Source organism: Halichoeres trimaculatus, unplaced genomic scaffold (assembly GCF_033239565.1).
Source record: "Halichoeres trimaculatus isolate MK-OKI-2021-1 unplaced genomic scaffold, fHalTri1.1 fHalTri1_scaffold_13, whole genome shotgun sequence".
In the NCBI taxonomy this organism is placed as follows: domain Eukaryota; kingdom Metazoa; phylum Chordata; class Actinopteri; order Labriformes; family Labridae; genus Halichoeres; species Halichoeres trimaculatus.
In genome coordinates this window covers 29528955-29586130 of record NW_027437191.1, presented here as the reverse complement: position 1 = coordinate 29586130, position 57176 = coordinate 29528955, and the positions used below count along the sequence as shown (strand labels likewise).

General features: G+C 40.0%; 2 protein-coding genes across 3 annotated transcripts; one reads left to right on the top strand and one right to left on the bottom strand.

The window, feature by feature from the left end:
• Positions 1-834: 834 nt before the first annotated feature.
• slc30a2 (solute carrier family 30 member 2) lies at positions 835-22890 on the bottom strand. The gene is made up of 8 exons (XM_074685464.1): positions 22775-22890; positions 12723-12934; positions 9131-9277; positions 6841-6994; positions 6348-6567; positions 3853-3958; positions 1731-1865; positions 835-980 (listed from the first exon to the last, which is right to left on the bottom strand). Exons 1-8 carry the CDS (start codon positions 22855-22857, stop codon positions 835-837), a joined length of 1203 nt encoding a protein of 400 aa, XP_074541565.1. The 5' UTR covers positions 22858-22890.
• Positions 22891-24945: 2055 nt separating this feature from the next.
• LOC141802381 (uridine-cytidine kinase-like 1) lies at positions 24946-56220 on the top strand. 2 transcript variants are annotated; one of them, XM_074685933.1, is made up of 15 exons: positions 24946-25068; positions 27952-28160; positions 34043-34149; positions 36226-36396; positions 38898-38969; positions 44376-44565; positions 44694-44755; positions 49982-50001; positions 52611-52709; positions 52834-52927; positions 53086-53148; positions 53456-53578; positions 53729-53836; positions 54999-55155; positions 55779-56220. In XM_074685933.1, exons 1-15 carry the CDS (start codon positions 24980-24982, stop codon positions 55853-55855), a joined length of 1641 nt encoding a protein of 546 aa, XP_074542034.1. In that variant the 5' UTR covers positions 24946-24979; the 3' UTR covers positions 55856-56220. The 2 variants fall into 2 exon arrangements, with proteins under 2 accessions (XP_074542034.1, XP_074542035.1); XM_074685934.1 differs by lacking the exon at positions 49982-50001 and adding an exon at positions 48230-48246.
• The last annotated feature ends 956 nt before the right edge of the window (positions 56221-57176 follow it).

The following is a 57176-nucleotide window of genomic DNA, read 5'->3' as shown; positions in this document are numbered from 1 at the left end:
CAAATGTGTCATTCTTTTTGGAAATCATGGACATCATGAACATTTTCCAACATTTTACGTAGACGTCCAACTTATGGAATTAGGGTTGTATTTTAGGCCCTTGATGCTTATCGTCAAAAATTTGCAACATACCATGTCAGGTCTTGATGCAGCTGAAATGACCTTTTTTGTCTTATTATTGATTCATATTCTACACAAACCAAAGATCATATCAGATCCACTATGTCATAATATGTTGGTCAGGGGATAAACTTCTCATGTCTATAGAAGTAATATAACTTAGTAATAACTATTGTGTGTAATATACTCAAATTTACAATCTCCACTTAATTTAACATCTATAAGAATGCAAAAACACATAAAAACAATCTATTTGTATAATTGTTAATTAATTCAGGCAGTAAGGGGTTAAGACACCACTTTGGCTTTGGGAAAATCCAAAAGTCATTTTTTACTATTTATAAACCCAACATCTGAGTGAATCATCCCAACACTTTTCTATGCATGTCTATGCTTTCACATAATAAGCTGGGGTAGTTTTTGGTAGAAACTTCATACACCTCAAGTATTCGAGCACCAACGCTCTTTATAGAGGATTCACAGTGTTGGACTTGCTCCACGTCAGCACAGAGCTCCTTTCAGGACTCCACCACCAACACATGGACCAATCAGCTGTGTCAATGTATGAGCTAATGACAAACTGAAATCTCCTACCAAAACTCCTCCAGCAGGAAGCTGCTTTGTGAGTACAGCTCACCCACACAGAATGAAAATGTGCCTGAGTCCTGTTCCAAGTCCTGTGGGGTCCAGTACAGCGGGGCTCCGGGCTCAGTATCATTCACAGGGGTCCTGGCAGTGGGAGCAGTGGCTCATGTCTTCAGAGTAAAGCTCCACCTGGATGGTGATGCTGTAGAAGCCGAACTTTGTGTTGAGCAGATCAGTGGCCTCCTGCAGCACGGACTGAGCGTCAGCTCCCTCCTCTGAGGAGACGACAGAAAACAATGAAGTGAGTACATCCAACTACATGTCGTGTTTCTGTCATTAAATCACTTCTTCTCCGTGTTTTTACTTTTCAAATCACGATTTTGATTCTACTGTCTCTTAAGCCCTGTTTCCACCAAGCGGTTCGGTTCCCCTCATCTCAGCACGGTACACATTTTATGGCTTTTCCACTGTCTAATCCTGGGACAGGTCCCCAAATATCTGAGACAAGCTGTCCCACTTTTTTGGACCTTTCCGTAGGGGTGCCAGACTAAACCAATGCAGTTCCCGGAAGGTGGAGCTATAACACTGTAGTCCGTTGATTGGTCGAAAGAATCGTCACTTACCGTCCAACAGCAGCGGTATTTCTCCTGGTGACACACAGACTTCTCTGAAACAAAGCTTGGTTGCACTTTGTATCAAAGAGCTACATACTAATCACAAAGAAGATGAATTACTGGATGTCTTCCAGTTTTTCTTCTTTGTTGGATTCATTAGCAGGGTACACTGTGTTGCACTGCTATGGCGTCGCACTATTATGTTACTGATGCAGCTATCAGCATCCAGCTTACACGCCGCCTACCACAAGGGGGCCCTGTTGGCTGTGGAAACACAAATAGGATCAGGCTTAACTAAGCCAACCTGTACCAAAAACCGTATTGATCTAAACTGGACTGCTTGGTGGAAACAGGGCATTAGTTTCTTAGTCCCCTAAGTTAACGTAGGTCAAGAGTGAGTTTTTGCTTTACCTATGGCCAGGTGAACAGAGACCAGGGCCTGACCCAGAGTCAGAGCCCAGAGGTGCAGACAGTGCATCGACTTCACGGCCTTCACCGACAGCAGCACCTCCTTCACAGAGTTAAACTCTATTCCCTTAGGAGCTCCTGAAAAACAGCAGATTATCACATAAATACCTTAAAACATGCTGTCACCCTATTAAAACAATGGCCTTAGTCATTTTTTTAGGAAAATTAGTTTTTGGCTTAAATCTCTTGATGATGCTGACCATCTCTGGTAAAATCGGATAAAGTTTTAGATAAAAGGATCATGCTCTTTATGCCCTATAGAAGTGGTTTTCAAAGTGGGGGCCAAAGTCCCTGGGAGGCTGCCAGGGGGGCCTCAGAAAATTGAAGGAAAGGGAAAAATAGGATCTAATTATTATTATTTTATTTCATTTTTTTGTCTTAATATACCCAGAACTTATAACATGTAAATTGCCGTAATCATCATATTCTCAAGTTTCCAACATGACAATGTCATGACCCATGTCATAACCTGGCGGTTTGCGCATGTTAATAAGCGATTCAAAAAACTAAACTGAACTTTGAGGCTCTTCCCTGTCAAACTACTGACTACATGTAAAAGAGGAGTATCCCACCTTGGCTGACAGAGCCCTGAAATGCTTTCTCCCTTTTGCAACAACCTACTTTTGTGAGTCTGGCTTTTGTTTGTTTGTTAAAAAAATTCCTGCTTTAAAGAAATGTAAAAAAAATTTCAAAAGTGAATAAAATGTTTTTTTTAATACATATTTTAACACACTGTCTATTGGTTTCCAGTGGGGGTCCCATGCTTGAAGCAGATGCTGTTTGGGGGGCCTTGGTATAGTAAGGTTTGAGAACCCCTGCCCTATAGGGCAATAGCCTTTGTCAAAAGAGTGACTTAGACCACTTTACTTCTAGCCTCAGTCAAAATTTTGGATTATTTGGGATAAAATGTGTGATGGTGGCTGCTTCAAGAAGAAACCGAAACTTCAGTAAACATGATTTTTGAATCAGTTTCAACTGGTAAGTGATTAGGTTCACTGTCATAAAGGCTTGGGTATGATGTTGTGTTGTAATTCTGTCTAAATTCCATAAGTTAATGTTTAATACAAATTTAGCTACTTCTAGCTAGCTACCTATTCCTGGCTAGCCCGCTTATTTCTGTAACCAAACGTTAATGAGCACAAGGCAATAACACCCCTAAAAGGTTTAAAATTAAAGAAGTGTTTCTGATTTTGGTTGGAGATGTATAAGTACGCCTTCTCAGCGTATGATTGACCTGACATTTGTTCAGTTTAGGTTGGAGTTGTTTACGTTTTGAGTTTGCTTTATGGAATTAAAGGACAGTTAATGGTCAGGTTTCAAAAATTTGTCAAAACTGGATGTTGGAAATGGGTTAAGTTTGATTAAAAACTCTGCAAAGAAGACCTGGAGAAGTGAGGAAAGGGACTGCCTCCTTAACTCAGGGTAATTTCAGTTTTGAGTTAGTGCTATTGAATGAAAGGGTAGTTTAAGCCAGGTTGAAAATTGGCCTAAATCACCTTATTTCCCCCAGTATGATTTTAAATAACTCTTCTCAAGTTTCAGTTGAATAATTTACACACACATGTAGTGTGCATAAATGGTCCCATCACTCACATTCCCCCCTCAGGATGTGACCATCTGCCCCTCTCATCTGATCCACTTTGGGTTTCAAAGCTTAAAACAGCAAAACTGAGATTTCACCATCTCAGTGTCACCCTAACAGACTGGATCCTGGTGCCAGTCTCATCTCGACATGAAGAGGAGTGTGTATTTAACACGACAGCCTCCATTTACAGACGTCTACAGAATATTAAGAGAGCTAAAGCTTGACTGCCTTCATTACATTAAGAAGATGCTTTGGATCTGCTCCAGAGATCATGTCAGCCCTGAGTGACACGTGATGTCGCTGATGTTGTCAGATCAGGAGAAAACTTGTTAGTGTGATCAGTGCTGGCTGCAGACGAGGAAAACAACTCTGTGTGTTTGTCATACATAGAGCTACTGACGTTAAATTACAAAGACAACACTTTCAAATATCCAAAGAAAACCAGTTCACCACTCGCCTTGTTGATCTCAGGCTTCATACCTTCTAAGAGTATCCTAAAGACGTCTCTGAGGATGGTGACGGTGGTGCAGAGGACGAAGACGGAGAACAGAAATGTACAGATGGGATCTGCGACTTTATATTCAGGCTGAAAGAGAAAAAAAGGTTCAACCTTGAAAAATTGAGCACAGGAGCATCAGATGGTATAAAACTCTAAGGGTGAAAACAAAGGAAACATCTTGGGAAACATTCAGGAAACTTGCTTTTCTTACATAAGTCACATCAAATTTGATTTGTTGGTGTCAGGATTTTCAGATTGGAAAGATTCCCAGATCCCCTTTTCACTGAAATTTGAAAGTCCAAAGTTTTAAAGACTATTCAGCAAAATTGCTGAAGTACCTGCAGCAGAAACTCCAAGAAATATCAGTTTTATCACAGCTTTACAACTTGGTTGTGCTTGATACTTGATCCTGATTGGTCAAAACCCTAAAACACCAGTAACCAGTCACCAACAGCAAAAACTGAAGACACCTATTTGATATCAGATCAACCCACAGGAGGATTTCTGTCTCATTTCACCCAGAGCAGAGACAGACTGCTTAAACTGATGTCTTCAAACTGGGTTGAAATCTTACTTGGGGATGGAAAGTCTTGTACCCAAAACCTGAGAGAACTGGTGGAGAATCTTCTCTAATCACATGTCTTTCAACTTAGTGGTTAAACTTTAATCTGCCGGCATTAAAGGACTCATACAAAAATCTTTACATTTAGAGACAAAAGTCCCACATCTACTACCCAAAACACCACAACACAAATGGTTGACTGCCACTGAGAGGGCAAAGGGCCAATCATGGTGGTAAGTAGCCAATCACGTTTCATTGGTGGCCATCCCCCGGGCCTGCCCAAGCAATTTAAGCTCTGTCTGTTATGGTGGCTGGTAGGGATGTCAGCTGATTTGCAAAAGCAACAGCCACAACACAAATGCAAAAGCTACAACATGAATGCAAAAGCTACAACACGAATGCAAAAGCTACAACACAAATGCAAAAGCTACAACACCAATGCAAAAGCCACAATGCAAATGCAACGGCTACAATACAAAAGCAAAAGCCACAATGTGAAAGCAAAAGCCGCAACCCCTTGCAAAAGCCAAGACAGGACTGCAAAAGCCACAACACAAATGCAACAGCTACAATACCAAAGCTAAGCCACAACACCAAAGCAAAACCGCATGAGAATAAAAAAGCCACAACACAAATATAACAGTTACAACACAAATGCAAAAGCTACAACAAATATGCAAAAACCACAACAGGAATGTAAAAGCTACAACACCAATGCAAAGCTACAACACTATTGCAAAAGCTTTAACAGGAATGAAACAGCTACAATATGAAAGCATAAGTCACAACAGGAATGCAAACACCACAATGCAAATGCAAAATCCACAATTCGAAAAGCAAAAGCCACAACATGAATGCAACAGCTGCTACAAGAATGCAAAATCTACAACAGGAATGTAAAAGCTACAACACTATTGCAAAAGCTTTCACAGGAATGAAACAGCTACAACACGAAAGCACGAGTCACAACACAAATGCGAAAAGCTGCAACACAAATGCAAAAGCTACAACACCAATGCAAATGCAACAACACAAATGCAAAAGCCACAACACCAATGCAAATGCAACAACACAGATGCAAAAGCTTTAACAGGAATGAAACAGCTACAATATGAAAGCATAAGTCACAACAGGAATGCAAACACCACAATGCAAATGCAAAATCCACAATTCGAAAGCAAAAGCCACAACATGAATGCAAAAGCCTTAATGCAATTGAACAGCTAAAACATAAATGCAAAAGCTACAATGGGAATGCAAAGGCCACAACACAACAGAAATACAGCCAGAATGGAAGTTAAGAGGACAGTTATCCTAACTGACACAGAAGAGTTGTGAACGTAAGAGAACAAAAGTTTTCCTTTTTACCTTTAGCTATGACAAATATAGCTCTAATGCTAAGGTTATTGCTTCGTGAAGCTTAATAAAAGATGAAGTGTTTTTTTTTCTTTCAGTAAATAAATATCATTTCTATGAATGATATTACAAGGTGAGACCCCATGAAGCTATATTTATTGTAATGAAGATAAAAAGATTTTCTCTTTCTGTGTCTGTTGGGATAACTAACTTTTAACTTCCGTTTTGGTTGTACTTTACATTGTGTTGTGGCTTTTGCAAATCATCTGACACCTACTGGCTACCATAGTCTGTTGACAGTGTGGCAAAACATTAGATATTAAGTCTCTGGCTTGTCATGGAGGTGTTCCCTACTTGAAAATTTCAGGGGAAATATTTTTTTGTTATGATGGTTTAGTAGATGATACAGATATTTTTTTTTAATGTTCAAACTACAGATTTAAGTCTCAAAACATGACAATAAGGTCATTGTTTCTTGACATTTCTATTCAAAGAGTTTTTTGTTCTCTCGACTAGAGTTCATGTCTCACCCTAACATGAATGTGATCTATATCTGACCCGAAAGTAGATGACAGTAGCCGCCACCATGACGCCAACGCTCTGCAGCAGATCTCCAACCACGTGGATGAAGGCGGCACGGACACTTGTGTTACCATGGCCACCGAGGAGCGCGTGGGAGTGGCCATGAGAGACAGGACTGCGGCCATCCTCGTCGATCTGATGGTAGCCGCTGCCGTGGGCGTGGAAGGTGGTGGAGTGATGGAGGATGTACGCCATGCTGCAGAAAAAGAGAGGTGAAGAAGTCAGATTACATTCAGGTTAAATGTTCAGAGTTTATCCTTTTCATGACTCGGAGTGTTTAATTAATGTAAGGGTTAAACAGGCTGTGACGGTCACTCTGGAGCTGTTCACTGAGACCATAAAACAAAGAGAGCGCCACAGAAAATCACTCTTCTCGCCCTGTCAAGCCTCAAACGTCATTAGTTACCTTTATCACGCTGACATGCTGTAATGTACCACATTAACAGCCATTACGCCGAGCAGCACTCACATTATATTGACGATGACGGCGCACCCGGAGGTGACTAACATTACATGACCATCAATCTCATAGTCGTTGCGTACGATCCTCTCGATGGCTAAATAGACCAGGGCGCCCGTCACAATCCAGATGGAGATGACTGAGATGAACGCCCCGAGGATCTCTGAGGAGACAGAGAGGAGTCATAATTACTTTTTGCGTAGTTAGACAATTCATCATCCTCAAACAGCAGCCGTCTATGTGGGGATCACAGCAGGACGTGGAGTGAAGGAACAGAGCACATCGCTCACAGGCACAACTTCAGCCCTGAACTGAGGACACAGGGTACAACACAAGAGCCCATTCAGCATCACTGAGTGGTAGTTAGAAGCAGTTAAGGTAAAAGACTCTTGTTGCTTGACGTTTTTATGGAAGAGCAGCAAGTGCTCCTTGAAACACAGCAGCAGAGTCGGGGTTTCATTACAACACTGGAACATGCTTTCATAGGATGCGCAGCAGAGTGAAGGATGTGAAAAATTGGCCAAATCTTCTCTTCTCATTCTGCTGTTGATGCTTCTGGAAATAAGTCAATGACAGAATAAGCAGTTTGGCAGATTGTGTTCTGCCTGCTTTTGCTCTCCATACCAGAGATGAGAATTTACAGTAATTCTTGTAGTGGAATACTCTAAGGCCCAGTTTCCACCAAGCTGTCCGGTTTGGATCAGTATGGCTTGGTACAGGTTGGTTAAGTTAAGCCTGATCCTGTTTGCGTTTCTACAGCCAACCGTGCCCCCTCGTGGTAGGCACGGTGCCAATAACCGACAGGGTGACGCCATAGCAGCGTAACACAATGCACCCTGCTAATAAATCCAACGAAGAAGAAAAACGCAACACAGTAAACAAAGAGCAACTATGGGAGACGTCCAGTAATCCGTCTTCTTTGGGATGTCCATGTGGCTTTGTCACAAAGCACAAAACACATACATAATACAACCACTGTTGCATGGTGAGAGACTATTCTTCTGACCAATCATCAGTCTGCAGTGTTGTAGCTCCACCTTCCGGGATCGGATCATTTTAGTCTGGCAGCCCTACTGAATGGTCCTAAAAAGTGGTATGGCTTGTCTCAGTTATTTGGGGATCTGTCCCTGGATTGGTCAGTGAAAATGCAGTAAAATGCATGCTTTGCTAAGACAAACCAAACTAAACCGCTTGGTTGAAACGGGGCTTAAATATCATATATAAATATATAATGGACAAATACTCAAGTACTCACGGATTATTTTCTTCCACTTCCTCACAGTCATGAACACAGCATTACAAGGTTATATATTTAGAAATAAATTTGTTCAATTGAAAAACTTTGAGATTTTGTTATTTAAAAAATTTATGTTTATTACCACATAAACACACAAAAGTACCAAAAATTGGTACTGTTGAGTTCCAATACCGATAGCCAGGTACTGGGCATCAGCGCTGTATCATTTCAAAAGTTAAAGGTATCCATTCCCAGGTGTAGCAGACAGTTCTGCATTTGTTGTGCTTTTGCTTCCATTGTAATAACAGGTTCCTAGTGAGTTGTTGTAGCTGCCACAAAGCAGCTGTTTTTGCTGAAATCTGGCTCGGTGTGCTGTAGCCCTGGCATAAGTCATAGGTTTGTATCCCGTTGATTATTTTCTGACCTGGTACATTCAGTTAGGCCAGAGCAAAAAGCTGGGTCACACATGCCTTATGTCGCCAAAAGCAACGGTTGCACAGGTGTGTGAGGAAAAAAAATATTACTCAAATAATAGGGTCAACGGTGAGTATTCGAGTACTCGTTCCCATCCCTAATTCCAAACCAACCAAACGCCAAAGCTTTACATAAATCAGCAATGCTCGTGCTCCTACCTTGGTAGACTTGACTTTTGTTTTAATTCAACATGAGACAAAACTGTGAGATGATTCAAATTCACTGGTTCAGACTTGAGTAGGTTGCAGATTCTCCTCACATCAGAGCTGTTCCTTTAATTTCAGACCAGTTTTTCACCTGCCAACACACCCCACCACCCTAAGGGAGTAAAACTGACATCTGCAGCATTGTGGAGTTTGTGGAGCAGACATGCTGACTGCACGTTAAGCAAAAGAAAGTAAAAGCTTGCTTTTTTAAGATTGCCACCATCTGCTTTGAAAGAAAAATCACACTTTAAGAACTTGTTGCCTGGAGGTGGCACAGATTAGACTCCAACACTAGGAAGTCCCTCCAAACACTCATTCATCCTCTCATCCTCTCTCCTCACTCCATCCTTCCACTCTGAAGTATCTGCTTCCTCGTCCTGACCTGATCTGTGCCAGCCAAAGTTCATGGTTTTGGTGGGCGGTCTGGAGGAGATCCACAGCGAGAACAGGCTCACCATCATGCTGCCAAAATCTGTCAGGAGGTGAGCCGCATCGGTCATGATGGCCAGACTGTGGGCCAGGTAGCCTCCTGCAGAAAAAAAACAAGAATTACCCAACTGTTGGTTAGAATATAACTGCTCCGTTTTTCAGTTTGGGGTAGTTTTATGTTGATTAAACCTGCATCATGTGGACGTGCTTTTATAAAACTGTCTGAAAAGTTGCTGACAAAAGAGTGTGCCTACTACCGTGAACAGCTTCCGAGCAATAACCCCCTTTAATTCCACTTTTTGTAACCATTTAAAGGTTTATAAAACGTGTAATTTAATGACTCACACACCATGATCTGTATTAAATATTAGATCCTCTTTTTTCAGCGCAATGCCCCGGGTAAAAAGAGGTGTAATATTCTTTAATATCATCATAAACATCTAGGCAACCGGCCAATGAATGCAAGCCACCGTTTTATAGTCGGAGTAATAAAAAGTTTTCAGCTGTGTTCTTTGTTTCAGAGGGAAATATGATGTTAGTAAAGATTTCAACGATGCAGATTTCAATAAAACAAGGGTTTTCTTTGCTCATGTGCGTAGATGTGAACCATGATAGCAGCGTCACGGCATAAGATAACCTATAAATTAGCCCAAATCAACTTCTATGCCTGTCAGGGTATTTTATATCAACTAGCTTGCCTTGATATCTTAAAAACTATTAATTTAAAGTGCTGAACTGCTAAAGCAATAAACAGGAAGTAGCCAAAGCTCAGACTCTGATTAATCAAAACACCACAACAATTATAGTTCATTTTCAGATTAGTATCTTTCTCCATTGCCTGTTGACACTGTGGCGAAAACCTTAGCGTCCATGTTAAGCACACAGTCCTGTTCACCCTGTCATGGCTCTAACCCAGCATGTGGGGGAACATTTTAGACCAGGGGTGGCCAACCAGTCAAAGACCAGGAACCACAAAATTACGGTGGCACATCACACATGTGGTCTTAAAAACACACTTGCTCTCACACATAAACTAAATGAGATAAAATGAAAATCAATACATTTCCAATTTTCAAAGTGAGATTTATGGCGTTTACAAGTGTGTTTAATTTTGTACTTGGTGTCAAAGACAAATTTCTGTTTTTGCTTTATAAGAGACAAAGTTACATTTATCTATCTATCTATCTCAGGGGTGGCCAACCTGTGGCTCGCGGGCCACACGTGGCTCTTTGCCTTTTGGTGAGTGGCTCTTCGATCTATTCATAAACACATATAGCTATGAGTAGTGGTGTGCTGATCAATCTAAACTGTATAATTATTAATGCCAACATTAGGATCAGTTGGGATTGATACTTAAGTTTCAGTTTCTCTTCTCTAGTACGAATTGAAACACACAAAAACAGTAAATCTTGCTTTGAAAATTGGAAATGTATTGATTTTCGTTTTGTGAAATTTTGTTTTTGTGTGAGAGGAAGTGTGTTTGCAAGACCACAGGTATGACGTGGCTCTCCGTAGTACCACGGCCATTTTTGTGGCTCTTGGTCTCTGACTGGTTGGTCACCCCTGATCTATCTCGATAGAAAGATAGATAGATAGCTATGAACACATGAGCAATTGAAGGGAGCATATGTAGAGAAGTGAAAGTGAAACTTAAGTATCAATCTCTTCACCCAAGTATTGATCAATACTGATTCCAATGTTGGCATCAATACATAAGTTTAGATTGATTTATGAATGGATCAAAGAGCTGCACACTGAACAGCACGCGGCAAGAGGATCCAGAATCTTGTTGCCAAAGTTGCCCCGAGTTTTCAGCTCAAATTCCCAGGGGCAACAAAAATCAGCCGATCAGCAGACCTTGAAGATTGCAAAGGGAGAAGAGGCCAGATGGTGAAAATCCACACACATTTACCCTCCATCACTTTCCTGACAGTCCCTGAGCTTCCTCTGACAACCAATTGATGGTCCACAGATTGGCTATTGCTTTACTTTGTTTCAGTGGGGAAAGGCTGTCGGTGCTGTCAAAACTTAACGAGGAATAAGAAACCTGCTGTAGCTACAGCTCCTGAAACAGCAGCTGAAAAAAGAAGTTTCCAAATTTCCAAAAGCAAAGTTTCCAGACTTCTGGATGTAGAATACTTTATAGTGTTTATCAACTTTTTAAATATAATGCTGATGGCTTTTTAAAACCTTTCTTTTTTAACTTATGTGTTTTTTCCCTTCTGGGTTTTGGGTAACTTCTTCTTATAAGACTTTTTTGGAAATGATGTAGTGTCAGATCACTATCAATGAAATCTGTTGTGTTATGCCTGCTTTTGCTCTCAATACCAACTTTACCACTGCCAATGATCACCTGATCCTCATTGGCCCAAGACCAGAGCTGAAAACTAGAGGTAATTTGGCTACAAAGTTCTGGATCCCCTAAAACATTCTTCACTATGTAAAAGGTGTAATGTATGCTGAGATGTGAGTTAGAATCCTGAAAGGGTGAGCAGGAGTCTGAACCCTCTAACTGAACCCTGCAAATAATCTTTGTGTCTAGATTCATCCATTCAAAGTAAATCCACAAACTATTTAGCTTTTTGTTGCTGCTTGTACAGGATCCTTTTTTAGGCCAGAAAGCCCCAATATTTTGTAGTCACAAGAAAAAAATGTATGAAATCAGGATTTTCAATTCTACATTTTAAAGATGTTATGATTATTTGGCCCGGAGTCTTACACACACTGTCGTAAGATGTGGCTTTGAGTGAGGCAGGCATTCGTTTTGGAATTAGAAGGAGATCAGATGGAACAATTTTTTTTTTTGTTCAAGAAAACCTTTTACTGGATCCAACCTGCCAAGGTAAGGGACTTATCAGTACAGTTACATTTGAAACATGACATCAAGCAAACATTGTAGTAGCTGGCTATATGTAGCGCTATCGGCAGCCCGGTGCTCTGATGTATCTGTAGGCTAACGTGACAACAAGTAAACGCTGTCATTTTGAAAGTAGTTTAGTAGCAGTTTATATTTAGCGCAGCTGGCAGCCTGGTGCGCTAAGAGAAGTCTGTAATGTTTAATATTAGTGAATCCTGACTAGCTATGTCTACATTTTATTGATAGACTCTCAAGTTTGAACAGACCGCTGCAGAATAACTGCTGACTGTGGGTTGGATTCAACAGTAGCACAAACAGTTTAGCCCCTGTGTTAGCCTTTAGCTCGTGCTCTATCTCTCTCCTGTTTATCTTTCTTCTGCTCTTCTGTCCTTTTTCTGTCTGACAGTTAGGCTCCTGTGTCCACTATCACTACAAAATTAATCACAGAAATCGTTTTCAGTAGAGAAAAACCAGACGCGGTTCTCACATCTAAACTTTGTCAGTCGGCGTCGTGTTGTCATAGATGTAACGTAAATCAGTCCGGTCATACCCGACCCGGTTGGGAAGCTAAGAAGTAGCAATTCAAAATAGCCTGTAACCTGTGATAATGGCGCTGATAATCTCATTTCAAAGTGTGGATCAATCAATCAGTCATTTCGAACCATTGTTCAAGGTTTTAAACTCTTACCTATGACCTCTCCGATCATGAAGACGAGGCAGACCGCTGAAGCAATGTACAGTTTCTTCTTTGCCATCAGTTTTTCCACGCTGTCCTCACAGGGTAACGCTTTGGCACCGTGGCAGTGGGCACCAACCGGTCGTTTCAGCTCAATGGCCCCAGCGACGCCTCCATTCTTGAAAGGGAAGTCGGGATACTGTTCTTTGGAGTCTGGGAATGAGCTGCAGGGAAATAAAAGGTAGGTTTTGATGGAATAGTCCTTTAATATTTGCTTTTTTTTTACTGATATTAGCTGTAGTGGTAGGATTTTTTTTGTCTATGTTGGTTTACGTTGCACAACCAGGTAAAACAAATACTTTGTTTTGCACTGTTCCCCATGGCAAATTTCCCCCAGAGAAATGTCTTTAGTTTTCTCAGTAAACATTAAGCTTGATTTTCAGCATGGAAATTAAACATATAAGTATCAAGTCAGCTTTCTCTCTGGCACAAAGCAACAATGAACTGGATTTTATACACAAGAACAAAACAAACTGCTGACTTCTCCATTTTCATCAAACACACACACTCACACACACACACACACACACACACACACACACACTCACACACACACACACACACACACACACACACACACAGTGTAACACACACTCAGGTTGCTTTTCTTTCCATGTGCGGTGAGGCAGTGAGGGAGAGCCACGATGATGGCGCTAATGAGGTGGAAAAAAACTAATTTGGCTTCACTTGAGATAACCACACACACACACACACACACACACACACTTAATGTCACACACCCCAGATAGGAGATTGCCAGTGTTTCATGATTAGCCTTTATCTCACACAGACACACACCCTCACAGACACACACGGGGCATCTTAAGGGACGTGCGAGCAGAAAGGAGGCGGCCAAGTGGAAAACAGATTTTGTTCAATTATACCACAGGGACATGATAGCAACCACTCCCCCCACACACACTTACATCCCCCCACACACACACCACTCACACACTGCATGTGTACATACAACACACACACAGAAACAGGAAAACAGCTTTCATACACACAGAACATACAGCTTTGAAGCCTGAGGCCGATGTTATGTCCAAATGTTAGCATCTTTTGGTGCAGATGAAACAAGCTAACAGTCTGTGAAACATTTGGACTGAATAATCTCAACTAAATGAAAACGCGCTCCCAGTGATAATGAAATACCAAACCAAACTGTAGACTTAGTTTTTTTTATCAGGGAAGAAAATTATCTGCTAGCTTAATGAGCTATGTACTAGCTAGCTGTTCTGCTAGCTGTGTTTCTCCATGAGGGGTGTTTATGAAAAGGTTGTTTATATAGAAATGTGAGCGTAGCATAATATAACAGCTAAATACTCTCTTTCTTGTCTGTTTCTGTTTTTTTTTTTTGCCTCTTTTCGTCAATGCATAGCTCATTTTTTGGTCGTGGACACCAAACTGGTTTTGTCTTCAGTGATATTTTTACTATTTTTGCTCCTGTGTTTGTCTGGAGATCCTACATGTAACCATGGCTGCATTGTTTACATGTGAAATCAGCTGTTAGCAGCCTGTAGCATGTCAATGCTAACTGGTGCAAGGACGGATGTTTCCCACAAGGTGAGTAGAAGGAGGTGAGGATGACGACACTGAGGTGAGACATTGGCCTGTCCTTCCATCCATCGTTATTGGGAACGCAAGACCTATCTCCAATAAGATGGACAAGCTAGCCATGCTAACCCAGCAGCATCATGCTATTCCCAGACATGGCTAACAGAGCTAACACCAGACACCAACACCACATTGGATGAACTTCACCTGCTGTGAGCAGACAGGATCCAGGAGACAGAGACTGAACCTGACTGCTGAGGTAGCTCAGTCCTGGACCCTGTGGAGGTGGAGGCTGGCTAAACTGGAGAGTAATGGACAAGCTGTCAGCATCTATTTTCTTATGGAGCTTTTTGCACTTTATATACACTTTCTTACTTTTGTTTTCCTGATTGCTGCTATGACTCCTGAATTTCCCCTCGGGGATAAATAAAGTATTTTCTATTCTGTTCTTTTGTATTCTGTTAGCTTGTTAGTATTTCGCAATGCTAGTTGCCATGAAGATAGCAACAGAATGTTGCGGAGAAAAAAATCAAAAAATTAATAAGAAACTATCTGAAAAAGTGTTAATGAAACAGTCCTATCCCGGTGATTTCTGGTTCAACTCCAACCCAGTTTCTTCCTGACTTCCAGCTCATGTGTTTATCAATACAGCACAGGGCAGGTGTGCTGTGTTTGTCGGCGGTGCTGAGACCTGAGGGAGTATTCAGTGATCTGTGAAATGATATTATATGAAGAGACCTCAGAAGAGCAATACACTGAAAAAGTAACCATCAAGCGTTTAATTACAGCTGCAGTGTGCTCTCTCAGAGTACAGCACAGTGTTTTCTTTAGCTGATGAAAAAGGCCTGAAGCAAAGTGGAGATGAAGACAGAGGAGAAATCAACACTGTTTATCTGTTTCAATAGATACAGTTTGGACGAGTCAACGTGATGAAGATTACAGTAACAATGAGAGTTTTATGGTTGGAAAGGATTCTGGTTGTTTTCCATAACCAACTATTGGTTAAATATGCTGAGTTTCTTAGATTCTGATTCTGATTTATTTTCATTACATTTAAGTTTACGTGTCTTGCTTACACTTATATTTTTTGAAACTACAGCCAGCAACTGATTCACTTAACAGACCATAAGGACTGGAAACAAATAGAAACAGGGATTTATCTTGTCTTATGGTACAAAAAAAAAAATCTGCCTGAGTTATGGAAAGCTTCTTTTCAAGTTCCAGTTATCATGACTTTGGCACCCCCTGTGGACAAATAGTATCTCTTTGTCTTTGCTGATTCAGTCCTGTACATGTGCTTTAGGCAGCCAATCATAGCAGTGTCTTATTACTGTAGCTTCTCCACCTGCTCAAATCAGGAATCTATAAGTTAATTTTTCCTTGGCCCAAATTTAAAAGCTATCCTTAAGGTAATACTGAATGTTATTTGGCAGAAAGTGTTGCCCCAGCTCCATTAAAAACAGCATATTCATCATTTTATTCAGGCTCCAGGGCAGCTTATAGTACTAAGCCTGCAGTACCCAGAATCCACAGTGACCTCCCTGGCCTCTTGCAATCAATCCTAATTTTCTAGATCTCTCAGATATTGCTGACGTGAAACATTACTGAGTCATCTTCAGTAATGGGTTTGTGTTGATGGTTCAGCCTTGAGTTGACTCAGCTTCCATTCCAGAGTAAATAAATAAATGAATAAATAAATCAATATAACAGTTTGGGCACCAACTGTAGCTACTCTCCTCTATCTGATTATGATGAGTTTAACATTTGGGGGTTCCACAGGGTTCAATCCTAGGTCCCATTTCCTTCTCTTTCTACATGCCCTCACTCGGCCAAACATTTTGAGTCAGCTTTTATCCAGATGACCAAGATCAAGTTAGAGACCTGTTTACCTGAGATTTGCTTCAGATGTAATTTCGAAATCTCAGGAGAAATGTAGCAGCCATTGTGCACACATAAGCGTAATAAGAAGTAGTTTTATCTACAACCCCAGATCATCTCACATGGGCCTCCTTTACCCCTTTTCTGTCAAAAGAACCGGGTGCTCATTTAGTGCTAAGGCTTTGTCAGTTCCAATCACGTCTTTCATTAGAACTAGTTTGGTTTTTCCTTCAAGGAGATGGAGGAGCTCATCATATGCATGCAAGGGATAATCCTTGCTTTGCAAGCCTCCATAGAGCCAGAGCCAGGGGCTCAACTGCTACAGTCTACGCATCTTTAGCAATGGCTGATCAAGGCTTTGTTGAAGCTTTCACACTTTTTTCAAAACATGTTTCACTACTCAAGACTTAAATGAAACACAGCGCTCAAGCAGGGCATCTAGTGGTCAATAGTATAAAGTGCAATCAGTATGTTACTAGTTAATGGGTTGTGTGGAATTTGACTCGCCTGCGCATTCCCATTCAATAACACTAAATGTTTGTACGGTTTCAAGTGGACACAATAATAATAATTAATTATAATATGTCGTCAATAGCACTAGGTCTTCTCCTTCAACTGCTACTGCTCTAGTTTTTGCCTCCTTTTCAAGAGAAACTCCCACAAAATAACCGATGACTTGCTTATGTAACCTCGCCCCTGCCCCCTGACTCTCTCCCGTTGCTGGCTGGTCTGAGACCGTAAATGGCGTCCATTTGGTCGAACCACCTCCATTTTCGGCGATTCGACCCACTCCGGCCGTTGTGGTCCTTAATGGCCCAATAATCACTCTTAAGTTTTTTCAATTTCTCCCATCTCTGTTGGGAAGTCCGGTGGTAGCCGTGCTCCTCCATTCGCTTAAGACATCCTGGTAGCCTTTTTCATTCCTTGTGGCTCCTGTTGGATCCTGTCCTCGGCCACCAAACCCAAAAAGGTCTGGACCTCATCGTTGGACCTTGGAGAAACTTATTGGGACACCATTCTTGCAGTTGTTGTTTAAAAAGGCCGGGTGGCTCTCGTACTCTTATGTCCCATCTTGTTTTGGCGCCGCCCTCAGGACTCATCGATGACGACATTGTCTGACCAATCAGTAGCCGGCAGTCAGTGATGTCATCTTTTAGTATCGACTCAGCTCGCTTGGAACCAGAGTGGAGTAGATACTAAATCTGGCTCGTTTTAGGAGATACTGGGCTAGTGGAAACACGCTGCAAATCGAGTAGAGCCGAGTAGAGTAGGGCCAAGGCGTTCTAGTGGAAAAGGGTCATTAGCTGGTTTTGCTCGGCAGAGTTTTTAGCACCTGTGCTTTGTCAGTGGTCATAGCCTGAAACTAGCACTTACAGCATCTCAGTTGAAAGGGGTTCTTGAAGTCCCCGGCTTTGCTTTAAACTGATGACTTTGCTTACTTGTTTGAGTCTGGGGTCTGCCCTCTCTGTTCAGTCTTTGAAGACTCACCTCAAAAACTGTTTTTACAAGTTTTTGTCAGTTGTTTCAGTGTAACCAACCACTTTCAGGCTTTGCTTGATGGGAGACAAAATAAGAGCCACATGGCAGTCATTTTAGGGAAGTTTCGCTTTCATTTCTCTTTTAGGTGTTAGTAAGCAACTATAACCTGCTCTTAGACGCAAGACAAACCATGAGCAATGGCAACACATGGAAAAGGAAGATCCTTAACGCCTAACCATAGAGTTTACAGGATTTGTTAGACACCTATATTCACACAGCTTAAAACATCTGCACAACATTATAGAAGTGTTCCTAGGTACGACTTCTGATGAAGATGTCTACTGTGTCATAACATGAATAAAACAGACATTTTTCCACTTGTTCCAGGTGATAAACTATTATTTTACCTACATTTAGAAGTTAAGAGGAGCATCAAGTCGACTTTTCCTGTGGTATAAACATTAAGAGCTCCAAGAGTCTGGGCTGCCGACCAAAACCCATGAAAATCCAAACTGGCTTCACTAGTTTCTGTCTGTGGAGATTTCCAGAAGCTGCAGCAGCAGCGACAGACCCAGAATCTCCTGCCAGACTCCCATTAACATTCAACCAATTATGCTGCCTTCATGTGCAGCCAGAAATATCACAATTACCAGCGAGTAAATGACCCAACAAAAAGGGTTTGGTAAATACAGCCGGGAGACATCTCAAAGAGTCAGTCATGAATTAGTGAGTGGGGTTAGTGAAGGGAATTTGTTGGTTTATTGTGTGTGATGCCGTTGACCTTTGAGCTCAAAAACTTCAACAGCGAGGACATTTTTCTCTCTCTGTTTAGCCACTTCTGAGTCTGTTTTTTCAATTATTGCGATTCTGGCAAGTAGGAGCATTATTTCCTCTTTTTGTCTCTTGTGCTACAATGAGATTGTTCGTGTTGTATTTCTTACTAACTGAAGTCACAAGTTTTTATCTATGCACTCAGTCACGATATGTTTTATATTTTCCATCCATCCATTTTCTATACCGCTTGTCCTGTTTAGGGTCGCGGGTGGCTGGAGCCTATCCCAGCAATCATTGGGCGAGAGGCAGGGTACACCCTGGACTGGTCGCCAGTCAATCGCAGGGCTGACACATTGACAAACAACCATGCACGCACACACTCACACCTAGGGACAATTTGGTGTGACCAATTAACCTGGTAAGCATGTTTTTGGACTGTGGGAGGAAGCCGGAGTACCCGGAGAGAACCCACGCATGCACGGGGAGAACATGCAAACTCCACACAGAAAGACCCACCGGCCGAGGTGGGGATTTGAACCGGTGACCTTCTTGCTGTGAGGCTGCAGCGCTAACCGTTGCACCACCGTGCAGCCCATGTTTTATATTTTTTCCTTTAAAATGTTTAGTAATTTTTCAATGAATTTTCGTTGTCTTAATCGTATTTTAACTTTTAAACCTCTTACGTGCAGAGAAACGATTAGTTGGAGCCACACAGCCACTCCTATTGAAGATGGCTTTGTTGGCTGGCACAATCATTTTCTTGACAAAGGTCTGTGACCAAAACGTTGCAATAAAAAAAAAATTTAAAAAAAATCTCTCTGGTAGATGGCCAGTGTACAGGATTTTTCGTTTTCTTGAGTCTGTTTTACCAGAAAGTTACAATGAATTATGTCTCTTACATTTAAAGCTCCTGTCAGGAACTTCAAGTTTGTGATGAATTTGGCGCCCCCTATGGACAAAACAATATAACTTATCACTTAGTGGACATTAACATAAAAAAAATCACTGAACTTCCTATAAAAAATCAGACATGGCTCATTGAGATTTTTTTGTGGAAAATATGAAAATAAGTATTTTCTTGCTTCTTTAAATTATCTCATTTGACACCTACCCAATGGCAGAGCTTTCAGAAATTTAACATAATAAAAGATTTAAAAATTATTTACAACTGTATATCTTTTGATTTTGCTGGTATTAAAGAAAAACCATGACTATCAATATTAGCTTTTTCATTACCATTTAAAACTCCTCACAGGAGCTTTAAAATACACATAAATGGTCTTTTGTACAAACTTGTATGGTTGTTCATATTTTCATAAAACTAATCTTATTTCTTTATTGAAGAGTTTTTAAATTATCTGAATTTAAAGAATTGGTGACACTTTTTTAAGTTGATAAGTGGATTTATTTTTTTTATTTTACTTTTTTTTTTTGCCTCATACGACTAGGGATGGGTACCAAATTTGGTACTTTTTTAGGCCCCGACCAAGTTCTGTCTGTAGTACCGGTACCAAGTCACGTAAAATCAAACGATACTATGTTTAGGTACGCAAACACATCCTTTTGACTGTGAGGGAGGGAAGAGAAGGCGATTTTCCATGCTGGACATGAACACAGCATTACAAGGTTCTATTTCGAAGAATAAATATGTTAGATTAAAAACCTTTGAGATTTTATTATTAAACAATTTTGAATTGAGCTGTACTTTATTGCTTCAAACATGGAAGGTACCCATCCAAACAACAACTTAAGTTTCATTTTCTGACCTTTTTTTTCTGTTCTGTTGGATCACGTGCTTGTCCTACATTCCACTTTTAGTTTTAAAATAAGCTAGTGATAAATAACTGATCAAATCTTAACAGGATATTAATCCCACTAGGAAGTGGCATCTTTTTTTTGTTAATTATATGTTTATAATGTTGAGTTTCCTTTTTACATAATTACATTTCAGCAGAATACAGAGGATTATTTGTTCAAAATTAATGGACCTTTCACTAAGGGCATCAGGGGTTCGAAAACCATTCAAATTCTGCTTCCTGCTGTCCAACCCCTCTTAAGTTTTCATCAGCCCACACTTATTCATAACAAGCTGAAACCAGGCCTGGGCATCAGCTTCACTATCACAGGATTTAAAGGAGAGACAGGAAACTGAAAAGCTGTCGCATGGTGTCCAGGAGGGGCCCTTTTTTTATTTCTCACCCCTGTCCCTCAACAGCCTGAACACGCCACTGTTCATGAAATCATAATTCATTTTAATTCACAAAATTTAGACTTTTTTCCTCTGCTTTATTTAATTTGATTCATTTTGATGCTGTAAGCTGATATTTGTCTTTCTTTACTCAAAAATTTAAGCAGGTCAGCTTCATTTGAGGACTGGCATTTTGTAGCATAAGATTGAAAATGTGTGTAGGAGAAAACATTTGATAATTTTTTAGCGCTGTAACTATTTTTTTTAACCTGAACAATAAGCAATGAAACTCCTAAAAATATTAAACTGACACCAGTTTCTGATGTTCATTGGCTCAGAGATGTAATTACATAGAAAACAAACCTTACTTTGCAGTTTCTGGTTAATTTGATATTTGTAGACTTATCTTTTCAGCTCTTCAGCTGAACCAGTAAGACTCAAAGGCCAAAGGGATTTTCAAATAACCATGCTTGAGGGAAGATTAGTGGAGCATAAAACTATAGTAAGCAATTTATTATTTATATCACTTTTTGGGCCTAAATTAGAACAAAGAACTATATGTCACTTCCTCACACACATTATAGACTTCTTTATAAACCATTTAGAGGCCAGCTGGGTTAAAATGCTGAGGGTCACACACATTCACACACACACATATATACACTCACACACAAACGGGAGCGCTGCAAATGGTGCATGAAATCTCAGATGTGGTGCCATATGCATTTCTCTCCCCCCTCACACACACACAGAAGTCAACACACACACAGCAGCAGCAGCACCTGCACACACAAAACTCCAAAAATAATTTCTTTGATATTTTTGGAGATCATTTTTTTATCTGCATGAGCCGGACTCTTCCTCATAGGCCTGAATATTCAGCAGCAGCTCTTTGAAGGACGCGTCAGTGCAGTTTGCGTAAAATCCGGTCTGATCAAACCTTGGACGCGGGGGTTTGGTGTCAGGTGTCAAAGGGGGATCAGTTCGAGTTTGAGCCCCGTAGTGTGTTGTCATTGATTAGACTGTCATATGTGAGGCCTAAACTCATCAAGAGGCAATGATTCAAAACTTATATTAAGATTATATTTTATTTTTACGCATGGGGGTCAAAACGGGTATCAAAATCCTGATTAAGAGAAGCGTTTCTGCAAAATAAAAAAAGGGCATCTGTTGCAGCTTTTGGCGTTTTCAGGTTTTCACGCAGAGAAAAAAAAAGTCTTGCTTGTTGCGTCACGTGTTGACGCAAAAACATCAACCAACGCTAAAATTTGGATTTCTCTTTGACTTAAGATATTATTTTTTTCTAGTTCCATATTTTTTGAAACGGAATAATCACAAATTATTTAGTATTTATTGGGTATAACTTTCTGGAAAGGTAACCGTAAATTATTAAATTAATTATTAAATTATTATTACATTATTTTTTCAGTTATTGAATTACGTCAGGGTATTATATATATATTATTAAACTCTAAAATTAATCTTGGATCCTTAAGCTTTTCTGAATAAACTCAAACACCTTCTACACCTCTCCGTGTTTATTTGTGCCGCCTCCTGCTGCAGGTATTCACCTCCCCGTGTGTTTACCGTGTTATAAATCCTCCTGATTTCCGTCCAGTGCAGCCTGGTCCGTGCACAGAGCAGCTTCCTGCCTCTAATGACAGATGATGAGTTTTTAGCATTGCTCAGTGAACTGGCCCCGGGGCCATTTGTCACAGGCTGTCCAGAAACAAGCCAAGCATGGAAATGAATTTGTTCATTCACATAAAACAGCCCGCAAGAGCAGCAGCCCTGCTTAACATGCACCACGGTAACAACTGCTCCCACCGTGAACGATACACACAGAGCTTCACACCATCACACACACTGACAGGACACGACACGGGATGTGTCCTGCAGAACGCATCATGTGCTGATTGGGAATTGTTGACTTTAGCCATTAAAAAAAAAAAAAAAAAAAAATCCAACATAAAAACGAAAACAAATATTCTACCTCATCAAAAGCCACTTTCTTTAAACTTTAAATACGATCCCATCGTTTTTCTTTTTTTAATATACATGCATGCTAAATTTAACATGTAGCTTGATGAGTATGCATCTGCAGAGAAATGAAACATGTGCCCACCTTTGCAGCTTTAAAGAATACATTTTGGCACTCTTCTCGTGCATCAGGTGAGACTTCTCCGAATTTGGAGCGTTATTATCCATTATTCTTCAGCCTGCAGCCTATCCCACCAGAGTCAAATGTGGAAAAAAGAAAGTATAAGGTGTTTGTTTCTTTTTTTAGGAGATGCAGCTGCAAGAGTTGCCGAGGATCGACAGGTCCGGGTCCCTGGAGCTTCAGTCGTCTTGGGGGAAAGTCAGCGGAGACCTCATGATGAAGTGAGAGCAGACAGACTTCAGAACAAACGGAGAAATTCCTTCATTGCGGCGCAGAGGGGAGCAGGAGGGAGGAAACCACATGCGGGGTTTTTGGAGGGAGGTTTTAATTGTAGCCTTGAACATGCAGCAGCAGCAGCAGCAGCAGCAGGGATGTTCAGGCTGCAGCAGCTGTGAGTGGACAGGACAGACTGAAACCTGACTGAGCACACAGCAGCTCTGGTTGGTGAATCCTAATGGGACAGGCGTCATTATAAACGAAAATCAATGAATCACAGATGCACATCTGCTTCAGAGGATTTTTTTTTCACTACAAAAATACATTTAATACAAAAGTAAACATGATGATCAAAGGCCTTTATTGTGCCAAGGTTCCACTTTTCTGAACAAATTTGGCTCCATGCATGGTGCACTTCATTAACCATTTTTTGATTCACCAAGGCTATGTGATGTTTAAGCACATTCATGCAGCTCAAGAAATAAATACAGGCCGAATCATAGCGAAATCTTCAGACTTTAATAAGAAATATTAAAGGATGAATCCTTAGATGAAATAAAGATTGAGTCCAGGAAGAAAACAGGCCTAAACGTAAATTAAAAGGATTATAAAACAGGCTATAACGTATTTTTCGGTCTAAATGGAAATAAAAGGGGAAAAATAGAGCAGATATTTTGTTAAAAAAAAAAATCCATCCTACAGTAGCGTTTTATTGAATCTGTAAATAAAAACCAGCTAAAGAGATAAGATCGTGCTGATGTTAATGTAAACTTCGCCTCGTTGTAGATGATATATTCGAAGAGAAATTGGCTTCAGATTTAAAAATCAAACCATTCATTGCAAAGTTGTATTCATCTATTTATTTTTAAGTCACATTATAATAATACAAGTTGTTCTTTTTAATGGTACTAATGATGGATATCCTATTCTGACAGATCGATCAGTCATTCTTACGGCGCTCATGCTGCGTTCAAGTTCAACCTGGAGAATGGGAGAAACGTAAAATTAGTCTGGTTAATTTTTCTTATTCAGAAGCCTGTGAGCTAAGTCTTTTGTATGCCACGATATTTTTTCCTAGATTGTATAAAAATATTCAGATTAAACAAACAAACAAACAAACAAATCTTGTGTGTAAATTGTTAAGCAAAACTGTTAAAACGTTGTTTTCACGGGATGTCACTAAAACAGCAACATATTTAGAAGTACAAAAAAAAACCATATAAAATAAAATTGAGTTTAATTTGAGTTGTTTATTTATTTAATATTGATACAATTATTTGATAAGATATCAAGTAGTAAACTAAAGTGCACACAAGAAAATTAATTCAATGACCTTGTTAGGAGAAGTACTCACCTGAAAGTATATCATATACTCATAATAATTGCCTTGTGGGAACATCCCATGAGATAAATAGGTAATTGCGTGGGAACAATAAATTAATTTTATAATAATCTGCTGTGCATAAGGTGATATGCTTCCTCAGGATAACAACTTGTGCACACCAGAAAAATCTTTCACCATATTTTAACCTTCTGTTTTTGTCAAATTAGTTTTAGCTTGAATTTGTTTGTATGGCATTACATTATTTTTTTTTTCTTAAATGTGTATTGTTGACATTTTTAATGGTTCATTTTATGTTTGAAAAAATTTGAATTACCTTGTCAAAATGTGCTATATAAATAAACTTCCTTTGCCTTGCTAGATGACAGCTTGTCTCTGGTTGATAATTAGTTCTATATTGTGCTCTCAAGTTATACTTGTTTATATTTTGTGCGTAAAAACACAGTTTTTGCTTCTTCACACTTTGGATTGATACTTCTTGATGGTGAAAACTTGGTGAAAGATGATCCCACTTCCGTAAACACAGCACAGGAGAACGTGCTCCCCCTCCCCTCTGACGTCATGACGCTGCCAGTGTTTGGTTTCCGCGCCGCGCTGTGCTGAGCCTCGACATGGAAACAACAATCAGCGACAGTAAACCAGACCAACAGCAGACGGACGGGGGAATGGACGAGGACGGGTCTATGTCGAGGTCCGACAGGTAAAGATGCTTCAGGGTGAAGGTTTGCGGCACATATTAGAGCACTGCGGAGGAATAAAACGCGAGAGTTGCTCATACCTGCGGGCTAACGCTGCTAGCTTGCTAGCTGTGAATGTCACACTGAAGCATTGTGTTCATGTGGCTGCAGCACAAAGAAACTGTGACCTATGAAAAAAAAACAATAGCATAAAATCTATGAATATGGCTCAGTTTATCAGTGATTTTATTTTCTTTCTGTTTGTCTTGCTTTGGTATTGTTTTCAAGTAGCCTCCTTTGGCGTCAGGAGCTCCTATAACGGTACATTACAACCGTGGAGGCTGGTTTCATGGAAATTTGACGATAAACGCTCAAAACTTTATAGGAAAACGTTTGTAAAGGGTATCAGGTTATTTTTACAGTTGGGCATCTTCATTTACCTTCAAGTTTAAAGAAAAATGTGATTTGTATTGTGCTAACCATGATGGCAGAGCTAATGCTAAGCATACATCTTAATGGTTTTGACAGAGTATTGTTTATATTCTCATTAAAGCTCATTCTAACGCAGCTTTGCGGTTTTCACTTGCTCATTCATAACACGTAGCACTCAGGATGTGCAGGGATCAGGTGTCTGTCAGGCAGCACACTGTGTAGACGTGTCTGTGTGAACCAGGATGTCACACAGCTGAAAGCAAGTCTGTCAACAACCTTTCTGAAATATATGGTAGCTGTTGTACTTCTTCTGTTGTGTGTGGCTACATCTAAACAGTTTTTTCATGCTCAAAACAATTTTTGAAAAACGATTTGGAAAAAAGTCAAAATTTAGCTTCTGGGTGAGGTTTTTTTTGTGATGAAGAAACAAAATGTATTATAACAGACAGGTCTATCTCTTTACTAGGCAATGACAGTACAATGCAGAGAAAGTTGTTCTGCTAAAGTGCTGGAAACTGAACTGTCAACCCTTCAAACCCAGACATTTGTACTGGTCATGCCCTAGTGTGGATAGTTGAGGTTTAATTCATCACGTTGGAGCCAAATGATGACAGCCTTACTCATGTGAACGTTGGCCCCACTCTGTGTCATGCTGTGTCCACGGGCAGCGGTGTGATTTCCTGGGGAGGGTTTGGCTAGTTCTTCCTCCCTCCCCCTCAGCCTCACCGACAGCATCACTGTGGAGGGAGGAGGGAGACTCTGGAGTGGACTGAGTATCTCATCTCTTTCTGCAGGACAGTGGAGTATCTGCAGGTTCACAAAAAAAAAATTATCAAAAAAGTAATTATATGTAGAAATCATATGTTTGGCTTTTTGGAACCTGCAGATTCTACAAACCAACAAACGCCTGTTTTGAAGCAGCAGCACTGGGGCCAACTATGAGCTCAGAAGGCATCTCTGATGGCAACCTGTTAACGTATGTGTAACAGTGACCATAAAAGCAGCTAGGGATGGGTACCCATATTAGGTACTTTTATAGGTACCAACCAAATTCAATCAAAAGTACCAGGTACCGATTCACGTACAACCAAAAGGTTCCATGTTTAGGTACCTAAATGCATCTTTGTGACTGTGAGGGAGTGGAATAGTAGGCGATTTTCCATGCTGGACATGAACACAGCATTGCAAGGTTATGTATTGAAGTATAAAAATGTAAAATTGAAAAAATGTAATATTTTATTATTAAACAAATTAATATTTTTTACCACAGAAACACAAAAAAGTACCGAAAAGTGGAACCATTGAGTACCGGTACCAACTGCCAGGTATCGGGCATTGGTAACGTATCGTTTCAAATGTGAAAGGTACCCATCCCTAAAAGCAGCAGACCTCAGTGATCAAAGCAGAGAATGACATTCAATGTATTTTAATGTTTTTGAAGATTGAAGTTCAGTCTCTGAAGTAGGGCTGCACCATAAGGCCTAAAACCAGTATTTTTATATGTTTAAGCTGTATCAGGACACACAATATACATCTGGGTACTCTGATGTCTTCTCTGAATCACCATATGAATTTTAAATTCAACCCTTTTATGCATAAAATGACACCAGTAAAATGTTTCAAGCGGATCCCTCAGTTGAATTTTTGAAACTTGTAATTGCAAACACCAAACCTGCAAATGACAAGATATGCACTTGTTTCTCTCCTCTCCTGATGCAAAAACACACATGTGAAGAACGCATGGTTCTGAATACATTTTGGCTAATTTGTCACCAACACTATGTAGAAAATTTACAGTAATGTTCTTAAGAAATTGTAAAAAAATGTTTTGCTTTGATTTTTGTACAATGCAACATTATTTGAAAGTTCCAGTGAGGAGCTTTTAACTGATTCAACCAGTTAAAATTCTTTCTGTTTGTTTCATAAGTTACGAAAAAAACAGAATTGAAAAGTGATCCTATTTCACCAGAAATACACCATATCTGTCCCGTTCCATGTCACCGGTCAGCTCATACCTACTGTGTGTTCAGTCCGGCATGTAGCAGGCCTGCCAGACTGTTAAAGTCCTGAGACCAAGGAGTCTTCAAAGTCCTTGCCAACGCTGAGCCTCTCCTCATTCATGCTGGACATATCAGTCCAGAAAAAATGTCTTGTTTCAAGTTATTTAGAGACAAAAATGAGGTCTGAACAAGAAAAAATGATAAGAAGTTTACTTTAAACTAGACAATGTTTTTCCTTTGGCAGATTATTTTTTTTCTTTCTGGACTGGTCAGATGATTGTGGCTCATATTTAGTCTAAAAATAGATTTTCTACTTAAAAGCAGACAGGTTCCTGAAAATAAGTTAGTTATCTTAAGCTTTCTGACCAATCAGATGTGTTTTTATTGCAGAACAAACTGCTCGAATAAATAAAGACAGAGTCTATTTTCTGCTCCCTGATCTCCCCATCTCTTCCTCTCTTTCTTTTTTTTCAGCGGGAGCGGAGACGACTCTCTGGATAGCATCACAAGCTGTATCCCTAGGTGCCCCTTGACCCCGTCTTTATCTCCACAAAAACGGACCACGAGCCGGTCAAAAACTGAGCCTCCTCTGCTGAGGACTGACAAACGGACCATCTACACCGCTGGGAGACCACCGTGGTACAACGTCACTGGGACTACGTTCAAAGAGGCTTTTGTTATAGGTGAGAATTACTACTTATGTTGTAAAATAAAAACCATGACGGGACTGTGTTCGTTTGCATGTGTGATGACATGTATCTATGGTTTCTGGAGCCAATATAACAGTTAAACCCATCTGCACACATGTAGGGTGAGGTGGACAGTATCTTTTGTAGGTAATCTGTTATTGTCAGGAGAACCCGATGCCTGGTTACAATTTCACACTCGGCTGTACTTCACCCAATGTGGTTCAGGTTCAGACTGGGCAGCAGCAGGAGAGACTGGTACTGGGGAGACAGAGCGTGTACTGAGAGGAGAGAGGACAAACCAACCTGCAGTAAAGGTCAATGAGAGCCAGAGAGAAAGAAGTGGCAGCTTTAACATTCACAACACGTTCAGTTTCTGTTTAATATGCCAAAACAAAAACAGTATTTCTGCGAGTCTTGGGCCGATAACAAACTTAACTGGACGATATATTGTCAAACAATTATTGGCGAAAATGAGATTATTGTCTAGGGGTGGGAGAAAAAACAATATATCTGGATTTTTTGTTTTACAATATCAAACATCATTATTTCAAACTCAAATTCTTCATTTCAGTTTTTTGTTATAAACTGGATTGGATAAAGTTACCACTTTTCTCCAGCAGAGGGCGAAATGTTTCTCACTGACTCTCGTGATGTGCATTTTATGGGAAATTATGGTTCCTGATATAGTCTGTAGACATTATCATCATCATTTCACTTTTTCCATGGTCTGATGGTAAAAGAGCAAAATAAAAATGGCAAAAATCGTAAATATTGAAGAATCACAATTTGAATTTAATCAGCACTCCAAAAATCATAACAGAATCCACTCATAAGTGTAATTGGAATATCACTTACTTTTAAATATCCTACGAAAAAAAAAACAACAACAATTAAGAAAATTTTGGGTCTCTGTCGGAAATTGCTCCTCAATAAAAAACTGTATTGCACAGCAGCATTTTTTTTGCAATGTAGTGAACCACACTTTCTGTGTCCATGTAAATTCTCATCATCCAGGTCAGAGTTAATCTGAACGCTTCAACTCGAGGAAACTGGACTGTTCTGAGTTTGTGAAGACGTTTCTCCTCTCATCCATGACGCTTCATCAGCTTCATCCCAATCTATAAACAGTCCAGTTGTCTCAGTTTTAAGCATTCAGGCCTTGTCAAAAACGAGTATCCCTGCCCTCACTGGTTTTTAAAAATACTTACGTTCACACGCAGCGGGTAAATCCACCGGTGAGTGCTGCTCGAAGCACGCCAAACCCATACTGGGCAGTGTTTTCCAGACGTGAAACCCGTGCCAGCCAATCAGAATGAGCCCCTGTCGTTCAGCTGTGATGTTTGAGAACCAAAAACTCTGTTTACCAGCGTCTACACAAAACCATGAATCCAAACGTTTCCAAAATCTTCACTTTTTCAGAAAGCATTGTTTTGTGAACGTATAAAAATATATGCGGTTTCCCAAATACCCAGTTACGTGTGGACCTGGCCTCAGAATACACTTTCTGTACTGACTGTCAGGACGAAGTCTCTGCATCTGCAGGTGCAGTTTTTCCCCAGCTGAGAAAACTGGGTTGGGTGGCTGTGTTTCAGGTGGTTTTGTGAGTTTGTTGTGTTGCCTTTTTTTGTTGCTGCACACTGGCTCGTCCGTGTTGATGTGCTCACCTCGCTCATTCGGTTTGAAGCTGAAATATTTCTACTTTAGGGCTGTGATGTTTTCACTTTACAGTCATCTTTTTTCAGATTCAGATTCATAATATTTATTGTCCCCTCGGGTAAATTCAGTTTACAGTGAGTAAATAAGTGCTCTCGTATCGGGACACACATACAAGACAAGAGAAAGTGACACAGTGCTAAGGCTAAAAGAACAAAGAGGGCAGCTCCGAGATAAAAAGTGAAATAAGCTAAAACCAGTAGTTAAGACAAGTTACGATAAGTTAGAAGTAGACAGGATGATAAAAATATGCCATTCATAAAAAAAGATGAGAGAAACAGTGCAAGTGTTAGAAAAACATTAGTAATGTTTCCTCCTAATTTCTACTACATTAACCTGCTCACTTGCTGCACTCTGTGTGTTTACGTTAGCCTGATGCTAGTGGCCCCGCCCCCTGCTGTAGCAGTGTCCACTCCGTTCATTCCTCTATGGAACAAATGTGATCCACAGAGTGAACTCTCTTATCATCCAGAAGGAGAAAGATGAGGAAAACAAACAGACATGGCAAAATATTAAGGCCGGCAAAATTATCGAGTTCATTTCATTTATCCTAAGATTAACTGATTTATTGACTATTGTCCCAGGCCTAATTTCTGCTGACATAAAAAATAAAAGAAGTTAACAGTTAATGAGAAATGGCAGAGGTAAAGGAAGCAGGAATAGCAAGAAAAGACGGATGGGTGAAAGAACAAAAAGAGGAAAGAACAACAAAAGATATCAGAGGTTTTTTCTCTCCTCAGTCGGCTTTTATTGCTAATAGAAAAGGCAGTTTTATCTGCTCCAACCGGCCGATTCAGTGACCAGGTTTCACTGCTGGGTAATGTCCTCAGGATTAATCACCAATGCAGAATCTATAGGAACACAATGAATAGGAGTGGAAGTGTGTGTTTCTCTTTTAATACACCAAATCTGCAAGTCTGGAGCAGTTTTTCAGTAGCCTCTGTCGAGCTGTGTTATCACATGTGGGGATGAGGAGCTATAGCAGTGTTTGAGTCTCAGTCTCTGTCAGCAGTTTTGACCTTGATGAGTCTTATCTGAGAGGGAAAAAAGCCCATTCCAACACTTCACTGACAGTTGTTTATAACGCAGAAGGAGCTCCGTAGGCTATTTCTGTTCCCGCTCGCACACACAGCGATAAATACACAACTGTCCACAGCAAATGCATCCTGCTTTTCAGCTCCTCTCAAGCCTGCAAGCGTGGAGTCCTGGCCCCCTTCCCGGGATTTTTGTCCTGAGGGATTGCTGCTTTGGTCTTTAACCCAGGGGGTTGACTGAGGTGAACTGTGGACCCGTACTTACTCTTCGTTTTTACACTAAAGTCAGTGTTTGGAAAATTTGAAGTAACTATAGTTTCATCAATAAATCCTCAGAGAGAGAAGATGCGAAGGCGCACATTTAATGATGAAATTATGTTACAGTCATCATCATCATAACACATCGCAGAGCGCCAGATGTTTCTCCTCTACCTCACTGATTCTCCTTTTCAAAGTGATTTCCTCAGTTTAGGATGAATCCTTACACGATCCATTTTAAAGAGTGAAGAAAAATGAGCTGTGATTCAGCCTGTCCATGGTCCACAGCTGCTCAGTGTGTGTGTGTGTGTGTGTGTGTGCTCATGTGGATTTATTATGGCGGCTGAAGAGACTCCACTCTGAGCGCCTGCAGTGCTGCAGCAGAGACGACAGGACTGGCAGCTGCAGGTACCCAGAGCCGTCTATATGTTGAATATCTACAAGAGCGTTCAGTCACGGTCGTGGTTCTCGGGCTCGTGGAGATGTGTGTTTTTTTAATTATAATAATACAGTCAATAAACTACAGCTGTTTACATTTGGAAGAGAGTCGTTTCTGCTTGACTCTGAATTGAAAACTATGAGATTTGATTCCTCCATTTTTTAATGGCTCTCAGTAGCTTGTAATAAAACATTATATTAATAATGGTCTCTTTCTTCCCCCTGTTTCTGAGTCCAGTAGGTTGGCATTGGTGCACTTTCTCAATAAGCTGTTTGCCATTGGCAGAGAGGATTTGGCAAATTTTTCATGGGCGCAACCTGGGATGGGTACGGGCAAAATTATGTCCGTAGTACTGAGTATTAGGGGTGCACCGATCTCAATTTTCTGGCTGATCACCAATTTTTAAAAAACTGACCTGCCGAAACTAATTTGGGCTGATACCGATTTTTATTTTTTATAACTGGCAGCATATATCTTTAATGTTCCAATCTTATTTTATTGAAGATCATTGAACAATACCTGTGAAACAATAAAATCTTTGTGTTTCAACTTACACAACCAATAAAGTGTCCTGAGTTTTAGGTCTCAGAGCAAAAAGCAACAAAGGCTGGCTGTCAGACCTTCCCGGGGGTATATAAGAACAGTTTCATAGGTAAGGATGGGCCAATCACCAATCCCCCAAAATGAAGGAAATAGGCTCTGATCAATTGGTCAGCCCATCGATCGGTACATGTCTACCAAGTACCAATTTGTGTAAAATCAAACGGTACCATGTTTAAGTACCTAAACACATCCTTGTGTCTTTGAGGGAGTGGAACAGTAGGCGATTTTCCATACTGGACATGAACACAGCATAGCAAATTTATATACTGAAAAATGAATTTGTTCTACTAAAAGATTTTGAGATTTTATTATGAAATAAATTTATATTTATTACCACGTAAACACTCACAGAAGTAACAAAAAATGGTTACCCACATACTCAGCTCTGCTACACATCCCACAAACTCGTGCTCCTTACAAATGTGGCTCCATTTAAAAGTTAAACAGGCTTTTGAGCAGGATAAGATTTATTAATCAGCATTATTACAACAAAGAAATAATCTGTCAAACAAATCTGTCTTTGTTACTTATACACATGAGTATTTTTCAAAATAAAACACAAGAGCCAGGACTTTTTTTCTTCCTTAGTCAGCCTGAATGAGAAGTTTGATTTGAGAACCACTGACCTTTTCAGGTAAGGCTTTCTTGTTCAGCCAAAAACAAAACAAACAAAAACCGAGGAGGATTTTTTTGTCCGTCTATCTGTGGTTTAAAGAAACAATTTGAGATACAAGACGTCTTGCTCCTCAGCAGCTGGGCTCCAGGAAACGATGTGACTCATTATTATTAGTGCAGCAGGCTTTATACAGATTCCCGTTCACAGTCGCGGTTTGAGAATGTGCAATTTATATGGCAAAATGTGCATCTCTGTGTTCTCAAATGTCACAACCTCTCTGACACCTGTCTGCTGCACTGAGTCCGTGTTGGTACCAAATAAGGTAAATTTATAGTTACCGACCGAATTCCGTCTGTTGTACCCAATACTTATTCCCATAACATCAAACAGTACCATGTTTAGGTACCTAAACACGTCCTTGTGACTGTGAGGGAGTGGAAGAGTTGGAGATTTTCCATACTGGACATGAACACAGCATTACAAGATTATATGTTGCGAAATAGATATGTAAAATTGAAAAACTTTGACATTTCATTATCAAACAAATTAATATTTATCACCACATAAACACACACAAAAGTACTGAAATTGGTACTGTTGAGTACCCTGTCACCTTGGCAGACACGTTATGGTTTCAACAGCGCAAAGAATTTAATATGAAGTAAATATCTCATGGGTAAACATATAAAACTTCTTTGAATTTCTGTTTTCTATATGACATCTGCTTCAGATTGTGTACTTAGTTTTTGCTTATTTGTATGTACTATGAATACAGAATCAACAGGCTACAGCTTTGACAAAAAAAACCCTGAAAAAAAAACAAACTAGACTAAAACAAAGCATTTTTAATAAAGTATTTAAAGCTTAGATAGCACTTTACAAGTGTTATTTAGTTGTTTAAGGAATTTGTGAATTAATATATATATTTTTTTGTGATTACATATTACACAACTACCAATAATGTCTGAATGTTTCTTTAGCACAAGGCTGACTCATATTCATCGCAATCACAATCAGTCACACAAGTTGACCAAATCATGCAGCTCTAATTGTTATCAATAAAAATGTTGTTGGAAACTAAATTTCTCGATTTTTGTCAACAATGTTTTGAAGTCTGTCCATCCTGTAATCTAGATACAAAATGAAATAATCCAAATCTGCAGATGTTTGTTTTTTTAACTTTGCTTTTGTTCTTCGTGTTTTGCTCCTGAAGGTCTGTGTGGAGGAAGTGCTTCTGGGAAAACCACCGTCGCCAACAAGATCATTGAAGCATTGGATGTTCCCTGGGTGGTTCTGCTCTCCATGGACTCTTTCTATAAGGTACAGGATCCAGAGGGTTAATGGATCTGAGTATAAGCCAGGCGTTGATGCAGGAGTGAACAAACCGCTGTGTAAACAGCTGTAATCACTCCTCTGAATATTGAATTAGCTAAATAAGTAACCTCATCAGCATTTTGAAGCAGGTCTTTGATTTTAATTAATTAAAGTTTGATTATGAAATAATTCACAGTGAGTGGAGATTAAATACAAATGTAAAATCAAACTCTGTCTCCTTCATTATGAGCATGTCCATTAGTGCTGATTTCAGCGTAATAAGTAAAAGCTCCTGACGGAAAACGATTGAACACAATAGTTCGTATCAATAACACCGCCCTCTCCTCTGGGACTGTCTGTAATTTCAGTTTGCTTTGCTCACAGATTCCTACAAAATCTATTTTGTCGACACGTTTCTATCGATTGGACATTATTGAGTGAGATGTTGAGTTTTGTTCTTAGAGGAAAAACCTGCTCTGATGCTTTCCAGCGTCTGGGTATGTCAGTTAACAGGAAAATGAGTGTGTTACAGAAAGAGTTCAGTGAAATTATTCACTCAAATATAAATCTGGATGCTGAAATATAGAAATTCAATAAAGCTTTGCATTTCAGTTTTTTATTAGGGCTGTCACTTCAACGCAAATTAATGCGTTACAAAAACTAACGCAAGATTTACTCATTGGCTGCCAGGTATTTTTAGGGCATCTTGAACAATCTTTCAAGACCCAAATAAAACTGTTTTCTCTGACTATATAAAAACCAAAACCACCTAAGAAGAGTGGACTCTCTTCTTTTATGTCTCTCTCCCTGTTTTTGATCCAAAAGACAGACAAAACATGCTTTTTTAGATCACGCTCATCTCAGGCGCTCCATCCTTTGATCCTCTCCATGATCTCCGTCGTCTGTTCTCACGATGGCGCCGCTCTTTCTCTCTGAACTACCGCGACACATCCTCAGTTGGAGCGTGAGTTGCCTGAACTTTACCGACTTGTAGCGTCTCGCTATGCCTCTGTCATCTCACATCTTCTCCTCATATTCATGCTGTGCTCTCGTCCAAAGCAAACGCTCTCACCCAGAGTAGTTTACGAGCATGATTTTGATTGACAAGCTCCGCCAGACCCTGCCTCCCCCACTGAAAGATATAGTTTACTTCTAGAGATGCAATAAACAGTTGCAACTGAATTGATATCTATAGCAAGCGGCAACCTCTGGTCTAAGAATATGGGACAATGCTGAAGTGCTAAAATCTTCTGTTTCTCAAGTGTCCGCTTGAGCCTGGCTCCAGAAGTACCAGAAGTCACAAACACACCAAGACCAAAAAAAGCTCTTTTCAAAGCAGAAATCAACCTATTTCCAGCCTGGTTCAAAAAACGTCTCCTGTACGCAAACCCCTTCCCACTACCAATATGGTCGTGATAGCCGATCTGCTTCAATTTCCATTTCAGAAACAGACTGGTGACGTCAGGGAGACTACGTCTATTGACCAACAAATTCACTCGGCTAAATTCTGACCGGCCCAATCAGGGAAGAGAGGCGGGAGCTGCAAAAACAGCAGCAGTTGTCTAACGCCATTTTCACAGCTGTTTCTCGTGTTCCTGTAGTTGTTTGTCTATTGTTTCTCAGCAGCGGCGCACATAAGCTACGTCAAACCGTGGCTTGCTGTGGATTGGTCTATGGTGAGTGTGTCAATCATAATGGTCGTCCAATCACCAGCTGCTGATTTTTTTTTAGGTCCCGCCTCTGAAAACAAATCCGAAGAGCTGCTAATGTCCTAGAATTCAGATTCTTTATCTGGGGACCTTAAGCAGATATGAGATTAAAATGCGATTAATTAGATTAATTAATTACAAATCTTGTAATTAATTAGATTAATTTTTTATTCGCCTGACAGCACTGCTGCACATTTAAATTTTTTCTCTCATAAAAAACAAGAAACTTTGTGTTCTGATTTCACAGTCTGAACACAGAGAACCAAGAGATGAAAACGGTCTGTAGCTGGATTTGCTTCCTTGGCAGGAAATGTGAATTTTGTCTGATTTTCATTAAAACCACCGTCTTAAAATGTCCTGTCTTGTGTGTCAGGTGCTGAACAAAGACGAGCAGGAACTCGCAGCCAAAAACGAGTACAACTTCGACCACCCAGACGCCTTCGACTTCGAGTTGCTGATCAGCGTCATCAGGAAGCTGAAGAAAGGAAAAAGCGTCAAAGTCCCGGTGTACGACTTCACAACTCATTGCAGACGAAAGGAATGGGTAAGATCGTCTCAACCGAGCCTTTACTGTGCTTAACTCTTAAAAAAGTTACTAAACTAGATCTTTAGCATCATTTAACTGGAGAAAGATTCATCGCCTGCAAATGTCTTGAATCTCTGACTCAAATGTGTAAATTTTGCTTTTTCATCCTCTCCCAATCACATCCCTGAATAATTCTGCTCCAGTCTTAGTTTAATTTACCAGTTAAACTTACCATAGCTGTTACAAATCACTGAACACCTCTTGGGATGTTATAGAGCCAGTGCCAATTGAGACGCCTGCTAATTAGCTAATTATTAAGGATTTAGTGTGCAGGACATTAACCCAAGCAAAGAGAGCAATCCCCCTCCTGAAAGCGTGGTGAAGAATCAATCTGGTATTGTAGCCCTCTGACAACTCCTCTCTATTTCTTTGCAATGTAATTTCATGGCTGAAAGGCACAACACCACGCGGGAAATCGCCTATCACGACTTGTGCCTCTGAAATCATTTTATGGCCCTTTTGTAGTGGAGTGAATGTAATTAAGCCTGGGGCCTCAGGGGGGCTGAGGGCTGCCAGGAGGCTCCAGGCTCTACGTATACGCTCTCCGTGTGTTTATGTTCTTCTGAGTGTTTTATACAGGCGAGGAAGAGGACGAGGAAGAGGAAGAGGGTGTAGTAGCTTCTTCTGTCGCTTGTAAAAGCAGAGGGCACCTTCTTTCTCTCTGGCTACACTTTCACACGTTACAGAGCCTCTAAATCATCTCCTCGCAGAGAACAGGGAAATGAACAAATCGATAAACACTCATCTGTTTCTTTAGAATTCACTTTCTGCTTTTCACACACAAACTGCGCCTGAACGCTCGCTGTCTCTCTCAGTTTGTTCCCCCCTCTTTCTCTCCGTCTGTCCCTCTTTCTTTTTCTCCCTCCTCCTGAATCAATACTGAAGTGTCCAGTCCATTGACTTTAGCATGAAGCTGGTCAGTGGAAGGTAATGGGATTGTGACATACTCAGCAGCATTTTGTCTTAAATAGAGACAGTGATTAATCTCTCTCACACTTACACACAAACACACACAGTCTCAAACTCACACACACACACATTTCTTTCCCTCTTTGGTTGTAAGGAGGTTTAATGATGAGGTTAACCTGATAACAGTTAGGAGCATGAACACGGCTCCAGCTGTTTGTTGGTGTGCTAACATGTTCTGCTGTTGTGCGCTACATGTAGCTGATCTGTTTGCTGACTTATAGGAAACAGATATACACAGCCTGGCCAAAAAAAAGTCACCATAAAAAAGGTCACACACTCTAATATTTGGCTGGAGCGCCTTTAGCTTTGATTACGGCACACATTTGCTGTAGCATTGTTTCGATAAGCTTCTGCAATGACACAAGATTTATTTCCATCAATGTTGCTAGGCGCCGCCCTGTTGGTTGTGACTGCCTGCTGCAGCATCTCTCTCTTTTTTGTCTGTTTCTTGTAATTTTTCCATCATCCTTGTATTTGGAGTAAGTCATTGCTTTGTATGGCTTATTTGTTGGTCATGGACACCAAATTGTTTTTTTCTTCAGTGATATTTTGACTATTTTTGCTCCTGTGTTTGTCTGGAGATCCTACATGTAACCATGGCCGCATTGTCTATATATCAGCTCTTAGCAGCCTGTGGCATATCAGTGCTAGCTGGTGCAAGGCCAGATGTTCCCCACAAGGTGAGGAGAAAAAGGTGAGGACGACGTGCTGGTTCTCAACTGAATCCTGACTGAATCCTGACATTGTCATCTTGGAGTATGGCAATCAGAAAAGTGAAAGTTAAAACCATGTCGCGTTTATTTCACATTTTGGAAAGTTGGAAGAGAATCAGGAATCATATTGACAGCAAAGCAAGCCCAAATAAGCAACTACACTCTAGAACAAGCCCCAGGAACCCACAACCTGCGACTGATGAGACGTTCAAGCGACTTTTTTCCTCCTCTCTCTCCTCTCCTCTCCTCCACACCAAAAGTCGCATGAGCAAGAGAATTTTTCTGGGTGGGCAGGGGGGTGCAGTGCTCGCTGTGTGAGGAGCACCGGCTGAGCAGCAGAGAGCGAATCACAGAAGAGATTCACGTTCTGACGTCTGTAAACATTTGTATTTGATGATTGTGATATAGTCATTTTATATACCCCACGTGCAAAAACCCGCGATACATCAAGTATATTCGATATATCCCCCAGCCCTACTTTCACCCAATAATTTTTTTCATCATTAGTTTAATGTCATAGTAGTTAAGTGACAAATTTGATGCACTTTATGTTTTCAAGTTAAGTAAACAAAGACAAAGTAAAGGGTTGTTCTGCTTTCCAAATGCACAGTATGTGACACAGAATTCCCCTGTGTCTGACTCACTTATCTATGACTGTCTTTCTCCTGTGTTCACTTTCTTCCTGTTGAGAGTTGTCTATTATCGAATGCTATTCCTTGATGTTTCTGCTGCACAAAAATAAATGAATAAATAAAATCTTTGATTTGTTCTTCTTAGAAAACTGTGTACGGGGCCAACGTCGTCATCTTTGAGGGTATCCTGGCTTTTGCCAACAAAGAACTGCTCAAGGTAAGAAAAATCGCTCTTTGCTGTTTCAGCCTTTAGATTATTTTCCATAATTAGCTGCATTTTATAATTCGCCTGCTGTGTTAAATTTAATAGCATGGTGAACTAGATGTACCAAACAAAATTATCCTATGTGGCCTGAAACTGTAACTTATTTTTTTATCCTTTTTCATTTTGTCCAACTCACATAAGTTGTAACAGTTTGACATGGCCCTTTAATTCACAGATGTGACACACCAGTTGGTGCAATTTATCACTTTCTCATTGATCCTATCAAAACATTTCTGAGCTGGATCTTTTTATCCTTTCTTTCTTGCTCTGTGCTCTGTGCCAGTCTTAATTAATGACTGTCTGCTCACAGGAAACCAACAGACAGTGAATAATAATCGTGATAATCGTGAGTCTCCTGATTCTTAGCGAGAAGGTTGAACAATCTAATTTATCCATCAGAGAAAATGATTCATAAGGACATGACTGGCAGATAATCAGGGCTGACTGAGTGTTTACTTTTTACTAATCTGTATTATGATGATGTTATTTTAGTTAAGTTTTTTTACCGGGGCTCATACCACTGAGGGAAGCCAGAGCGAAGCCTCTGAGTAATTTACAGTGAAGCTGAGACTTGCTTGAAACATAAACCTCGGGTGCATCCGAATAGTCCTTTTTTGATAAGGAACCTTCCTAACTGAAGAAATGACCCGGAAGCATTCAAGCGTCGGCCATGATAAATGCTGTTCGAATTCTCCAAAAGTTAAGGAAAGGAGGGTCGTTGCTTCCTTAAATATCTCCTTTAGCTTAGGAAACACCGGACCATCCTTTTCAAAAGAAAAAGGAGAAGAAAACCCATAATGCCTTGCTGCACGTGACGTGTATAGACACGGCTACTGCCGAAAGTGTACGAAAACTTACGATGGAGAAGGGACGGAAATTATGTGAGAGACTGTTGCTTTTCTAACATTTACCATCATGTGTCTGCCTGAATGTGTTTATTGTGTTCACGATGTATGAATGTCAAAAAGATTTATAACCCGAAACGTTTGGTTGCAACTCCGAACTGAAACAATGAGTCACAAATGATAGAAGTAATAAAGTTTATTAAAATCAATAAAAGAAGGACAAATGAGTACTTTTACAATACTCCAAATATAATGAATTCAAACAATGTTCGTAATGATATATGTGAATGAAACAGGGGGTATAGTGTTTCTGACAGTCTGCTGTATTATCCAAGAGTCCTCTTGTGTTATCAGGCTTCAGACTGTCAACATTTATAGATGCTCTCACGAAGCTCACAGCTGTGAGCAGGAAACACACACTGCATGACCAAAAACAAAACACCATCACAGGTAAATCCTCTGATCATGGATTGTTGATGTTAACCGGTGAAGACACGAAACGAACCTGTGAGATAAGGCACAAGACAAATGCGCTTCTTGTAGTTCATTTTCGAAACATTGTAGTTCGTCGTGGCTTACCTACGTCACAAGTAATTGTTGTCACATAAATGTGACATCAAAGTGAAAGTGTAGTCGAATTCCTCTTTGGCCGCAGTTCTCCTTTCCTCTCATCTTTTCCCCTCCTTCCCTTGACCCTGTGACGTTTTTTATCCGGGTTAAGGTAAAGTGGATAGGAAAGGACTTAGGAAGGACTATTCGGATCCACCCCTCCTCTCTGAATGTCAACCCAGAACATCATCATTTCAAAATAAAGGTTTTTAAAAATGTTCACACAGCAGTATAAATTCAGACCAGTGGTAAATTTAAAGCCATCAGCAGCTTGTATTTATGTTTATGTGTGAGTGGAAGGAAATTCACTCTGCAGACTTTACAACGTAGCCGTTGAGGGTGTGAGCTGGACCGTGATGATAAGACACCGCACCCCCCCTGAGACCTCAGCTCTGATGTTGATTACCCTCTGATTCACGCTATAACAGCCGTTGTCTGCTGTGATTAATGGTGTCCAAGTCCATTCCTGTGGTTGTAGTCAATTACTGCAGTAGATCTGATATGTTAATGAAGAGGTCTGGTTTCAAAGAGGAGGATGCTGCTCACAGATGTCAACGTTAGCGATTAGAATGAGATGATTTATCTGTTAAAGATTTTACCAAACTGCTGAGAGCACAGCAGCTGTTCTCAAACACACTGAGCTAATCTCATAAAATCTGAGGCTGCTTTGACAGCCAGTGTGAAATTATAGACTTTGAATTATCCAAGTAAATTTCTTTATTATTAAAAGATGGGCGACATGTGAAGCCCCCCAAAAGTGAAGTCAAAACACTTAAAGCTTGATCTCAAACCCATTATTGAATTTTATTGTTGCATGAACTTCCCTTTCCTTAAAGTGGGCGTGATCTTTTGACAAAATTCATTGACAGCACACTTTATAAAGTCTCACATTTTCTAACCTTTTCCCTCAATATAATGTTAAAACAACAGCTGATCTGCATGTAGATGATGTTATAAGTCTCAAAACTCATGACAGTTTGTCGTACTCTTAGCAACTTCCCTCGCTGGTTTTCGAAAGAGAAGTTTTTTAGCTGATTGTCATGTTGGATATATTGACTCAAACTGATTTAGAAGTAGAAGAAATGCCGTTAAATAAAGGCATTTTGATAGTATTTAGAGAGTGCCTTGGAGTCTCTGTTTTTTTTTTCTTGGACTCTTGAATCCCTTTCCAAAGAGCACCTCAAACAAACTCTGTCGAACACTCCTTTTCTTTTGTTTTCTGATTTAGAAGTAGATTTGAGGGTTGGAGGCAGGGCTTCAGCTGCCTGGCAGTCCCCGCTTGTGATTATCCTGATACCTTCAAAATAAATGAGCCATAACAAAAAATTACCCACTAGTCGGGCTGTCCCGATTTGATACACTGGTTGGTATCAGCGCCCGATATAGCCATTTTTGGAGGATCGGATAGTATTTGATTTCGTTACGTGATCGGGACTGCTCCAGTTTTGACGTTTTCAGCACCATCACACTTTACGGCTGCTGTAAATCAAACCACGTTGCAAACATGTCCGCTGTGTGGGACTACTTCTCTTGGGAAAACAATGACAGTAAAACAGCGTCTAGCAACATTTGTAAAGTGAGTGTTCCTCAAGGAGATACCAACAGGGCTCACTTTAATAGAACAAATTTGATTCATCATTAACAACTAGGGATGCACGATAATATTGGCAAGTTAACGGTTTCGGCCAATATCAGCTTAAAAATAAAATATTGCTTATCGGCCAACACATCAAATTCCACCGTTATAATAAGCTGATAAAATGGGCTGAAGCTGCAGAGATTTTTGCACTTTTTGGGATTTTTGTTTGCACAGTTCAGATTGAGCAGTCCCATTTTTGGCTCCTGTTTTAAGTCAAACTTGAATTTGAGCAGCAGTCTGTAAGGTGCATGTATCTAACTACTTAAGGCACATTTACCATTTACCAAAGTAAACCATTTTATTCAATTGCTGTTCAGTTGCATTTCTCATATGTTAGCTGTAAACACAGGTGATGTTTACTGACTGTAGACTAGGCCAACTTTGCCCTGATTGTGGGTAGGGATGGGAACCTTTCACATTTGAAACGATACGGTACTGATGCCCAGTACCTGGTAATCACCACGGTACTCAACGATACCAATTTTTGGTAATTTTTTTGTGTTAAGTGGTAAAAAATATTAATTTGTTTAGCAATAAAATTTATATATTTTTTCAATTTAATATATGTATTTTTCAATATATAACCTTGCAATGCTGTCTTCATGTTAAGCATGGAAAATCACCTGCTCTTCCACTCCCTCACAGTCACAAGGATGTATTTAGGTACCTAAACATGGTACCTTATGATTTTACATGAATCGGTACCTGGTACTTGACAGAATTCAGTCGGTACCTATAAAAGTACCTAATTTGGTACACATCCCTAGTTGTGGATAATGTTCTGATTTTTTTCAGGAAGCGGATCATCCAGCTTTTAAGTAGGATTTATCTTTTTAATTTGATTTTGCTGTTTAAAAGCAAATATATATTTATCTAATTTTACACGAGAAATGAAGATTACTTCCAATGCAGAAGAGAGTTGATGAGCTCTGCAATTATGTGCACAGGGAAAAATACCCATATCGGCTAAATGAGTTGTTAAACATCATCATATCGGCAGAAATTGCATCTTGCATCCCTTTTTACAGTGGAATCACCCACTGGGATTAATCAGAGAAGGCTATCTGTACCGAATCGATTTCGAATCAGTATCAGATCTATACCGGCAAAACATATCATGACAAAATCGGATCAGAAGCTAAAAAATCTGTAATGGCTGTAACATCCTTACCTACTGGCAAAGTGTATGTTCGAGAATAGATTACACAGACCACATCATTTTTTTGTACCAGGTTGTAAACATGATATTTGTCCAGCCAAAATGGGCAATTTAAAATGGGAGCTAATGGGGATTCTTATTGTTTGGAGCCAGCCCCAAGTGGATACTCAAGGAACTGCAGTTTGTTTTGTTTTGTTTTGTTCTTTTTTAATAGAAAAAAAACATGAATTATCTGGATGGGAAAATCTGAAATAGGAACTATTTACTCTTTTTTTAAACATCTAAAGTATTATTGGCAGAGGGCAACAAGAAATCAATAACCTGCGACTTTCTCACCAAATGGCTGAGAAAGGTTAACTTAAGCTGACCCCAGCTGCTTTTTTTCCTTGTGACAAAAAGCAGCTGTGCGTTTCCCTGATGCAGGTTAGAAAATGATCTACAGCCTCGGCCTTGTTCTCTAACCTCTGGGATCAACCCACTCCTCATCCCTCCCCTCCCATAGGCTGACAGCCGTGCTTATCCAGCAACATGCTGTCTTTTGGTTCGTCAGATTTACAGCGAGCAGAATCCACTGCCTTGTTGTGCATCTGAGTTATACCTTTAACACGCCGCTGTCATCGTCATTTAAATCACTCACAAACTTCTTTTCATCTCAGGAGGCGTCGATAGTTCTTTTGGTGCTGTTGCCTCTCTGTTGCTGCCGCTCTGTTGTGATGCTGCCTCATTGATTTTTCCTGGTTCTGCTGAGCTGAGGTTCAGTTTAATGGAGCTTAGTGGACGGCTGAACGGCTGACTGACTCTTCAGAGTGACACATATAACTGATGTCTCTGGTTTACTCTTTTGATCCTTCAACTTGTCCTGACCCAAACGTCACATTCCAGCTGTAAAAATGTCAACTCGAGGAAGTAGCTCTGAAAATATGTCTTCAGTGAGCAGCAAAGCAGCGCAGCCCTGTTTGTTACATCCCTGAAAAATAAAGTCTCCTTAAAATGAAAATTAATGTCAATATTATTTCTGATTCTGCAAAATGTTAAAGACAAAATCAATCGCTGAATCCATTCTCTGCTCATCATTTCTTTTTCCTCTTCCCCCGCCTGTCTGCTAGCTGCTAGACATGAAGGTGTTCGTAGACACCGACTCTGACATCCGCCTGATACGGAGGCTCAAGAGGGACATTTCCCAGCGTGGACGGGACATCAGCGGCATCATCAAACAGTACAACAAGTTTGTCAAACCAGCGTTCGAGCAGTATATCGAGCCCACGGTGCAGTCTGCTGACATCGTGGTGCCAAGAGGTTGGTCAAACGTTTTGTACTGAGGCCTCTGAATTTTCTGCTATCTCCACTTATTTCCACCTGCCAGATCTTCTACATCCCTTGTCCCCAAAGTTTTACCACTTTGTATCTTGTATTTGATTTTTCAGGTGGGGAAAACTTTGTAGCACTGGATTTGATTGTTCAGCATGTTCACAGCCAGCTGGAGAAGGTGAGAGTTTCTCTGCTTCTCTTTGCTTCATTTGGTCCATTTAGGTCGTGATAAAGCTCTAACTGATTCACCTGAACATTTGCCTCAACTTTTGGCTATTTCCTGCTTTATAGATTCAGGTCTTTTGTCCGGTCTGTAATGGTTTCTTTGTAAGAAAAGTGCTGCTTCAACTCAGATAAAAGTTAGACACTGTTGATAAAGTATTTTAAACAAAACTCAGGAAGCCATGAAGTTCACAAAAAGTAACCTTGAAATCAGTAAATTTACCAGTTTTAAAAGCCTGTTCTGGTTTAAGACTCAAACAAACAAACATTTATTTTGTGCTGTTGTAGAATTTTCAAAGATTTAGTGAAGGAGAAAATTAAACTTTGGTGTGCAGAAAAAAAAAGGTTTTCAAGACATGACCTCACTTGAGTAATCTGCAAATTATTTTTTCCCTAGGGTTTCGTGAAATATTTGCAAAAGGTCCGTGTATGTTTTGGTAATTGGATTTTCCGTTCAGAAAACAATTTAAAAAAACGAGAAAACAAGGGGCTATTTGATTTTATTTTAGAACTTTCAAAAAAATTGGGTGATTTTTTATTTCTGCTCTAAAAACTGAAAATAAAATCACAGAAGCCTGAAGAAAAGACAGAAGACATTATAAAATCAAACCAATATGCATGTTTAGTTTAGATTTTTACTTTAGTTGTACAAAAAATCCATAAAACAAAAAAAATTAAATACCCATAAAGTGAGTAGGAAAAAAATTCGTATACTATCTGCCCCTTCTCTCACAAATTAGTCACATGATGAAAAAAAATAAAAAAAATCCTGTAGCCAAACATCCCTTTACATTTACATTTACATTGTTATAAAAAGTAAAAGTAATTTTGGACAAATTAATTAACAATGACCAGTTTTCTTGATGAAATGCTGCCTCAGCCCATTTCTGAACACTTCCTCCCTCTAGTGGCCAGGCGAGGTAAATGACAGTCAGGCTCTCCTGCTGTTTTCTGCACAGGTCAAAACCATTTAGCTTCAGGTATTGGCTGATTTCCATGACTTACTCAGTTCACAGTTTAAAGCTCCTGTGTGGAATTTTTACTTTGTTGCAAAAAAAGACTAAAATTAGTTTTTGTGACTCGCAAAACTAAGCAAGAGCATCAGTGATAAAAAAACTACTCACGCATTTACAAAATAAAACCAGCAAAAGAGGCAATGAATCAACTCAAACAGAAAATTCTTTAAAGGTAGCTTTAATCTGCAGTTAGTGATTGCTCCTAAAACAACACAGAATAAAGAGATTATCAACACAAAGCAGAAAAAGAGACTTCAGCAGCTGTGTTGGACGTTGAGAGAAATTTGTTGAGAGAATTTTAGGATACAAAGAAAAAACTAAACTATAGTTTCATTTTAACATTTTGAATAAAAAACTCCAAACACACAACCTCCAGCCACACACAGACTTCTTTAAAGGCACCCTTCGTCTTGTATCCCCATTTCCCCTCTTTAAAGCCCAGTGAACCATTTAAGCTGGAGGTCCAGTTACCTGAGATTAACGACCGCATAAAACCAGGACAGGTGTCCTCCATCTTCCCTGGCCTCACTGTAGCGTCAGACGCTTTATGACCTGTACCAAAGTATGATCTGCTCCACCTCCAACATGTTCATTAATGACCAGCAGTCCAACATCTTTCACGCTCACAGTGATGACACCTGCAGTGGGTAACAGGGATTCATGCTCTGGCTCTCAAACGGTGACAAACGGTGGAATAGGTGTCCAAAGTTAGGAAAATCTTTCAGCCATTCAGACTTCTGAGTAAAATCTGTTAAAGTTTGGATTTTTTTGCCCTGTTTCTCATATTTGCACCAAGTTAAAGTGGCAGCCCAAAATCAAACTTTGCACTTCTGTTATTTTGTTTCTTGAGAAAGGGAAGCAACATGGGATGTTTAAGGGCGACTAAAATCCTCGCCATGTAAATATAAATTTGACTCCTACCACTGAGAAAGCAAAAGGAAAATTGCGCTCAATTTACTCACAACTACCCCCAAAAAATTGTGAATTTTTTTAATTTTTAGAGAGTGGCTAAAGCTAGCAGAGCTAGCGCCATCAGTCTTTGGCCCTCTTTTCAACTTTATCTCCATTTTCTTTAGATCAGTGGTTCCCATAGTGGGATCTAGACCCTTATGTAACTAAAAAAGCACTCAGAGAGTGCAGACCTCCACCAACACTTAAGTCCTACTTTAATGTTATACTCCCTTTCAGAAGACTGTTTGATACTTTTTGGTGTTAGTTGCAGGTTTGTACGATAATTTGTTTCCTGACAGTGTTGAAAACCATGATGACCCAGTACATATTACATATTCCTGATCTTAGTATACAGAATATTGCCAGGATCTGGATCGTACTTTAACACCTGTTATAAATTATCGTGACCTTGTCTTGTATTGTTTTGCAAAACAATCCGACCATTTATGGTAGAGTTATATACACATATGGTGAAAACGGCCCTATCTCACAATGATAAAGAATCCTTTAAAAAAGTCCTGGATCCAGACGGTGATCTGGATCACCTCCAAAGTGTAATCACTTCTTCCTGATCCCATTTTGAACATTTCCTGAAAATTTCATCCAGATCTGTTTGTTACTTTTTGAGTTACATTGTTCACAGACAAACTCCCCAAATCATAACCTCCTTGGTGGAGGTAATAATGCCGTATTTTGTGATAAAATTCTTGAATGCAATATATGATAAACTTTGCTGCATTATGTACTAAGTTCTTACATATTGCATCACTTATTCCAAAATGTGGGTTTTGCTCTTTTTTACTAATAAAAATGTAAGAATTTGGTGCATTTTGTAATAACCACCAGAATGGATGTCTTAATTAGGACAAATACACATTGTACCATCAGAACACCATTAATTTTAAGCATACCAGCATGAACCCTAAATAAAAAAATATTTAAAAAACTTGTAGGATTTTTATGGTCAAATCTAAACCGATTATAACTGAATTGATAGAGAATGTGTTTGAAGCTCATAGAGGGAAAAACTGCACTAAATGAGTGCAACTGGCACAAACAACATCGGTGCACTGAAATGTTGGAAGACAAACACATGTGCAATCTGGATTATATTCTGCAAATACAAAAACTATCTATAAATGCAGAGCAGAGCATTGTAGCATTACGGTAGTATCCTTTAAATGGAGCTACAGCCCTAGCTAGTGGACAGTTTCTGCACTGGAAAAGACACATGTGACAAATGTTTTATTTCATCCTACCTTCCTAAAAGAAAAGAAAGAGAATTCAGAACTTCTTTTAAATGATTTTGCTCTGATTGTTTTTTTGCGTTGCTGATCATTTTATCTCACATTTTCTTTTTTCTTGTGTTTTACTGTTTGTTCACACAAACTTGTGTTTGTGTGCATCTGCTTGTGCGTGCACGACCCTCCCTTGCGTGGCTGAATGCTGTGTAACCATTCCAGCGTGAGATCACTGTGAGGTACGACTGCTGCTTCTTTTGTTCCTTTATCTCCTCCGTGATCCTGACATACTTACTGTAAAAACAGAGATGAATGTTATATTTGATTTATTTGCTTGTTTTCACTGGGGATGCACTGATTCCAGTCCTGGTATCGGATATCAGTCCAATCCTGCCCCCCAAAGCTGGATCTAGTATCGATGGGATTGCCTTTTTTTTTTAACAGGCGCTCTTGGCTACTTTGTTACCTCTGATGCACTTTTCTTTTTACTGTATAACCAGTCTACAGGCTACAAAAGAGTGATTCTACGATAAGGGGTACATTTCATGTCCATGGGGTATACCTGTCAATCTTACTGAGTATTAATTTCGAACAATGACCAAAAAAATGAGAAAATTTCAACTGTGATACCCTGTTTTGTCATCCATGTTACATGTGGTTTTGTGCCACAATTCTTTTAAATTTTTTCTAACATATATGGGAAACTGCATTGATATGCTAGCAGTCAGCATACATCAGTACAACTTCAGCTTCGGAGTAGAATTTCAACTTTCATCACAGAAACATATCACATCAACTCCTTGTAAAAAATACTGAGAATGTCAAATGTCAAAAGCTAACAGACAGTTGAAAGGCTCATGGCTGACTTCATAACTATGGAAAGCTTCCAAACAACTTAAACGATTGCTATAACCACTTTGAGACACTAGATGGCCTACTTGAATTATTAATATATTACAACATAGTACATCAACGTCACATTGTGTGCAATTTTTACCTGTTTCTTTTTAATTCTGCCCAGAAATATCCAGACTCAGGGACCAATTACATTTTATTCACTTACAGTTTAAACTCAATTAAATGTTGTTGACACAGAAGACCTGTAAAGCTACTTTTTGGACCAAGAAAATTCACAACAGGAATTGATAAGAGAATCTATACAGAATCAGATCGATAAGGGCGTCGGTATTGACAAAATCTTATCAATTTTCATCCCTAATTCTGGAGCTTTGTCTTAACAAATTACTGGTTAACTTTTATATATTTAATAGTTTAAATAAATATTAACTTCAGGAATTCCATATACTGTACTCTTTTTTGCCTTTTACTCAAAATATTACCAGTCGTATCCCACAGAAGAGTGTGAAGGTTATTATTTAACACTAGTATCAGATTGGTGTCGGTGTCGGGACCAGAAAAGTTGAATCAGTGCATCCCCTGTTTTCACTCTGAATCTTTTTCCTACACACAAAATATTCATTCAGTCTGTGTAAATTCATTCCTCTTTTTCCCAGAATATTGTTCACTCTGGTCTGATTTCCTGATTTCCTGATTTCCTAACCCACATCAGTCCACTCTCAGGTGTTTCTGTTCAGGTAGCTGGTATTGATGTGAGACCTGTTTGTTACCCTCCATCAGTGCACCTGTCTGAGCAGTAAAGGACGACTAACCCGTACTCCCAGCTCTTAAAGGGGCCCGTTGGTCTCTGAATGAATTGAGTCACCTTAAATAACCCCACTTTAAAGACAAATTGAATCGAGCTGGCTGCTCCTCCGTCCTGAACTCGAGAGAATTTGTTCAGTGTTGCAGAGCGGTGATGAAGTGGAGCTGTTTCTGTTCTAACACTGTTTCTTTCCTTCTCTTTTTCTCTCTACTCTTGTCCTTCCTTATATTTTCCTTCCTGCATTTTTTTGGCCTCCTCCTCATCTTTACATCGCTCAAACTCAACAAATGAATATCTGTCGCCTCCTCCAGAGGAAGCTCCGCTGGGATATGTGAGGCTCGCCTTGTGCATCCTCTCTCAGTGTTGTTTGGTTCTGCAGGCTCTGTTAAAAAAAAAAAACCCTCACATGCTTGTTTGATGCTTTTCATGGCCAAACTTTGTCGTTTTCAAGCATTAAAATCCTCTTGTGCAGTGGGTGTTCAGACAAAGCATGCCTCTTATCTTTTAGCCCAGACGGAGCATGCAGGAAGTGTACTGGCTGTGAGGACAAAACAGAAACTTTAAGACTGTTCTTCCTCTTTTGGCCATGAAGCATGTGTCTGAAAGTGTTTCCACTGCATATGCTGAGTCACATTTCTTGCTTATTTCATTTGCTTGAGCCAATGGTGGAAATTGAATGCAAGAGTCCTGATTTTAAGCATGAAGTGAGTTTATAAGACGCCTACTTCCTCTGCAGTGACCTGTCGGCAACATCTGCAAACACCAGCTCAGCTCTTCATTTATCACGGAGCTGTTATTGTAGCAGAATTATTTGTGTGTGTAAATGCATCCATAGATGCATGCACAGAGCTGCGAATGTGTAGACTGATTTGCAAATGGCTAAAAAGTCAAAGTGGTTTTTCTTCAAGACCTGGAAATCTGCACAAATCATCACTTACAACTGAGTACACAGGATTTTTTCTTCAGCTTTCTCATGCCAGTGATCTGCAAATGTGTAGAGAAAATTTGTCTTTAAGAGGCGGGTTAGTTTACCCTGAGCTCAGCCTCCCAGGCGCAGGCTGCCAGGTGGAAATGCTATTGTAGCGTCGCGCCTCAGCTGCTGTGCATTTCACACTCCTTGGCTCTTGTAGATTATTCTGGCGCCTTGCATCCATTTAAATGTATTTAAGACCAGAATTTTATTTGCAAATCAGTCTACACATTTGTGGTTCTGTACACACATTTGCAAATTGATTCACACATTTGTCAGCTTTCAGACAGACCTGATCAAAATCTTAAGACCAGTTGAAAAATTGCTAGAATATGCATTTTGCACATTTGGACCTTAATGAGGTTTAAGCAGAGCTACAATATGCGAAAGCAATAAGGGGAAGTGTGACAAAAAACATTCGGCACTTTTAATGAAAAGAATAAAAAAAAATACTGAAATAAGTTGCTAATTGCCTGGTCAAAAGTTTAAGACCACATGCTATTAAAGCCAAAATCTGCTCAAAATTTTAATTTTCTGTCAGGCATTCACACGGTCATACCCTCCTGACGGCTAAAGCTAAGAAGCTGTCTCTTCTTGAACGTAGTCGGATCATCGAGCTGCATAAGCAAGGCCTCTCGCAGCGCGCCATTGCTCCTGAGGTTGGACACAGTCAGACAGTCATTCTCATTGTAGCATCACGATAGTATCCTTTACATTTTCTGAAAGATCCTGACCATAAAGGAACAAAAATGTCAAGGTAGACTCAAAAAATTACACCTGCGCTGAGACGGAGGATCTGATTGGCTGTCCGTCAAGACACAGGGCGGTCTGCGACCCAAATTAAGGCCCTTACTGATGCTGACTGCAGCGCAATAACCATAAAAAAAAACTGACCTTGTCTCCTTCAACGCCACAAAACTGCCTGTTTAGACTTTGCCAGGGAGCATCAAACATGGGACACTGAAAGGTGGAGAAAAGTTTGATTTTCTGATGAGAAAAAATTCAAATTCACAAATGTGGAAACTGATTTGTAAATGAATATCTAGTCTGAAGTGGCTGAAAAGTCTCAGTGTTTTTCCTTCAAGACCTCAAAATACGCACAAATCATTAGTTACAACTGAGGCGGGCCTCCCCATTGGCTGTTTGGGTACACGTGATTTTTGCTACTGTCTTGCCGTGCTAGTGATTTGCAAATGTATAGAAAAAATCAGGCTGTAAGAGGCGGGATAGTTTGCCCTGAGCTCAGACTTGCAGGCGCAGGCTGCCAGGTATGGCGCTTTTATTGTAGCACTGCGCTTCAGCCACTACAAATTTTACAACCTCTTTGGCTCCTTTGGATTATTTTGTGGAGGTAGACATTATTATAATTTTTTTTTCCCAAAAGGTGAGGCAATGTGAAACTGAATTCAAAAACTCCAACTTTTAGTTACACCAGGCAATGAATGGTCAATCCTTTTTGCTGCACCTCACTGGCAGGACTGCAGGGTGCAACGATAATCCAAAGGAGCCAAAGAGGGTGTGACAAAGTAGTAGTTGAGGCACAATGCTGCAATAATAGCTCCGACTGGTAGCCTGCTCCTGAAAGACTGAGCTCAGGGCAAACTAACCCACCTCAAACCCAGGTCTTAAAGTAAAAACACTTTGACTTTTCCACCATTTAAGACTTGATGTTGATTTGCAAATCAGTTTACACATTTGTGGATCAGTTCATGCATTTGTGGATGCATTTACGCACACACAGATAATTTTGCTCCAATAACAGCTCTATACATGTTACCAGAGAAAATTTCAGCCAGGCGTTTTTTTTTGTTTTTGTTTTTATTTTACTGATAACATGAGATGAAACTTGCACCCTAGCTAAGCAGCTAAAATCACATCACTGTTTTACCGCTTCACTTATAGTTTGGTGAGAAACTCCTTCAAAAAGTTCTCCATCATGTGTTCATTCTGAATCTGATCCATTTTCACAGATCAGCACTGGCTTCGGCTCATCAGGGTCAGCCTTTGCCCAAAACCCTCAGTGTGATGGAGAGCACGCCGCAGGTCCGAGGCATGCACACCATCATCAGGTCAGGAAACACACACACACAACCCACACTTTTCAGGACTTGGTCTTCATATGATCCTGACTCTTAAAGTGACACACTCCGTCTCTGTCTCTGTGTTTCCTCTGACCTCTGTGTGTCCATGTAGGAACAAGGAGACGAACAGAGATGAGTTTATCTTCTACTCCAAGAGATTAATGAGGCTCCTCATAGAACATGCTCTGTCCTTCCTGCCTCTAAAGGTCAGTTTGTCTTTTTTCACGTGAAAGAGTCACGATGAAACGGCTCCCTACTTACACTTTAAGGCATTTCCAAACAGGGAGACGGATAAAGAAAATTCACTCCTCTTCTCTAAAATCATCTTTAAGCTGAATTATTTGTGTCGGTCTTACCTCTGCAGCCCGTGTCCGTGGAGACACCGCAGGGTGGCGTCTATGACGGGAAGAGACTGAGCGGTAAAAGAGTGAGTCTCTGCTTTTGAGTTTTTTGCTCAACACCAACAAGGGCAACCAACATACATTTTCCTCCACCCAAACATGGTTTAATCTGACAGACGCTGGATGGAGGGGTGTGGTGCATCATGGGGGATGTAAGACAGAGAAAAGCTGTGAAGATTGTTCTAAACCGTTCAGATTACAACACTTTTTTTGACCATAAATCCTAAAAATAATGGCGTAAATGTTTATAAGACTCAGTTTCGAGCTCAATGTCATATGTAACAGTGACATCTGTCTGTAAACATGATTTTTTCCCCCTGTGTGTTTCTGTAGATCACTGGTGTTTCCATCCTGAGAGCAGGAGAGACCATGGAGCAGGCTCTGATGGCCGTGTGTAAAGACATCAGGCTGGGAAAGATCCTCATCCAGACCAATCACGACACAGGGGAGCCAGAGGTAAGTCACACTTCTGGGGTTCAGTGGTAGAGTCTGCAGAAGGATTTAGGATCCTTGATGAAGGTTTTTGACTTTTTCATCCTCTTTTTTTTTTATTACTGAGCAGCCAAGTAGTCCTGATTCTCACATTGTTATCTCACTTTCCTCCAGCTTCACTACCTGCGCCTGCCCAAAGACATCAGTGAGGACTACGTGATCCTGATGGACAGCACCGTGTCCACCGGAGCGGCGGCTCTTATGGCCGTCAGAGTGCTGCTGGTACGTCCAAACAAACCTTTTTCTCTCTACTCAGTTAAAGGGAATGAGTCTGAAACTTGAACTGTGTGTAAAGGGGGAATGAAGGTATTGCAATAAATCCACCAACTAACAACACATTTACTGACAACAAGATTCTGTAACAGCGCTGCATTTGCCCAAGAAACACTCTTAAAAGAATAACTCTTGCTTTGAGGATAACTTAAAAACAATCATTTTACCAATTGCTTTGAACAAAGTTATTAATTGAATATAAAATACTTTATTTATCCCTGAGGGGAAATTTGAGAGGAGTCACAGCAGCAATCAAGAAAACAAAAGTAAGAAAGTGTACAGAAAGTGCAAAAAGCTCCACAAGAAAATAGATGATGACAGCTTGTCCATCATTGTCCAGTCAGCCAGCCTCCACCTCCACAGGGTCCAGGACTGAGCTTCTTCAGCAGTCTGTTCAGTCTCTATGTTTGCTCTGTTAGCCATGTCTGTGAATAGCATGATGCTACTCTGCCTTCTGGTTTTCCTTCTGTTGCTGGGTTAGCACAGCTAGCTCGTCCATCTTATTGGAGATAGATCTTACGTTCCCAATAACGATGGATGGAAGGACAGGTCCATGTCGTCACTTCTTCGCTCACACCTGAGAACCACCAGTCGTCCTCACCTCCTTCTCCTCACCTTGTGGGGAAACATCTGGCCTTGCACCAGTTAGCATTGACATGCTACAGGCTGCTAACAGCTGATTTCACATGTAAACAATGCAGCCATGGTTACATGTAGGATCTCCAGACTTATAAATATCACTGAAGACACAAAAAGTTTAGTGTCCCTGACCAACAAATTAACCATACAAAGTAATGATCTACTCCATATGCAAAGATGACGAAAAAGAGACGGAAAAATTACAAGAAATAGACTAAGAAATGAGCTGCTGCAACAGGCAGCCACAACCAACAGGGGGGCGCCTAGCTCATATATATATTATATTATATATTAGTCTTTAAAGAATATAATTTGGTGGCTTAGTGTTGTTTATTGAACTGCTGAACAGTCTAAATAAAAAAAAAATCCAATAAACAGAGAAAAGAAACGTATCTTCATGTGTGATTGGCTTAAATCTCAACGATACATCCTTGATCCTTACTCCTCCTTCCTCCTGTTTTCCCTCCTCAAGGATCACGATGTAGCTGAGGACAAGATCTTCCTATTGTCGCTTCTGATGGCAGAGATGGGGGTCCACTCGGTGGCCTACGCCTTCCCCAAAGTCCGCATCATCACCACCGCCGTGGACAAGGAGGTCAACGACCAGTTCCACATCATTCCAGGCATCGGTGAGGAAGAAAAACCTCTTTCCTGAACAAGCAGCTTCATGCCAGATAGATTTTATTCATTTGCTTTCTGTCGTTCATAAAAGTTTCTGTACTCAAAGGCGTGTTCGGCTCTTACTGTGAAACAGAAACAAGGAAACGTCTCACCTTGCAGACCTGTTAGAGCTCAACAGCTCAGTTATCTGCGCCGGAGTCAGCCCCTGCAAAACTTTATGAATTATCCTCAACCTTTATTGGCAGGCAGTGAAGGGCAATGAGAAAATGTGATGCATGAATCTATCAGAGGAGGTAATAAATAGTAAATCAGCTCTGAATCACACGGAGCAGAGAGATGCTGCTGCTCCTCTGCGCTCTGAGGGTCTGAAGCGTTCAGCGTGCTGCACAAACTCCGGTAACACCACTGAAGATACTTCAACAGCTGACGGTTGCAGATATTACATCAATCAGACAGAGAGACTGTTGAAGTTTCACTCTGTCCTCAAAAACTCTCACTTCCAGGGTTGTGTTCTGCTCCTCACCCCTCTAAAGTTTATCAGGCTTGATCTTATTTAAAAGTAGCCACAAGGAGAGAAAACATCACCGCTGTTTCTCTTTTTAATTCACCTGTTGTCCTTTTGTCTCCAAAGGTAATTTTGGAGATCGTTACTTTGGCACCGACGCTCCGTCAGATCTGTGCGAGAGCGACGAGGGGATGGACTTCTGAAGGGAGGGAGCTCATCAGGGTTGTTACAAAAAGCACTTAAAGCTGTGAAAGCAGTGACTAACAGACACTCCTCTCAGCTTTCTCCAGCTTTCATCAGCTTCATCAACGTCCTCCTGACCAATAAGGTGACGCTGTGGACACTGCTTCCTGTCCACACCTGAGAGGAATGAGCTCCTGGAGTTACACACACACTAGGTTTCAACTGCGAGTCTGAATTTATGAGGTCATGCAAACAGAAGTTCATTTGGGTGTTGGACTTGTACGGACATGTCTCTACACTGCAAAAAACTGAAATCTGATCAAGTGTTTTTCTCTTATGTTAAGTAAAAATTGTCTCGTTATACTTAATATGAGCCAAATTCAACTGATCAGTCTAGAAAATGTCTTGTTTCAAGTCATTTTAAGACAAAAATGAGGTCTGAATTGGTGGTAACAAGTAAGAAAATCTGCAAATGGAACTAGAAAAGTTGCTTAAAACTAGAGTAATGTCTTAATACAATTTTATTTTCTCTTGTTCCATTGGCAGATTTTTCTAACTTGTTACAAGCAATTCAGACCTCATTTTGTTTTTAAATAGTTGGAAATAAGACATTTCTCTGGTTAAATGTGGTTCATATTGAGTCAAAAAAGACATTTTCTACTGAAAACAAGACAAAAACACTTGATAAAATTTTAGTTTTTTGCAGTGTAAATCATTCAGATGAAGCTCATCAGTTTGGGTTTTTAACTTTTTTAACATTTTTTTAACTCTTGACCTATTGCCTGGGCTCTGAGCAGTGTCCACAAACCAGCTGAGTCTGTTAGAGTATTAATTCTCAAAGTGGGGCCCTTAGGGGTCCACAAACCATGGTTTGAGGGTCCATGGAATAATTGAAAATAAATTGTAAAGTGTGCTGTATCACACTGCAAAAACTCAAATCTTATCAAGTGTTTTTTTCTTATTTTCAGTAGAAAATGTCGTTTTAGACTTACAAAGCTGCATTCACCTGAACAGTTAAGAAAAATGTCTTGTTTTAAGTTATTTAAAAACAAAAATGAGGTCTGAATCGACTGGTGTTAAGAAATTATTCTAGTTTTAAGCTAATTTTTAAGTAAACTCTTCTTGTTCCTTTGGCAGATTTTTCTTACTTGTTGCAAGAAATTCAGACCTAATCTTTGTTCTTAAAATCAGACATTTTTCTGGACTGTTCAGTTGAATGTGGCTCATAATGAGCATAATCAGGCAGTTTTTCTTAAAACAAGACAAAAACACTTGATAAGATTTCAGTTTTTGCAGTGTACTGAAAAAGCTTTTCAACTAACTGGGATCTCTTACACCAAT

What these genes read in the sequence shown, in the direction of transcription:
- slc30a2 (XM_074685464.1), bottom strand. Translation starts at nt 22,857, where the DNA reads ATGGATAATAACGCTCCAAATTCGGAGAAGTCTCACCTGATGCACGAG. An exon ending in CTACTGTCATCTACTTTCGG is followed by an intron (nt 3,959 to 6,347) that starts GTCAGATATAGA and finishes TTTCTCTTTCAG; the next exon opens with CCTGAATATAAAGTCGCAGA. An exon ending in CTTTAGGATACTCTTAGAAG is followed by an intron (nt 1,866 to 3,852) that starts GTATGAAGCCTG and finishes GCTGTTTTTCAG; the next exon opens with GAGCTCCTAAGGGAATAGAG.
- LOC141802381 (XM_074685933.1), top strand. Translation starts at nt 24,980, where the DNA reads ATGGAAACAACAATCAGCGACAGTAAACCAGACCAACAGCAGACGGAC. An exon ending in TCTATGTCGAGGTCCGACAG is followed by an intron (nt 25,069 to 27,951) that starts GTAAAGATGCTT and finishes CTTTTTTTTCAG; the next exon opens with CGGGAGCGGAGACGACTCTC. An exon ending in CCATGGACTCTTTCTATAAG is followed by an intron (nt 34,150 to 36,225) that starts GTACAGGATCCA and finishes CTTGTGTGTCAG; the next exon opens with GTGCTGAACAAAGACGAGCA.